This window comes from Bidens hawaiensis, unplaced genomic scaffold (genome assembly GCF_021521415.1).
Source record: "Bidens hawaiensis isolate Kalapana, Puna unplaced genomic scaffold, B.hawaiensis_p1.1 tig00031396_1, whole genome shotgun sequence".
Classification (NCBI taxonomy): domain Eukaryota; kingdom Viridiplantae; phylum Streptophyta; class Magnoliopsida; order Asterales; family Asteraceae; genus Bidens; species Bidens hawaiensis.
Genome location: NW_027495278.1, coordinates 38,829 through 99,776, shown reverse-complemented (window position 1 = coordinate 99,776; position 60,948 = coordinate 38,829). Strand labels below are relative to the sequence as shown.

The 60,948-nt window shown below is 36.6% G+C and overlaps 8 protein-coding genes and 2 pseudogenes across 10 annotated transcripts in view; 4 read left to right on the top strand and 6 right to left on the bottom strand.

Moving 5' to 3' along the window:
- The first annotated feature begins 3,583 nt into the window (after window positions 1–3,583).
- LOC143582010 (uncharacterized) lies at window positions 3,584–8,800 on the top strand (annotated as a pseudogene). Its single transcript, XR_013143911.1, has 17 exons — window positions 3,584–3,618; window positions 4,817–4,983; window positions 5,133–5,231; window positions 5,329–5,420; window positions 5,579–5,679; window positions 5,917–6,007; window positions 6,115–6,173; window positions 6,248–6,368; window positions 6,498–6,566; window positions 6,701–6,753; window positions 6,833–6,941; window positions 7,125–7,295; window positions 7,387–7,545; window positions 7,623–7,715; window positions 7,797–7,976; window positions 8,062–8,273; window positions 8,392–8,800. The product of XR_013143911.1 is annotated as an uncharacterized LOC143582010 (transcript).
- A 1,363-nt stretch (window positions 8,801–10,163) lies between these two features.
- Window positions 10,164–13,149, bottom strand: LOC143582009 (peroxisomal adenine nucleotide carrier 1-like). Its single transcript, XM_077064671.1, has 5 exons — window positions 12,931–13,149; window positions 11,380–11,611; window positions 10,928–11,074; window positions 10,714–10,853; window positions 10,164–10,473 (listed from the first exon to the last, which is right to left on the bottom strand). Exons 1-5 carry the CDS (start codon window positions 13,074–13,076, stop codon window positions 10,194–10,196), a joined length of 945 nt encoding a protein of 314 aa, XP_076920786.1. The 5' UTR covers window positions 13,077–13,149; the 3' UTR covers window positions 10,164–10,193.
- A 2,015-nt stretch (window positions 13,150–15,164) lies between these two features.
- Window positions 15,165–20,220, top strand: LOC143582008 (mitogen-activated protein kinase kinase kinase NPK1-like). The gene is made up of 17 exons (XM_077064670.1): window positions 15,165–15,458; window positions 15,530–15,571; window positions 16,116–16,181; window positions 16,273–16,383; window positions 16,605–16,685; window positions 16,758–16,835; window positions 16,917–16,999; window positions 17,104–17,185; window positions 17,292–17,392; window positions 17,573–17,612; window positions 17,704–17,763; window positions 17,857–17,906; window positions 18,258–18,468; window positions 18,549–18,788; window positions 18,883–19,214; window positions 19,292–19,359; window positions 20,126–20,220. The coding sequence occupies exons 1-17, from the start codon at window positions 15,165–15,167 to the stop codon at window positions 20,218–20,220; spliced, it is 2,034 nt and encodes a 677-aa protein (XP_076920785.1).
- Window positions 20,221–21,389: 1,169 nt separating this feature from the next.
- On the bottom strand, window positions 21,390–21,935 carry LOC143581998 (uncharacterized). Its single transcript, XM_077064664.1, has one exon. It carries the CDS (start codon window positions 21,933–21,935, stop codon window positions 21,390–21,392), a length of 546 nt encoding a protein of 181 aa, XP_076920779.1.
- Window positions 21,936–22,912: 977 nt separating this feature from the next.
- Window positions 22,913–26,809, top strand: LOC143582007 (uncharacterized). The gene is made up of 16 exons (XM_077064669.1): window positions 22,913–23,044; window positions 23,249–23,295; window positions 23,704–23,741; window positions 23,926–24,016; window positions 24,279–24,384; window positions 24,481–24,551; window positions 24,643–24,712; window positions 24,874–24,936; window positions 25,083–25,154; window positions 25,246–25,347; window positions 25,439–25,513; window positions 25,621–25,737; window positions 26,037–26,153; window positions 26,325–26,381; window positions 26,489–26,562; window positions 26,608–26,809. The coding sequence occupies exons 4-15, from the start codon at window positions 23,949–23,951 to the stop codon at window positions 26,543–26,545; spliced, it is 975 nt and encodes a 324-aa protein (XP_076920784.1). The 5' UTR covers window positions 22,913–23,044; window positions 23,249–23,295; window positions 23,704–23,741; window positions 23,926–23,948; the 3' UTR covers window positions 26,546–26,562; window positions 26,608–26,809.
- Window positions 26,810–28,195: 1,386 nt separating this feature from the next.
- LOC143581996 (putative mitochondrial adenine nucleotide transporter BTL1) lies at window positions 28,196–29,491 on the top strand (annotated as a pseudogene). The gene is made up of 4 exons (XR_013143910.1): window positions 28,196–28,351; window positions 28,444–28,538; window positions 28,849–29,182; window positions 29,282–29,491. The product of XR_013143910.1 is annotated as a putative mitochondrial adenine nucleotide transporter BTL1 (transcript).
- On the bottom strand, window positions 28,784–34,103 carry LOC143581995 (reticulon-like protein B22). The gene is made up of 5 exons (XM_077064663.1): window positions 33,853–34,103; window positions 30,849–30,990; window positions 29,917–29,986; window positions 29,572–29,729; window positions 28,784–29,194 (listed from the first exon to the last, which is right to left on the bottom strand). The coding sequence occupies exons 1-4, from the start codon at window positions 34,101–34,103 to the stop codon at window positions 29,614–29,616; spliced, it is 579 nt and encodes a 192-aa protein (XP_076920778.1). The 3' UTR covers window positions 28,784–29,194; window positions 29,572–29,613.
- A 2,209-nt stretch (window positions 34,104–36,312) lies between these two features.
- Window positions 36,313–41,208, bottom strand: LOC143581994 (V-type proton ATPase catalytic subunit A-like). The gene is made up of 20 exons (XM_077064662.1): window positions 41,055–41,208; window positions 40,124–40,250; window positions 39,923–39,978; window positions 39,790–39,846; window positions 39,580–39,691; window positions 39,441–39,478; window positions 39,225–39,326; window positions 39,073–39,129; window positions 38,894–38,965; window positions 38,696–38,797; window positions 38,542–38,604; window positions 38,329–38,461; window positions 38,129–38,235; window positions 37,742–37,936; window positions 37,573–37,659; window positions 37,374–37,478; window positions 37,101–37,198; window positions 36,939–37,017; window positions 36,669–36,757; window positions 36,313–36,586 (listed from the first exon to the last, which is right to left on the bottom strand). The coding sequence occupies exons 1-20, from the start codon at window positions 41,130–41,132 to the stop codon at window positions 36,472–36,474; spliced, it is 1,872 nt and encodes a 623-aa protein (XP_076920777.1). The 5' UTR covers window positions 41,133–41,208; the 3' UTR covers window positions 36,313–36,471.
- Window positions 41,209–42,264: 1,056 nt separating this feature from the next.
- Window positions 42,265–46,317, bottom strand: LOC143582006 (7-dehydrocholesterol reductase-like). The gene is made up of 13 exons (XM_077064668.1): window positions 46,137–46,317; window positions 44,185–44,407; window positions 44,040–44,095; window positions 43,860–43,962; window positions 43,703–43,768; window positions 43,518–43,631; window positions 43,310–43,436; window positions 43,134–43,234; window positions 42,901–43,026; window positions 42,740–42,804; window positions 42,583–42,664; window positions 42,413–42,495; window positions 42,265–42,331 (listed from the first exon to the last, which is right to left on the bottom strand). Exons 1-13 carry the CDS (start codon window positions 46,256–46,258, stop codon window positions 42,265–42,267), a joined length of 1,335 nt encoding a protein of 444 aa, XP_076920783.1. The 5' UTR covers window positions 46,259–46,317.
- A 2,009-nt stretch (window positions 46,318–48,326) lies between these two features.
- LOC143582005 (uncharacterized) overlaps window positions 48,327–60,948 on the bottom strand; it is a 15,811-nt gene continuing 3,189 nt past the window's right edge. The window contains exons 2-9 of the mRNA XM_077064667.1: window positions 49,656–49,835; window positions 49,465–49,567; window positions 49,297–49,376; window positions 49,144–49,224; window positions 48,986–49,077; window positions 48,770–48,881; window positions 48,560–48,685; window positions 48,327–48,443 (exon numbers count right to left, since the gene is read on the bottom strand). Of these exons, the coding sequence (XP_076920782.1) occupies window positions 48,327–48,443; window positions 48,560–48,685; window positions 48,770–48,881; window positions 48,986–49,077; window positions 49,144–49,224; window positions 49,297–49,376; window positions 49,465–49,567; window positions 49,656–49,835 (891 nt within the window). The remainder of the gene's footprint in view (window positions 48,444–48,559; window positions 48,686–48,769; window positions 48,882–48,985; window positions 49,078–49,143; window positions 49,225–49,296; window positions 49,377–49,464; window positions 49,568–49,655; window positions 49,836–60,948) is intronic.

Below are 60,948 nucleotides of genomic sequence, written 5' to 3'. Positions count from 1 at the left end.
GTTCGTTAATTGCGAACTTGCTGGTTTTTATGAAAACTAAATTTGTTTAATCTTTAAATTAACATAATTAATTAACCGTTAATTATTAAATTATGAAAATTTAGCCACTTATCAAATAAAATATGTATATTTTTATAAAAATATTTCTGGAATTTTTTACTGATTTATTAATTTATAAAAATTCATTTTATGAGCTATATTTCGCCTGAAAATCGTCCGTTTATCCCAAACAATTTCCAAAAATTACACCAAAATTCCTGAATACTCAAATCGTGTTCCAAAACAACCTGTATCAATTCCAGAATGTAAAAAGCTCTTGCGATATTCTTTTCGACCCAAATTCGGCTATAAAAATTCACACGAATGCATATACACAAAACGCCTTTAGACTTCTCCAAATGATCCAAAAAATCGTATGTGATCAAAATACATCAAGTTTGAGTTCCCAAAAAAATTTCATAATTTTTGAAGTATTTTAGCTATTTTTCCCAAATAAACATCCCAATTCAGTAATAAATTCGCCAAATATTCTCGGATAGTCGAAAAATTACCAAATTTGAACAAGGACTCAATGACATGGTCCCTGATGTCCCTGAAAAATTTCAAGGCCTAATAATATGCACATCACAACCTTAACCTAAACATCCCGTAAGCGAGTGTTTCGGCATTACCTTAGCGGTTTTGGTTCGTTTCCACCTTTCTAATCAACTTTTCAAGCTCTTGTGCTCCTATGTAGGCTAGATACAAGTCCTGTATCACAAACCAAGCAGGTTTCATCAATAGAACAGCCCTTTAACTTAGGGTTTCGGCTAGTGCACAAAAACGAACTTTTGAACCGTAAAAACGCCGTTTCAACCCTTTAATCCGTGTTTATGGCCAAAAAAGATCATGATTCTGATTTGAAACTAGGTTTAACATCAAATTATGTTTTTGAATGATTTTTAAGAGTTTTACATGGTTAACTATGATTTTTAACAATCAAGACATGTTTATATGCTATTAAACGAGTTTAAACGAGCCAAAAATCGATTATTTAAGACATTTTTACCTAGTTTCTTGCTGGTTATGGATGGAGAAGAAGAATTCCAGAAGTTGTATGTGAAAACATGTGTAAAAATATCTTAAAACTAGTTTATATGTGAGAAAAAAAAGGGGGTGGGGTGGCTGCTGCGATCGGAACTTGTATGGGCCCACTTTGGGTCCATTTTGGCCCAAGTTTCTGATTTTTCAAGCCCAAATATGAAAATCCCAGTCCAAATTTAGTTCGGGTTCGGTTTTTGGCGCGAAAAACTTATCGGGTGCGTTAAACAGTGCGAAAACGAGTGTTTTTCGGCTAGTTTTGAGTAAAATTATAAAAACATACTATATGTTTGTAAAAATCAAAAATATTTTCACGGATCACTTAAAACATTTCAAATAAGTGTTTGGTAAGTCTTTTTCGGCTTAACGGATGATACAATGCTTGGTTTGTAACTATCATTCGCGTTTAAATCTATAGCGGGTAGTTAAACGAGCATATTTTCGTTTAACTTGTTTGCTATCAAACTAAGGTCATATTACTAATATTTTAGCTTATATTAAACGTATAACACTTATAGATGGCCCCCCCGGGATTTCTGGGTCATAACCCGACCCGTTCGGTTAATCGTTCGTTTGTTACGCAAAAGGCGTTTATTTGCTTAATCGGTAAATACGTACTGAGGTGTACCTTGTTTTGGCTCAAATGTCACAAAAGGTAAGGAAACCATACCATTTTTATATATAATAAAGTTTACCATACTTATTTTTTTTATTTATTTTTTTTTGTTATCAATGACTGTTTAGTGTTTTTTGTGAGACTTGAATTTGATTGTTACGGGTCAAAAGTTGGTAAATATATTGTTTTGTACAAGTTAACTACATTTAGCTTAAAATTTATTACGAGTCAAAAATGGGTGATTTGAGTATTTTTAAAAGTTGAGAATGCACATTAATTTATCGTCAAATTTGTTACGGGTTCAAAATTTTGACTTGAAAATATCAAATAAATAAAAGCTAGAATTTTAAACGTGATTTGGGTTTCCAATTTATTTTCAATGACATTTTTGGATATAATGAAAAGATTCAGGATTTGACAAATTGACTATTTTTCCCACGACTATTAAAATTTAAGAAAAGATGACGAACACTTCCGGCATGCCACTTCCAGGCCTATCAATACGTAAAACTTTTATCAAATTTGAAACATTTGTGTCAGGATTGAGTTATCCTTTAATGGTGATCAGAATATTGTATGTTAAGCATGTCATACAAAATTATGCTCAAGTGAAGAAAAGCATTCAAAAGATTGAACGGGTTAACGGTTAATTTTATGTGTTGTCATTATGGCAAAGTTGAGAAACCTCTCAAACTTATCAAAATCTTTTGCATGGTGTAGCTCGAAACTATTATTGTATAAAAAGTTATCTCCAAAATTGGTTCATAACCAAAATTCTTCCAATCATACATATATGATACTAATAATGAAATTTCCAATAGATGGAGCGTTCTCGGGTATGTTTTTGCAATTGCATTATTATTTTTTATTTTAACTAAGTTCTTTTTTTTTTGAAAAAAATCATTTTATGATATAAATAAAATCAATTTATGTACACATAGTGTAAATATAAACATAGATGTAATATATTTTTTCATATACATTATATGCTTATTTGCTTTATTTGTAACTTTATTATTATTATTTGGATCATCCCATGTATTTCACAAACTCTAAAACTAGTAACTAGTATATGAAAGTTGTAGATGGAAAAAAGAAATATGGAAAGCCGGGTTTGAACCTGGATGGCAGCATGACTTAACCTTAACTTTCCTAGAATGGAAGATAACCACTCTACCAAGTCCCAAAAATGTATTCTAGTTATAGTATATAATATACATACTGGTTTTATGACAAAACTAAAAACCATAGATATTTGTACTTCGCCGACAAAGTTGAGGGATAACCCGGGTAACCCCTAGGACCTCACTAGCTCCGTCCCTGCTCATGGGTATCCGGATACATAAGTGAAAAATAAAAAATATGCATTAATTTTTACACCCCTACATCCATTATCCATCTATTTGGAAGGTTTCACGATTTTAAACTAGTCATGCAAACGAGCCGAGCTGTTCGTGAACTACTCGAGATTGGCTTGTAAAAACCCGATCGAGCCTAAAAGTAAGCTCGTTTAATAAACGAGGCCGAGCCTGAGCTTCATTTATCAAACTCGAGCCAGATCACGAGCCTAAACGAGTATGTTATTAACTTATTTTTTTCATATATATTTATTAATAACCAGTTAATCTATTTAATATTACAAAAAGTTAACTAAATAATATATATTAACTTATATATAAAATTATAATTAAAAAAATATATAAAAAAATCATTATAAATATATAAAAACAAATTAAGAAATAATAAACAACTCAAGCCCGAGGTAAAATAATGAAACGAGCCATGATCGAGCCTTAGTTATATTTTATTATAGTGACTAGGGTTTTAGGTGAAACCTGTAAGTGGAAGCAAAGGTTTCGCCTCTTGCCTGCCTGCCTGCCTGCTAACACACACCACGCTCGTTTCTCTTACCGAACCCTAATGTAAGCGCATATAATCTCTTCCAGTTAGTATCTGTTGCTGCTGGTTTATATCAATTGAAGTGCTATATAAATTATTCAACTTTGATTGTGTTGATTATTATTCGTTCTTTGCTCTAATTAGGTATCTAGGTTTTAAATTTAGCTTCAGCTTTGTTTGCTACTGGTTTATATTCAATTCATGAGTTTTGTAGTGTTAGTTATCATTGATTCTTTGCTTCTAAATGTATATAGGTTTTGAAGTTTAGCTTGACCGGTCGGTGCTACCGGTTTAGAGTCAGTTGATGAGTTTTGTAGTGTTAAAAGTATTGAACTTTACAAGCTTTATTGTGTTAATTATCATCGATTCTTTGCTTGTTTATAGGTTTTTGAAGTTTAACCTGACCGTTCGGTGCTACCGGTTTAGAGTCAGTAGATGAGTTTTGTAGCATTAAAAGTATTGAACTTTACAAGTTTGATTGTGTTAATAATTATTATTGAGTCTTTGCTTATAGATGTATATAGGTTTTGAAGTTTAGCCTGACTGTTCAGTGCTACCGGTTTAGAGTCAGTTGATGAGTTTTGTAGTGGTAAGGTATTGAAATTTACAAGTTTGATTGTGTTAATTATTGATTCTTTGCTCTCATAAAGTATCTAGGTTTGAAATTTAACCTGACTTTTAGAAAATACTGGTTTAGAGTCAATTGATGAGTTTTGTAGTGTTAATATTTTGAAATTTACAAGTTTGGCTGTGCTAATAATTATTGATTCTTTGCTCTCATATGTATTTAGTTTTTGAAATTTAACCTGGCCTTTCTATATTACTGGTTTTGAATCAATTAATGACCTTCGTAGTGTTAATTTATTGAAGTTTACAAGTTTGGTTGTGTTAGTTATTATTGATTCTTTCCTCTTGAATGTATCTGTGTTTTGAAATTTAAATTGGCCTTTCTATGCTAGTGGTTTAGAATCAGTTAATGAGTTCTGTAGTGTTAATGCTAAGTTATTGATATTTACAAGCTTGATTGTGTTAATTTAATTATCACTGATTGTTTGCTCTCATAAGGTGTCTAGGTTTTGAAATTTAACCTGGCCTTTATTTACATCTGATTTTGAATCAATTGATGAGTTTTGTAGTGTTAAGTTATTGAAGCTTACTAATTACAAGTTTTTGTTATGTTAATTATTATTTTGTGGTTGTTTCTTTGATTTGTATTGACAGCTGTTAGGGTTAGGGGAGTAATAGGATAGTCACGATGGCATACCAAGGAGGTAACTTGAAGTCAACATCCATTAATGGAGTCAAGATGTATACGGTAGCCGGACAACATCGCGCGCTCGCCACTTGGCTACCGCCAAAGAAGCTTAAAGCTCTTCGCAAAGACAAAAGTACGGAACTTGTAAAAAAAATTCTTGTTTTCTTTAGAAAATTTGATTCATATTTCTGTGTTATAATATCTTTACATTTTAATTTCAATAGTTTTGCAAGAACTATTTTCTTTATTATTTTTTAAGAGTTTTATTTTCTCGGTGTATAGATTACTTGGAAAGGGTGGATTTGATCCAAGATTTAAGATTTGAAACTGCAACAACTAGAATTAAAGCTACCCCGGATGGCGAGTTTCTCATTGCTTCAGGTTATTGAAAACTCGTGATGTATTTTTATGTTCTGTTCTGTCCTGTTATGTAGCAGAATTCGATTATCAACTTTTCTGACTGACTTGAGTGTTTCAGGTATCTACCCTCCACAAGTCAAAGTATATGAATTAAGGGAGTTATCATTGAAGTTTGAAAGGCATCTGATATCAGAGATTATCAATTTTCAGGTATCTTTTTTCTGAAGTGTTGAAACTTGTATCTCTCATTTCTTTGTATTTTACAGTATAGTTCTGTTATCTTAATAATCCATCGTCTACATTTTTTTTGAAGTGAACTCTTAAGGCTGACCTCTATTTTGCTTCTTTTTTTTTGCTCATTTTAACAGGTGCTGAGCGATGATTATTCAAAGCTTGCATTCCTTTGTGCTGACCGTTCTGTTAATTTACATGCTAAATATGGAAGTCATTACAGTTTACGCATTCCAAGGTGCTTAATTTTTTATTTTTTTTTTGCAAGACATTTTCCGTTTACATTAATGTGGATTATTCTTTATATGCATTATAATAATCTTTATTTGTCTCTGTGATCCCTTGTTCAAAAGAAAATTTCACAATCCCATATTTGGGATGTGTTATATTTAAGAATTAATGTTTGAAAAAGCTGCAATCAAATATTACTTTTATACTGATTATTACAGAATATTGACACTTCTTTTATGAGCAGGATGGGAAGGGATATTATATATGATAACTGGTCATGTGATTTGATATGTGCGGCTTCCTCTCCTGATCTATACAGAATTAACTTAGAACAGGTTAACTGCCAAACACCTTCACTGTCCACTTGTTCTTATGAGATATTATTATTACTTTTTTGCATTTAAGTGTATAAGCGGAGCTAACAGATGAACTTTTTACACAGGGACGCTTTCTATCTTCTCTTAGTACACAATCTCCAGCACTAAATGTAGTCTCAAGAAGGTGAGCTTGACTTTTTTACTGAAATTGTGTGTGGCTCAATCTGTAGTTAATATGTTTCTTTAATTAAATTTCAGCAAGCATCATGGGCTAATTGCCGGTGGTGGCGAGGATGGTGCTGTTGAATGCTTTGACATGAGAATTAGATCTTCTGTTGCTAGGCTCAATGCTGTTACATCTTCAAGTGAGGGCGATGAGGTCCTTTTCTTGTTTCTCCATGCAGATTACAATTTATATTTCTTTATATGATTGTCATTGTAACAATTTGATGAATATTTTGATTGATGACTTGAAGCTATAGTTTACCAAATTTCTTGCATTATGTAGGAAGTTACTGCTATAGAGTTTGATGGAGATGGAGGCTATCACATGGCTGTTGGAAGTAGTGGTGGAAAGGTATGCTTAAAATATAATGCTGCATTTCTGTATTGTGCATTATGTTTTAGTAAGTCAAATGCGATTATTCTATATCAAGTTAGTTTATTTATCAAGTCGGTAGTTTCATAAGGCTGATATTTACTAATTTAAAGGTGATGATATATGATCTGCGCTCATCAACTCCCCTTCGAGTAAAAGATCACATGTAAGTTACTAATTTCAGCTGTTACATCATAGAACTGCCATGAAGTTTTTATAACTGAAATCTTGCAAAATGTAAATAGGTACGGAAGCCCTATAATAAACATCAAATGGCATCAAACTCTCAACTCCGAGAGGCCAAAGCTAATTACTACTGATAAACATATTGTTCGGATTTGGGATCCGGAAACTGTAAGTATCTATTTGTCTATTTCACAGTTTTTTTTAGTCAAGCAGAGCTATATATTTACATTTTATGTGTCCTAATACGTTACAAAATAATTAAGGATTTTTATCCAATTGCTGTTGTGTAACCTGAATTTTCTATATCAGTTAGTTTTAGGTTTAAATTAGTGATTTTTTAATTGGTTTCAGGGGGACGGAATGACCAGTATTGAACCGACAGCTGGAGCAATCAATGACATGTGTGTGTTCAATGAAAGTGGACTGATGCTATTGGCTCTAGACACCAGTCAAATCCCTTCTTATTTCATACCAGCATTGGGGCCTGCTCCCAAGTGGTGTTCATACATGGAAAATCTAACAGTAAGTCATAGAATATGTTACTAGTTGCAATAATATTACACCTTAGTTGTCTTTTGAAGCATGTTTTCATTTATAAATGTGGTATATGTAGGAAGAGATGGAGGAGGATGCACAAACTACTATTTATGATGATTACAAATTTTTAACAAAAGAGGAACTCGAGAAGTTGAATTTAACCAATTTAATCGGCACAAATCTTCTAAGAGCCTACATGCATGGATTTTTTATTGACTACCGCTTGTACAAAAAGGTGATTTTTTTTGTATTCTTATTATTTAATAGTAGGTGTTTTAAGTTTTGTGTTGAAACTTGAAAATGCATTTGCAGGCTCAGGCAGCAGCTAATCCAATGGTTTATGAATAGTATATAGAGAAACGGAAGCGAGAGAAGGAAGAAGCGGAACGTAGCACCCGAATCACGGTTAGTACTTTGTGTTTTCAAGTGTCGACCGTTATTTGTTTTTACAAATGTGAGTTGACTTTGGGATTGTTCTTTTTGCAGATTAAGAAGAAGCTGCCTAAGGTTAACCGGGGTCTTGCAAAGCGTATTTATGAAGAGGAAGAATTAGAAGCTAATAAAAAAGAAACTGATGTTGATACCAAGAAACCATCTAAGAAAAAGAAGGTGGCCACTTCCGAGGTTATTCATGATGAAAGGTTTAAATCTATGTTCATTAACAAGGTATGCAATATTTATTATAATATATGTTCTCACATGAGACCTTTGTTTTCTGCAAACACTTAATGGCCCTTTTTTAATGGTTCAGGACTTTGAAGTTGATGAAAACTCAGCCGAGTATCTGTCTTTGCATCCTCAAGCTGCACATGTGAAACAGTCTTTAGTGAAAGAACATTTTGAGCCTATTATGGAAGAATATGAAGATCAAAGTAATTCTGATGCATCAGCAGAATTACAATCCTCAGATGATGATCTTACGAACAATAAAAATAAAGATGAAAAGAAATCTCGTGCTCCAAGGTAATGATAATTTTTTTACAGATTATAACCAATGTACATATATGGTACCTTTTTTTTTTTTAATTTTATGATGTATAAAATAAATTATGAAACCTCATAAATAATGCAATGTGTGCAGATTGTTAGAAGTGAAGGATGAGAGGCATGCAGATGCTTTTAGAAAAGGCAAGTCGCTTGTGAAAGAGGATGCTTTGCCTCTGGAAGAGAGAGTAAAAGCTTTAGAAAATAAGAAGAGCTTAAATGGGTTCAACAAGGTTAAAGCGGGACCCGGTGGGTCACGAGAGATTTCGTTTATAGCCAGAAGCAAAGGGAAGTACGAGGAAGACGATTATGATGATGATGATGATGACAACCCTCGTGGAAAAAGAAGGGGAATACAGTCACTGGGATTGAAGTCTGATAGATCAGGGTTTCAGGGCCGGGGCCGTGGAGGCGGCAGAGGGCGGGGCGGTGGCGGAAGAGGACGGGGAGGTGGAAGAGGGCGTGGAGGAGGTGGTGGACGAGGTAGAGGAAGGGGCCGGAGGTGAAGTTAGTTATGCTGAGAAAGATGTAATGGAGACCTGAATGTAATTTGTAATTTATGCATGGTTAGATTTTCAGTTTTGAGGGGCTTGTTTACATGTTTATTCATATCATTTTTGGGTTAAAGTTTGTGTTTATGGAATGTTTTGAATTGGAAAAATACTAAGCAAGGTTTCTAATCAATAGTTTTTTTTTTCTCTAAAAGGCGTTAGCTCGTTAAAAGTTTTGATAGAGTCGCGTTTAAACGTGCTCGAGCCTTATATATTGGAGCTTCTTTATTAAATGAGTTTTGAGCTTGAGTTTTACATACTTTTAATTTAATATGGATCTGTGTGTGTGTGTGATTCTTTAAAGCAAGTTTGCCATGGGAAATTCAACTAAGATTAGCCTAGCTACCTTAGGCATCGTCGAACAATCGCGGGCAACGAGAAACTCCATAATATAGAGATGAAAGTATGAGACCCCATAAATCTCCAATTCACTTTTGATGTGAGAGAGAGAGAGATGTGAAAGAGATCGTATGGATATAGCATAGAGAACACGCATCAGAGAATATTTGAAATGTAAATCATATGCAACAGTGAGTTGTACAACACGTATAATGAATTGGACATTGATGAACAGTAAATTTTGTGAGTGAGGATGAAGATGGAATTTGTGTGATGATTCTTTTTAGTTTTATTAAAATTAATTATGTATTAAATATCTCTATTATCTTTATAATTTTTAACATCTAAATTAGTAAATTTATATAATCACTTATTATATTGATATAGAAAAATATAAGAAATAACTTATTATTCAGTTATGTGTGTCCTATGAAAATTATTTTCGTCTTATGTAACATTATAATATTAAAAATACACTCCCAAATCATTTATTTAAAAACGTGAAGAAACACAATTTTATACCTTGAATTGTATAACTAGTTAATATAATTAAGCAAATTTATAAATTACTAAAAATTTACCAGAATCTCTTAATATCATAAAAGAATATCAAACAAATTGAATATTTATCAACTAGAAAAAGTATAATGTAAAAATAAAAATTAATTATAAGTTTTAATAATGAAATTGTATAAAAAGTATTAACAGAAAATCACATTTTCTAAACATTATTATATGAAGTATAAATTTAAATTCTCTGTATGGCTAATTATACTCCAAATAAATCCGCTACCAACATTTTACACATTTAAATAATAGTAAAATGCACATAAACAACATATCTAATAAAGAATCATAATTTTGTAACAAGCTTAAAAGCACATTTAGATGCCTAGACCACATTTGATCCTTTATTATTATTATTATTATTATTATTATTATTATTATTATTATTATTATTATTATTATTATTATTATTATTATTATTACAATCAAGAATCCATCTGATTTAAGAGCTTTTTAATCTGCTTCTGCTTAAAAACAAGAATCTCCTTATTCCCAGAAACAGTACCCATGTACTCCTTGTGATCTTTTCCTTGATCATTAAAAGCAAAGCCGAACTTAGCACGGTTTTAAGGATTTGAGCTCTTAAACCTTTGAAAAATCCTAAAAATCCTTCTTTCTTCCATATAGCATACAGCGCCCCCGATACTGTTTTTCTTGCTTTCGCTTCTGATTCCTCGTACGTGTCTTCTTCAGATTCCGCAGCCTGAATCATTACCTTGCATCTGTGTATAATACATGCTTGAGTTTGACCATGTTGACTTTTAAATTTTAATGAGTCTTTTATCCTTAAAAAAGTTGGTTGCTAAATTAGAACTTTTCAAAGCTGATTACCATTTTATGCAATTTTCACTTCTTTTAATTCATTTCTACATAATTGATATCAACTTTGAAATAGAAAATATAGTTTGACCTCAAAAGTCAAAACTGAACTCATAATAATAAAGGAGATTTTACGGTTTTACCTGATAGCAGGGTAAGTCAAGCAGGTAGCAGCACACTTTGAGGCTGCCCCTAACATGAAAGCGGTAAATGCAGAAAGCGACTGCGGGTTACCTATCTGTCTCTCCAGTAATCTTTGTTTCAATTGATCAAATGCAGTGTACTGCAAAAATAAAAATAAAAATAATTAATATAATTTTCATGAAAATATTATCATTCATCAAGACAATGAATTACCTGAATTGCAGGATTTATTGTAAGCAGAATCGAAATCCCGAGCGCATCAAACGCCTCAGCCCATGTTTCCTCTGAAAGTGTCTTCCATAATCCTTTAGATTTGCCAAAATCACTCGTTTGCATCCTTGATGCTGCTGTATCCAACGGCTGAGAAAATACCGGCGGGAAGTTCATTTATGTTTGCTCGTTTAGTAAATGAACGAACATGAACAAGGAACTTCGTTCGATTAAGCAAATGAATGAACATGAACAGAGGCCATGTTCGTTCGATTGTGTTCGTGAACGTTTGATAATGTGTTTGCGTACACCCGTTAATGTTTGTTTGATTATGCTTGTTCGGCAAAGGTTTTTAATATTTTTTAGTGACTTTTCTAATCTTATCATATAGAATTAAGCAAAATTATTATTATTAACATAAAGCAAAAAAATATATACGAATATTGTTAACTAACCTGCGTTATTGTAACGGTACAAGCACCGGCAACAGCAGCAATAAGCAAGTTAGCTTTGGTTCCAATAGTCTTATACCCAGATTTCTCAATGTACATCTTTCTAAAGAAGCTATATCCATAAAAGTATATAAACGATGATATAAACGACTGCAGGTTCTTCGTCCCGAGCCCTTGAAACAATGAAAGAACCTGTCGTTTGGATATTGCTTCCCACAGAACATCAGAAAGGTTCCTATACAAGACATGAATAAAGATAAGATTTGAATAATAAGAATATGAAATCAGCATTAAAACTTCAACACTTAATAAAACAAACAACACCTTCAACTGAAGTTTCATATATTAGTTTAAAATGCGCGAATGAATCGGTTAATTAGGTTATTTTTTTCCTCATCATATATTCATAGAAAGCAAAACTTTGGTAGATGGTTAGTGGTTCGCTTATGTGTCCAAATTCCAAAACATAAACTTTTGCAAATTCTGTACCCACAGATTCTCGTATGGGTTTACATTCTCTTTATGATTACTGTTAGTAAACATATTAAGTGTGACAATCAGGAATCCAAAATTCCATTATGTTGATCAAATCCATATGCGCATACGTCCTGTGCATGGTTCGGTTCGGTTTTGGGTTAAAACCGAAATTTCATGTTTTGAGCTTTAAAAACCGTTTGGTTTCGGTTTGTCCATTTGGGCTTGAAAATTTTGAGTCGAAAATAAGAGTTGGCCAAAAATAATGAACTTAGGCCTAAATTTCTTTGTTAGTTAATAATTTATTTGGTTATTATACATTTGGGTTAAACTACATATTAAATTAACTAAAATTCGAAACATAACATGAAAATTTATAAGTTCATTTTTTCCGGTTATAAGTACACGCAAAACCGAAACCGATTCGAAAGCTTGGGTTTTACAAAACCATAAAACCAAACTGTCAGTTGTTGTTTAGCTTGGGTTATATCGGTTTGGGTTTTTCTGTTTTATGCACACCCTATACAAATAATTAGAGGTTTGCATGAAACCCAAAAAACCCATCCGAAAATAACAAAAACCGACGGTTTGCTTTTATGTTTTTGTAAAAGCCGAACTTCTGTTTCACTTTTGTGTGTAACTAAAACTGAAAATCCAAAGCGAACTGAAATTATGGATTTTTATTTTTAATTATAGTAATTTAACCCAAATATTTTAGCCCAAACGTATAACAATCAATTATTTATTAACTAACAAAACAAAAAAAATTAGGCCCAAATTCATTATATTATTTTCGGCTAACTTTTTTTTTTCTTTTTCCGTCTAAAAATTTTCCGAAATGGCAAAAACCCAAAAAAACTAAAGACCGAGTCACCGAACGATTTTCAAAAACTCAAAAACCGAGATTTTGGTATTTACCCAAAACCGAACGGACTCATGCACACCCTATTACAAATAATCAAAGTTCAATTCACAATTAACAGATGAACCAATCAATCTACTGATATCAGTAATCTCGAATTCACTGATTAAACTAGCAAATAAATAAAGCAGAATTAAGCTTATTTAGAAAGTGAAAACCTGTATTTTCTGAGATTGGGAGTACGTAGCTCAGCTTGGTACTTGGTCTTGCAGGTGTCTAAGGGGTACAAGATAGTGGTGCTTGCCAGAGATCCAATCGCACCTGCTGTTGCATCCACCAACGACTCCATATCAAACCCACCCATCAGATTATTATTATTATTTGATCAAAAAGATCTTTTAAATATGGAAGCAAGGAACTTTATCTTCACTACACAGAGAAAAAGGTATGGAGAATGAAAGGAACGTGAATTTGGAAGTACGGTTTGGTTTGGTTTGGTTTGGTTTGGTTTGGTTCGGTTCGGTTTTAGACGAAATCGAAGTGATCGGTATTTTTAATATGCAAACATTTTTGAATTTTGGTTTTTCGGTTTTTTGGTTAGGTTATAGTCGTTTTTTTCTTCAATTATTTGTAGACGTTGCAAAAAAAAATTTTAAATTGAATCGGTACACGTATAACTAGAGCTGTAGTTCGGTTCGGTTCGGTTTGGTTTTTAGGCGAAACCAAAGTGATCGGTTTTTTAATAAACAAACAGTTCGGTTTTTGTTTTTTTGATTTTCAGTTTTTCATTTCGGTTGTAGTCGTTTTTTCTTGAATTATTTGTAGATGCTGAAAAAAATTAAAAAATGAAGATGATGATTTTAAGTGTGGTAAAAACGTATTGGAGTACCATATATATTGAATATAAAAAACAAAAATAGTCGCTTGTTACGTGCAACCATATGAATACAAAGTTACTAGAGTAATAGAGTTTTAAATTCAACAAAGTTCTTAATCAAAAAACACTAAAAGTTTAGTCTTAATTTTTATTCATCTTCAAAGTCTAGTCTCCATCTTCATAATCTTCATCACCGTCAACCGGTTCTTGAAAAACAGAAGACCGAACCGAAATTGAAAATTCGTTTTTTCAAAAAAAAAAAGAGAAATTAACCGCCAGTTAATGCTTCGGTTCGGTTTTTCGGTTAATTCGATTTCGATTCGGTTAATCCGGTTTTCTACTCACCCTTACGTATATATAGCGCAATACCAACGCTAACCCAATTTTGTTTTCGTCTCATACCATTCGACACAATATTTTGTCACATCAAAAACCTAAATTTCCGTTGAAATGCTTTGATGTTCTAGAACGTATTCTTGGAGAATATGCTACAGATCGTCTTCATCTTCATGTTATTGTTAGATTAGAACAATGTTGATTGTATTTCCTTTACGGTACAATTTTGCAATTCCGTCTTTCTTTGTAGATGTAAATCATTATTTCTTTAGTTATCTCAAGAAAAAAAATTCAAGAGTTATGTAAATCGTTTTCTCAAACTTCACATTTAGTCCCTCAAAAATGACTAATTGATGATAAGTTACTTATTATACGCTATTAAGACTATGCCCTATGAATGCCACCCACCTTCATATCATCATTGTGGGGGCACCAAACATCATTACACACAAGCAAAACGGCCATCATCAAGCATCATTCCACTAGGTATTATAAACCAATAAAAAAACTACACCTTACATTTTTTTTTTTGTGTTATTTTAGATTTTATCTAGTTAAATTAAACATTATTTTGAAAGGGACTGGATGATTAATTACACGCTTTCATAACAAATAAATTTAGAGGAAAGTTGTATCAATGAATTTAATAATAATAATAATAATAATAATAATAATAATAGTAATAATACATTAATAATAATTAATCATTTTAATTTTACAGTAAACACCCAACGTAAAAGAGTGAAATCTTCGGACTTAATGGTAGGAGGCTTGGGTTTTTTAGTGGAGATTCAAATTTGATCCCTTCTTGTGTCATTTTTGGTGTATTAAGACAATGGAGGATTTGAGCTAGGTCTTATGCAAATTTGTTTAGTTTGAATTCTAAGCCCGCCTGAGTTTTCGTTTCACTGTGTGTTACGCCAGGGAGTTCTGATCTTGTACAGCTGTCAAGTGACAGCCGACAATATGGTTCCCCGAAAAAACACCCAAAGTCAAACTCTGAAAACAACATGAACCCGATTAAAACAACATAGTTCGGCCAAAATAAAACAACGGAGCTCTTCAAATTCGGAAGTGAGACTTTTTAAGTGGGTAGTAATGACTAATGACTTTACTTCATCATCATATAATTAAAAGCCTCTAACGTTAACTCACTCCCATTTATCCTTTATTTATTTATTTCCCATTTTTGAAACCCATTTTCTCCAACGGTTCACTCGACACACACACTTCAATCAAATGCAAGACTTAATCGGATCCGTTCGCCGATCGCTAGTCTTCAAACCGAATGACGACACCGTCGGTGGCTCGTTTGGAGGATTCGTCGAAAAGCTCGGTTCGAGCATCCGCAAGTCGAAAATCGGCCTGTTTTCGAAGGCGCTGCCGTTACCGCCTCCGAGGGGGAATGCAATGAAAGACGAGGCCGGATCGCAGATCCGGTGGCGGAAAGGGGAGTTAATTGGTTGTGGAGCGTTTGGTAGGGTTTATATGGGGATGAATTTGGATTCGGGCGAGCTGCTTGCTGTTAAACAGGTATGTATGATAATTAATTGATTGAATTGTTGATGTGGTGTTGACTTGTGGTTTGACTTGTTAATGTGCAGGTTTCAGTTGTTGTGAATTTGGCTTCGAAGGATAAAACGCAGGTGAGTCGATTTGGATAAACTTAAATATACACTTGTTTACTAACTAGTGATTTGTTAATTAATGAATTATGATCTGATTTAGTCTGTTACTAATCCAGTTAGTACTTCACAACTGTAAATTACATGTTTTAGGTGCAACTGTAAAAACAAACTACATTTTTCTCTGTGTTTAGAACTCGTTAGGCGCTAGTCGGGCGGTGGGTAACAGACTAGCGGGTAATTGGGATTAATTGGATTTTGGAGTTTTATGATTTTGAAAATTTACATATAAAAGGTCACATAACACAAACATGGTCTGATTGCCTTTCAAAATAAATTAAATAAAAAAAAGGTCGATTTGACCGACTTCAGATTAATGGGTCCGACCGGGTGAAATTGGATTGGTGGAGTATCAGTTAATCCTGATTTTTACTACACTGATTTTAGTATATGTGTTGTTATACAAATTGTGAAGATATGGTATCCTGAACTTCTATGCCATAGCAAAAATGGTTATGTACTGAGATTTCAAATTATAGTGAGTTCAAAATCTAATACATGATAGGCTCACATCCGCGAGTTGGAAGAAGAGGTGAAGCTTTTAAAGAATCTTTCGCATCCAAATATTGTTGTAAGTGTTTATATTTTGTATCATCTTGCATTTGGCAAATGGAAATTCTGTTATAGGTTTATGAATTTTTGGGTTTTTAATGTGATTACAGAGGTACCTAGGAACTGGTAGAGAGGAGTCATCATTGAATATCTTCCTGGAATTTGTTCCGGGTGGATCCATCTCGTCACTCCTTGGAAAATTTGGTTCCTTTCCTGAATCTGTAAGTTACTGCTATCACATTTTTTGAATATCAATTGACTGAATCTACATATAAGAAGTCTTCGTTAGGTTAGAAAAATGTTCGTTAATTAGAAATTTGATTTCTGAAAATCCTCATGGGACTAAATATTTGCTTTTTCCCATCTAAAAGCATAATACGTATTATATAGTTTCTAATGTTTGGAACTTCAAACTTATCCCTAGTCTTTATACGTGGGGCAGGTGATACGAATGTACACGAAACAAATATTATTAGGCCTGGAGTATCTCCACAAAAATGGTATCATGCACAGGGACATCAAGGTAAATCATAACTACTCATATGCATGTCTGCATGTGGAAATTGCTAATTTAAGTGGCAATATACTCTTGCAGGGGGCAAATATACTTGTTGATAATAAAGGACAGATTAAACTTGCAGATTTTGGGGCCTCTAAGAAAGTTGTAGAGTTGGTATGTGTGCTATTTTATTTAATATTTATTCTTCTTGAATAATTATCTTTGTAAACAGTGTGCTTGCATATTTTTCTGTAGGCTACAATGACTGGTGCCAAGTCAATGAAGGGTACCCCATATTGGATGGCTCCTGAAGTTATACTACAGACTGGTCATAGCTTGTAAGTGAATAGATACAACTCATGTTGTTTTTTTATTTCTTGTTTTTTTTTGTTATACATTTAACTGGACTATTAGATGATTTGAGTTGCTGCATTTTGTTTAGCTCTGCTGATATATGGAGTGTTGGATGTACTGTTATTGAAATGGCCACTGGAAAGCCTCCATGGAGCCAACAATATCAGGAGGTATTTGCATATATACATGCATTATGATTGTTTTATATAAGTTTTATATCATTGAAATTTGATCGTTGCTCGTTTCTTATAAGTAATTATGTATGTTTTCTTTCAGGTTGCTGCTCTCTTTCATATAGGGACAACAAAAGCTCATCCACCTATACCAGACCATCTTTCTGCTGATGCAAAGGATTTTTTGTTAAAATGCCTCCAAAAGTATGAATTTTGTTTTTTGTTCTTGTAATTATTATGTTTTTGTGCATGTGCCTATTAATTTAATCACCTTTACACAACAGCTTCTCATTTTTTTTTTCCAATGACTAAATTCATAATTTTTGCTGCTTATTTGAGTTTTTATATTGATTTCTTGTTTTTAAATGCAAATTGTGATTTTAGGGAACCAGATCTCAGGCCTAATGCATCAGAGCTGCTACAGGTGATTCTCCATGATAACTTTTAGGAATGTAAAGTCTAGTTTTTTAGTAAATAGAAATTTGTTATTTATGGTGTGTGTTGATTCTCTGCAGCATCCTTTTGTTACTGGGGAGTATAGCGAGACTCATCCTGTCTTTCGGACATCACTCATGGTCAGTTTTCTAGCCTTCTTGATTCAATTCTCAAAAATCATGTATACTTAAACCCTTTTTATACAAGATCATAACACTTATCTGTGATATCAGGATACCCATGGCAATCAAATACGAACATCTAGGAAGGAACCTAGGAATCTGTAAGATTTTTTAACTTAGTTTATGCATTATATTAGTTTTTGTTAGTGGTGGCCATTTTAACCCATTTGTTAATGAATGGGTAGGTTCAGGTTAACGGGTCAAACAGTCAAATAACACCTACATTTATTCATAAAGTTTTCTTACTTTCTAAATAATAAGTTTTTTGTTATCATATTTGACACAATTATTGTTTATAACTATTGAAAGATTTGGACAAATGTTAGGGTCAACCCAACAGGCTCATTTCATTCCATAAAAAACCATTTTGACCCATAATTCAACTTGACCGAACCTCCATCTAACCACCTCTATCTTTTGTAATAACAAATGCAAAATTGTTACTAATGCAGCAGTCCAGAGATTAAAACAAGTAGTGGCATGGTCGCTCACGATATGAATAGCGTGAGGTGCTCAACTATATACCCTGCAAAATATTCTGGAGGACCTATGTGGGGTTCAAGCAGATACGATGATGACATGTGTCAGATGGATGATGATGATCTCATGGCTGGAAAATCTATGAAGTTAGATTCTACTTCAATTGCTAATGGCATCAATAAGGTATATCAAACAAATGCACATCCACCATTCTTGTGAATATGGTTCATATTAATGCTAACTGGTTTATTATCTGATAACAGAGTTATAATCCCATGATGGAGCCTAATGATGACTGGCACTGTCAGTTTGATGGAAGTCCAGAAGTGGGTTCAAATGCAGCAGCTGCAGCTAATTTGTTTCCAGATCAAGTTTCTAAAATTACTGCAGAGACCCCTGTAGAATTAGATAATGATGGTTTTACCTTTCCTAACGAGGCTTCTGGAATTGAAGAAGATGAAGAAGTTACAGAAGAAAAGATAAGAGCATTTTTAGATGAGAAGGTGAGAGTTGTTCACTTGTTTAGTTTCTTGTTCATCAATGATAAAGAAAGTAAAAGCTTTGACTTTACTAGTTGACTATTTTGCTGTCATACAGGCTTTAGATTTGAAGAAGATGCAAACGCCTCTATATGTAGAGTTTTACAACTCCTTAAATGCATCTATATCTCCTGTTGGGATCGAAAACAAGGAAAATTCATCCACAAACTTGAACTTACCTCCTAAAAGCAAGTCGCCTAATAGTAACAGGCTGTTTAAAAGGAGGCTATCTTCTGCTGTTGATGTTTCCTATATTAGTAGCCCTGGTAATAAATCTGAGCATCGTGCCTCGTATATTAATGATCAAAATCCACATGAATCCCGGTCACCTCAGCATAGTCGAATGAACGAGAATGTTCTTGAGTCTCAGAAAGACGCCATGAGTCCAAGGTTTGTTAATGCAAAAGCTTTTATTTGTGGTTATTATATGAAACTGAGTCTTGAAAATTAAGATATTATGTTTGTAGTGCAAGTTTCTCCGAGAGACAAAGAAGATGGAAAGAAGAACTTGCTGAAGAGCTTGAAAGAAAACGAGGCAAGTTTTTTCTTGTATTCTTTCAAACACTTTGTATATGTATATAGACACATTTAGTGAAAATCAGGTTAGAAAATCAGAACTTACAATGAACTATTATTATATAATAAGTAAACAATAAATAGGTAAATAAATACATTGTGAATATATACTTACTCAAGACAAGAGAGTACATGGGTGTAAATGAACCAAGCTCGATCTTGACTCGCTCAATTTAAGAGAGAGTTCGAGCTCGGCTCGTTTTACACTCTGTTTTTAATGCCTAAGCTTGGCTCATTAATAAACCTTTTAACTCGAGTTCGGATCGTTTATTATTTGTAAAAACATTTAATTATTTTGTTTATATATGCATGTGTGTGCGTATATAAACAAATATATATATATATATTAATTTCATTTATAACAAAATATATATTATTTAGTTTAATTTATCAAAATATTCATATTTATCATGTAGTTTTATAATTATTATATAAAATAAAATTATTATCTTTATATAAATAATAGGCTCGTTTAAGCTCTTAAGTATAGTTAAACTCCATATGAGCTCGGGCTCTAGCTTGTTTTAGCTCTTGTAGACCTATGTGATAGAAGTTGGTGAAACCTTTTTATTTTTGGCATTGTTGGGCCAAAAAGTTGATGAAACCCTTTGCCTAAAATGAAATAAAGGACAGGCTGAATTGTAATTTGTAAACATTATTAGAAAATTTAGAGTTTTGTTGCATTTTTTGGGAGTCTCATTTCATACATCTGGCTATGATTACAGAGCTTATGCGACAAGCAGGCGTAGTAAAAGCGTCATCCCCAAAGGATCGGATGATAAATAATCACCAAAACAGGTTTGGGTCTCTTGGAAATTGACACGATGTAGCTGCATTATAAAATGGTGGATGGGTGGCTTTGTTTTTGTTTTTATTTGTTTATGGTTGAAGCCTTTGAAGGCATACAAGCAGAAGCCCCCTTCCCTTTGTATTAAAAATCCACGTCGTCGGCCTGGTCTATAAGAATGGTTATACACATTTTTTATACTATTTTGTTGTGAATCTATGTTATATTCGAAATTTTGAAAATAAAGTAAAGAGAGATTTTATTGGGTGTGTTTTGATGTCCATGTTGATTCATATTTGTTTTGACACTAATTACAATATAACTGTTTCTCATATGTTAAGTGATTATGCAAGTGTGTGTTTTCGGTGTCTGCACAAGAAAGCATGATGCAGACCGGGACAACAAATCCAAGCTCTAGCCACATGTTACGTTGTGATTGAACTTCCTAACGTAATAACCGCATATCTTTATTTGCGCTTTCCTAGTTAAAATAGTAATGGAAATTCAAGTAACTTAACACATTACTAAAACATAACTCCAATTTTTTTTTACTAAACCATGTTTTCCTTGTTAAAATAGTAATGGAAATTCGAGTAACTTAACACATTACTAAACCATAACTCCAATTTTTAATTTTTTTTTGACTAAACCACTAACATGGTGAATTAGTGATCATAAGTCATAACTACTTCTGTATACAATGATGTCTCTTTAAGGGTATTGCTACTATTGTATAATGCATTTACCATATTAAAAGAGTGGCGGATCTAGACTTGAAACTTAGGGGTAGCGCTCAAATTTTTTTTTTTCCGTATGTCATGCAATGCTAACGAAACAAATATAAAAAAACGACAACAAATAAATTTAAGCACATGGGCTGTAAATTTCTCCTCTCCGGTTTTTGAATGCTTGAAATCGAGCCATTACATCTTATTCATTTACTTTACAAACGTTTCTCTTTCGACTGCACAAATTAAAGCATTGTTCAAATACTCATCATCTATTCGATTGCGCAAATCCATCTTGATAAGCTTCATTTTAGAAAAATATCTCTCAAAACTACGGCCATTTGTTCTTTTTGAGACACGTACTAGACGCATCGGCTAACAACCTAAACACATCATCTTTAATTTCTTCGCAAAGCTTTTTGGTTACTTCTTTCGCAAAGCAATCGATAATGTCTTTCTGTATTGATGGAGCTGTTAACTTATTATTCTTTTTGCATTCCCTAAACAATACTTACCAATATCCGGATCGCTTTTGGTCAAAAGATTGCCACATTTTTGCATCGCTTTATTATGAGCACTATTAACTTCCCCAACATGTTGCTTTAAGGCACCCGGTTTACTCCAATTACAAAAGCCTCCACTAACAAAAGCCTCTCTCCCACCTTGATTACCAACACTTTCATTAAATAAGTAACAACATAAGCAATATGCTTTTTCTTTTTTAATGCTATACTCCAACCAATCATATGTATCAAACCATTTGACACTAAAACGTCTCCGGCCACTAGAATATTTTGTCCATTTAAAGTCATGACCTCGTGGTTGAAAAGCCTTTTTAACAAGATATGCTCTTCTTATGTCATCTATTTGATTAGGATGGTAACTAGCAATAGGTGGTCTATCAGCGAGATCCGAAGGAAGATCATCCAAATTGATTTTTGAACGTATTGAAGGACTTGGAGCCGAAGGAATATTTGAACTTGGACTAATATCTTTGTTTTCTTGCAAATCATTAATCATATTTGAACTTGAAGTTGGAATATTAAGTTTGGGTTTTTTTAGTTTGGGCTTGGGCTTTTGTTGGTTTAAGTGTTAAATTGGTTGGGCTAATGGGCTTAAAACACATAGGGTAACGTTATTTTTTATTCAGGGGTAACGAAACACGAAAACCGACAAAAAAAAAATTTGTACACCACCGGTAAAAAGTTGAAGGGCCCCTCTTAATATGGTACATCCGCCCCTAGGAGTCAAAGAAATGCAAAACAGGCTTGTAGAACTCCAAATGTTCCTTCAACGTCTTTTCTAGCGACCTCATGATGTTTAGCGAACAACTTGCGTTTGAAGTTGTTGAGAAGTTATTGACTTGACAAAGACATCTCATTAAGGGCATACAACATCATTGAGATAGTATTTCCTATTATATTCTCGTCTATTCATGACGTAACAGTAATAAATTGACATGTGGTATCTTATGATGAGATAAGAAGATAAAAAAATAAAAAAAAAACAATCTAAACAATACAAAAGAATAGGATATATGTTAAAATATATCACAATCGTTTTTGTTAGATCAAACTGGTCGTGGAATTAAACTGAATTTCACTTTTCCAGTAGGGGTGCAAACGGGTCGAACCGAGCCCCAACTCAGCTCGTGAGTAGTTTTTCAAGCTTGAACTCGACTCGTTTACTATTTATTAACTAAATTTTATATATTTATGACTATTTTTCATTTAATCTTATTTATATATACTATAAAAAATTATACAAAATACAGACTCGTTTAAGCTCACGAGCCGGCTCAAGCTCGAGCTTATTTATGAAACGAGTTTATTTTTAGACTCAAGCTCGAACTCATTTAAACTTGGCTCGACAGATCTCAAACAGTGTTTTCCGCTATGTAATAACGGTGTTTATAAAGATAACTAACCATTTCATCTATCATCTACTCGCAAATGTCTACAACATCCCTAATTACAAACACACACACATACGCCGGTGTTAATACACCACCGCTGCATCACCGGCTAGCCTTCACTTCCTTTATCCGTCGATCGACACAGTTTACCGTGAGATGTTGCAGCAACTCCGATTCAAATTCCGGACAAGGCTTCGGACCTGCAGTTAACAAGGTATAACTCACCGGACGTCAATTTTGCATTTACCAGGGGGTTCCTAAAGAGTAGAAGGAGTGCTTACTGCTAGGCTAACATCACTCCTTTCACATTTTAAGTAGCTGCGGGCACCCGACTTTCTGCTTTCTCACAAGATCTAAGTTTTTCACTTAATTCTGTTAATTATGAGTCCGTGGTGAAACCTATAAATGTTTTGTTCAGGCAGGTGATGGTAAGGATGGAGGTAAAGGCGCAACGGCACGCCGGAGGTAGTTTGTAATTTGTTTCTAATTAATAATTGTTTTTCTGCTTCTGATAAGCATGTTATAGGACTCGGTAGGTACAAACTGATTAATCAGTTATTTTCAAAATTATATATATAAATACACACACACACACACACAAAGTTTTATATACAGTTTATTGAAATGAGTATAAATTTTCAAATGCTTCAAAGGTTTTGGCCGATTTTAGGGGCCTATTAGGTGAAATCGAATCGGTAGCCCTCTGATTTCCGATTGATCGGCGCCAAATAGAGAATTTTTACAACACTGGATGTAAGCTTGAACGTATACTATAGTGTTGTTTTTACTGAAAACTGCAAGTTTTTATATCCTTTCAGGTGCATGATGTTACTGATGTTTGACTGGTTTATGATTGATTATTAAACATTGCAGGAAATCAGTTCCACAGCAGCCTGGTTCTATACCTAATCGTAAGTGAATTCGTGTGATAACATGCATGTGCTTCATATTATGTCCTTTAAAATGAACTTGAATGGCTGCACATTGATGGTATATGTTATTGCATGATTTTTTATTCAGTTAGATTATGTTTTGTGCTAAGAAATATCTTGATACTTCTGATGAATTACTGGCAACTTTTAAATTCTCCTTCAGAGGCGCCTGCAACAAATTATGGAATGGATGCAACTTCCAAAAGTTTTACATCTGATCTTGAGTTTGAGGAAAAACTCCAGGCAGTTAAAAGGTTTTACATTCTACCTAACCATGCTTCAGTTTTTACAAAAAAAAAAGGATTTCTTTACATGCTTTTGACAGAAATATATGGTTTCACTGTGCTTTTTAATGTTTAGTTAGAATTTACTTGAATGATCAAATGATTTAATTGATAATTGGGGTTAAGGTCTGCTAAACAAATTTTCAATGGTTGTTAGTATAGTTAGTATTTTATGAAAAGATTTTGAATGCCAGAATTTTGCTTGATGGAAATATATTTGGTTACCGCTTAGGTCAGCATTGAACCAGAAAAAAGCTGAAGAACAGAATATGTATGGAACAATTGACTATGATGCTCCAGTTGCATCAGAGCCTGACAAAGTGGGACTTGGTACTAAGGTGATGGCATGTAGGATAATTTGTATTTTTCTATGCCATGAATAGAGTATCATTTAGCATATCCAGTGGTTTACATTCTTTCATGCACTATATTAGATTGGAGTAGGAGTTGCAGTTGTTGTTTTTGGGTTGGTATTTGCTCTTGGAGATTTTATTCCTTCCAGAAGGTATAGTTTATTAAGCATTCACTGTTAGTTAAAATAACTCTCCATACAAAAATTTCCATTTCTAATTTGTATATATACTTATGCTTTCCAGTGTCAATTCGAATAAAGATGCCGCCATAGAAAAGAATGTATTGTCACCAGAGGAGAAAGAAACACTTCAGGTAAAATTCACAATGAGTAACCACATACGTTTTGTTTACCCTTTTTTTTCGTTTTATCACTTTATTTGATAAGGTTATTGCTTAGTGTACAATCAGACATTGCTTCATGCTAAAGATATCCTATATTCCTATGTTCTGAACATGTTTTTAATTTGCTATAGACAAGACTACAACAATATGAGGCGACACTTAGCACTTCCTCAGATGATGTTGTTGCACGTGAGGTGAGTCAATGTACTATGCTGGATATTAATAAAGTTTTATTCGTTTGATTACTATTAATTATATATCTAGTTTTTTTCTTATACAAACGTATATACACATATACACACAATGAATCTACATACATATCATCCAAGTGGATTTGCAGGGAGCAGCTGTAACCTTAACAGAATTAGGAGATTATACCCGGGCTGCATCCATGCTTGAAGATTTGACCAAGGTTCTTTTGAAATTATGTACTAAATAAATGATAATCTCAACTAGATACATGTACAGTTATATGTGTGTGAATTTACAATTCTGGTTATCAGGTGAAACCCAATGATCCTGAGGTTTACCGTTTACTTGGTGAAGTAAAATTTGAAATGAAGGACTTTGAAGGCAGTGCTGCTGCCTATAGGACTTCAGCAAAGGTCAGTACCCCCCTAACAAAAATCACAAGTTTGTTACTAACATTGAAGGCAAGGTTCATAATACTATCAGCAGTTGTGCTTTTCTTAACAGCTTTCAAATAAAATAGATTTTCAAGTTCTCCGTGGTCTCACAAATTCATTGCTTGCTGCTAAGAAACCTGATGAGGTATGCCATGTAAATGCTAGTTTTGAATATGGTTTAATCTAGTTGTTGGCTTGAAATTTTCTGCAATAAAATATTTTTTATTAATTTCTTGTATTTACTGCTTTTAGGCTGTTAAGATCCTTCTGGCAACTCGGGACAGTTTGGAAAGAGATAAATCGAATCCAGATAACATTGGAGGTGATAATAGTCAAATAGATACAGAATCTCAATTGGACCCTATTCAAGTGAGTTGCTCCTTTACAAACAGTTTCATCACACATAACTGCTAAATATATAGTTTCATATGTAATCGTCAAGCCAACGTATGGTTACATTTTGAATAGGCGATTTTGAACCGAAATATTGCTTAAAATTTAATAATGATAAGAAAAGGGTTAAATTTCCTGTATCCTCTCAAAACTTGGCATAATCATATTTACTCAACAAAAAACCATAATATCAAATATACCCATTTATAAAAGAAATCATAATATCAAATAAATTGTATATATATTAATATTTTGGTCGGTATTGCATTCCGTAGGTTGAATTACTTCTTGGAAAGGCATACTCAGACTGGGGCCACATCGGGGATGCCGTATCTGTTTATGACCAACTCATATCTAGCCACCCGAATGATTTTCGGGGTTACTTAGCAAAGGTTAACAACATTCCTCATTTCTTGTTTTATTTTAGTTTTCAATATTTTTAAATCTTTAATGCCTTTAATATTATCACATAATTTCTTATACAATATAGAAATTTCCAGAATATATTATATCCTTTCATTAGCAAAATAAACATGAATTATGGTTCTATTTGACCTCTGCAGGGAATTATTTTAAAAGCAAATGGAAAAACTGGAGATGCGGAGAGGATGTTTATACAAGTTAGTATTAATCTACTATTAACCTCAAAACACTATAATAAACTTGGTGCATACTTTATACTTTATAATTCAAATACCACCAATCTCAAGCAAATTATTATTTACAGGCGCGATTCTTTGCACCAGAGGGAGCCAAGGCCATTGTGGACCGTTACTCAAGATAATAACTGTGACTCATGGTCCATGGGTAATGAGCCATGGTTCATGGGTAACGGTTTATTTGAGTTAATATTTTGGTCAAGGACTTGTAATAGTCAAGAGGAACATTAAAGTTGCATTGTGTGCATCGTATAAACTATAAAGGCTTCAACTTCAACACAAAGCACCTCGTTATATATATTGAGTTTCGGTGATCCGCTTATTCTTGTTATTTTATGATCCAGTCAATTTAAGGATTGTATGAAAACTCGATTTTGCGAGGTTGTAAATCATTCAAATTTAAAAAGTGTTAGGTAAAAGCTATGTCTATGAAAGTTGGATTGTTTAGGTATTCTTTATAGCAAATGAACAAGATACCAACTGTTAAAATGGTGTTTCGTTGAATCATTATTTGTTTTTTTTTCTTTTTTAACTATATTATGCAAGCCAGTAATTTGTTAATATCTATACAATGTTTTTTTTTTTTTTTAAGTTTTACCGATCTTAATCATGTAAATAAGAAATATCATCTTGTTTTGAAATAAAGTTGCATCATCTTAAGAATATGTTCGACTGTTATAGGGATGAATGAGAATCGCTATCGCCTCAGGACGAAACGTGAAATGTGAGTCATTTCGAAGTTACATCTGTTGGTGCGATAAGAACAACGTAGATTTGGGAGGTTGAAACCAAATTTATAGACCAATTCATATTGATCACACTTTCGTACGAATCAAACTTATACCATTGTTATCATATCCACTCATTCCACGCTTAAGAAACACCACTCAAATAAGAGGCTGTTGCTTTTTTGAAGAATAGTTTCTCTCTATTTATTTCAATACTTGTTTCTAAGAATATAAATTTAAAAACAAACAATACTAAAAATACAAGCAAAAGATGAAAAGAAGTTTGTTGAATCTTTTTAGTGGAAAACTCATCCAATAGTAAGTTCTTTTTTTTCTTTAAAGTGTTAATACTAAAATTAAAAAAAAAAAATTATTTCTTTAAAAATCAATCAACTAGTTGTATACCGCTCTTGTAAAAGAAATTAAATTAAGTGACATAAATGAAACATATGCGAATCTTAATATTATTTACTGATTTTTTTTTTAAGTTTGACCTAAATTGAATAGTTATGAAACTTTGTTATCGTCTAGTCGTTTTTTTATTCACTATAATTAACTTTAACTCACTAACCCTAAATTCATTTCTCACAATCTCGTTTACTCTCATTCTCTATACACATTCACCACTTTAGTTCTATGCCTCCGCCAACCCTTGATTAGGACCGCCAACCTTCGTTTATGTTCGTTTGTGTTCTTTTGTGTTTGTTTAAAAAGTTAACGAACATGAACAAATTCATTTCCTTAAATTACAAAACCATATGTTTGACAGATAAAAGTTTAACGAACCAACATGAGCAAACCCTTTGTCCTGTGTAGTTCCTTTAAATATTAAAAACCTTTATCAGCAAACACAAAAAGTAGGATACCAAACAATCTAAACAGGCAAAATAAAAAATGACCCAAAAGTCATCGTCAAAACTCCATGCAAGATTCTTTTCATGCTTTTTGTTAATATCTATCTGCTTAATTGCCCACACGTAATCTAAAACACTTTTTGTTTATCATTTCTTACAGCATCGGAACAACATTCATATTATTATTACTTCAATGGAGGATGTCCATGGATTGATCTCAGACTCCATGCCAACCCACAAAAGCCTTCACCTTGGCGTCTTCAGTCATCATCACACCAACGGCGATTCCTTTCAGATTCGCACCAACGGCGATTCCTTTCAGATTCCCGATATTCGACAACCAATTGCTGTAAGTGTTCCTCGAATTGGATACTGATTACGTTGCGAGGCGAGTCCTTTTAATGTGCAAATTGAAGTGAAATTGGTACAATTTTGGCTCAGAGATTTGTGAAGAGGAGATAAGTTGGTGAATTTGTTAGTGGTGCTTTGGCTGGGGCCATGACCAAAGCTGTTCTAGCTCCTCTTGAAACCATCAGGTTCGTCATTACGAATGGTTAACTCGTGTAAGACGGGTCGTTTTACATAAGACGGGTCGTTTTACATTTAATCATGTTAAACGTGTTATGTTGTATAACTCCTTTCTAAGAACATGTCCGTGTTAGTGTTTAGTTGTTTTACATAAAGCCTATTTGAAGCAGCGCCTTGCGTCTCGGTACCTAAACGTCTTGTGCTTTTCTAAACAAAGCAAGATTAATATAAACGACCCCTAACAGACCAAATATTTATGTTTTTTTATGTTTGTCCAGTATGTTTGGTTTTCGCATTCATTGAAACTTAATCATGCAGGACCCGAATGGTGGTTGGTGTTGGGTCAAAAAGGATATCTGGTAGCTTTTTAGAGATAATTGAGAAACAAGGCTGGCAAGGACTCTGGGCTGGTAATGCAATAAACATGATACGAATTGTTCCCATGCAAGCAATTGAGCTCGGAACATTTGAATGTGTTAAACGAGTGATGACATCAGCAAAAGAAAAATGGAGTCAAGATGATTGTCCCAATGTGCAAATCGGTCCGGTAAACCTAAGTTTTTCTCTAACATGGCTGTCACCCGTTGCCCTTGGTGGTGCAGCTGCAGGGTTTGTTAGCACCCTTGCATGCCATCCTCTTGAAGTCTTAAAGGTAATGTATAACCTGGAAAAAAGTCAAACCCTTAATTATCGTAACAAATTGTCTTTCATTTTTCGATGGTTAATTTATCTTTGTTTTCAACTATTACAGGATCGGTTGACTGTAAGTCCTGATGTTTATCCTAACTTGAGGATTGCGGTTCAGAAGATGTATAAAAACGAAGGGATTGGGTCTTTTTATTCCGGTCTTTCTCCAACGTTAATGGGCATGCTGCCATACAGCACTTGTTATTATTTCATGTATGACACCATGAAAAAGTCTTACCGCACGGTTCATAAAAGAGTTTTAAGAAAACAATGATTCATCTCATAAGGCATTTCTAATGTAAACTTGGTTACATAATCTTTGAAATGTAACAAACGCGGAATGGAAAAAATTACCTACTTTGCAGAACAAGCAACAGTTATGTGGAGTGTTGAAAATTATGAGTTATCTACCACGTCATTCGGGTTATCACTTCTCCAGCTAAATTTTGATGAGCATGTCCCAAACAATGATGAATTTTCAGCAAGAATGTACAGACAAAACAAGCTCACTCCTGTTGCAAAAGTAATAACAGATTAAATGTCAAGCTTGCAAATGAGTTGGTCAATAAGTCAACTAAAATAATTTCCATCAAAACAAGTGCCCTGATCTAAAGTTCACCGTCTTTGGTTTACAAAAACTTGTAGAAGCAAGTATATATAGTGTATCAAGACATACAAAGGTTAACAAATGTATCATACCAGCATATGCAACAGTAACACCTGAGACCAATCTTCCCAAAGCTGACAGCGTGTAAAGAATGGCAACCACCTACAATGAATTATAAATGGGATCATACTTACTGGTAGTAACTCATTCAAACTAATTAATTTCTAATTTCATACCAAAATATTAAGATGCAGAAAGAGTAAAATCTAATGACAATGTTCAGGAGGTATTAAGGTAGTCCAAAATATTGTTTACATTTAAATGCGCTTGAGTTTTTATCGTTTATTACTGGCTATTTAACCAGACATTTTTATGTGTATCATAATCGCGTGCTGCATTGGCTAGGCCTCTATAACAGCCACCTATAAAAAAGGCTTATTGTACAGCTTTTAAGCATGGTGATAAAAATTACAGTAATGCAGATATCTATATTTGAATATGTATTTAACTAGTTAAGAACCATTATATATTTCAACATTAGTTATGCTTTATTCCATGGCAACTTTTCTGCCCTTTAAGTGCATCCTTAGCTTTATCAATGCTACTACAATTTTCAACATGTCCATCATGACTTCTAGCAACTTTGCCTAGATAATAACAGCAACTTCACCACACCCCACATACGATTATCTATAAATCTGTCACAAAAAATATCAACCCTAACCCTTCCACAAATCCATGAATGAACAACACATGGCTTCCTAATTTTCAAGCAATAAGGTCTTCCCTTTACATGTATGTAACACCAGCAAATTAACTAGCCTCAAACGACAGAAGAATCACAAGCAACCAAGGGATTTCAGATAGCTTCTATTATTGTTCGAGACAAATCCTAAGACAAATTGCACAAAAAATTAAATATCACTTGCAGCAGAACACAATAATCCTCTTGTTTTATAATGAGAAATTGCAATTGCAGCGACTAGGGTGAAGTGAACAAGGATATTGTTGGTTGGTTGATTACCTTGAGAAATAAGCGTTTATCATGTCCGGTTGCAGCAACCCTCAGAACAGACTCAGCTGCACCTACAGTATTAGCCAAACAAGCAAAAAACGTATTTGCAGTATCCAGAGATATCTGCCATTCCAGCGGATCCACAGGCACTCTGTAAAAACCACAGTACACAAATTAAACCCTAGAACTCCTAATAAAATCTTAAAACTAATATTTACTAAATGCATCAATCCAATACGCATAGAATACTGATAAAAAAAACAAAAAAAAAACCCTAAAAATTGGGAGAATTGAATTGCCACCGTGTTAATTTGATTTTGATGCATAACTAAATAATCAACTGGAACATAAAGAAGAAAACATACCACCAATACCCGCACCAGAATTTGAACCCTCCTAATCGGATCTGTTTTTTTATTATTCTTTTTAACAGCAAACTAACCTACTCCTGAATACTCCTATAAACCACCTATACCTGCACCTCGCTGGATTTGAACCCTCCTAATTGGATCTTAAACTAATTTCCTTTTTTCTTCTAAACAGCAAACTAACCTACTCCTAAATCCTCCTATAAACCACATATGCCTGCACCTCGCAAGATTTATAAACTCCTAATCCCATCTTAAACCACTACTATTTATTTAACAGCAAACCAACCTACTCCTATAAACCACCTATACCTGCACCTCTCAGGATTTGAACCCTCATAATCAAATCTTAACACTATTTTTGTTTTCTAAGCAGCAAACTATCCTGCTCCTAAATAACTCACCACCTGTACCTTCACCTCTCAGGATTTAAAATTTAAACCCTCCTAATCGGATCTTAAAAACTATTTTTTCTTTTTGGAAGAGCAAACTAACATACTCCTGTAAGCCACCTACATCTGCACCTCCTATTCGAATACTATTTTTTCTTTCTGAACATCAAACTAAGCTACTCCTATAAACCACCTACATCTGCACCTCCTAATCGAATACTATTTTTTTTTTCTAAACAGAAAACTAAGCTACTCCTATAAACCACCAATACGGCGACACCTAATCAAATCTTAAAACTGTTACTAAATTTTAACAGTAAACTAACCTACTTCAATAAACCACTTATACCTGCAACTCGCATGATTTGAATCCTCCCAATCGGATCTTAAACTAACCTACTCCTATATCCTCCTATAAACCACCTAAATCTGCACCTCCTAATCAAATCTTAAACTATTTTTTTTTCTGAACAGTAAACTAACCTACTCCTAAATACTCCTATAAACCACCTATACGGCTATACCTAATCAAATCTTAAAACTGTTACTAAATTTTAACAGTAAACTAACCTACTTCAATAAACCACTTATACCTGCAACTCGCATGATTTGAATCCTCCCAATCGGATCTTAAACTAACCTACTCCTATATCCTCCTATAAACCACCTAAATCTGCACCTCCTAATCAAATCTTAAACTATTTTTTTTTTCTGAACAGTAAACTAGCCTACTCCTAAATACTCCTATAAACCACCTATACGGCTATACCTAATCAAATCTTAAAACTGTTACTAAATTTTAACAGTAAACTAACCTACTCCAATAAACCACTTATAACTGCAACTCGCATGATTTGAATCCTCCCAATCATATCTTAAACTAACCTACTCCTAAATCCTCCTATAAACCACCTAAATCTGCACCTCCTAATCGAACCTTAAACTAATTTGTTTTTCTGAACAGCAAACTAAACTACTCCTAAATACTCCTGTAAACCACCTATACGGCTATATCTAATCGCATCTTAAACTGTTATTAATTTTTAACAGCAAACTAACCTACTCCAATAAACCACATGTACCTGCAACATGCATGATTTGAATCCTCCTAATCGGATCTTAAACTAACATACTCCTGTAAACCACCTACATCTGCACCTCCTATTCGAATGCTATTTTTTTTCTCAACAGCAAACTATCCTTCTCCTATAAACCACCTATACGGCTATACCTAATCGAATCTTAAAACTGTTACTAAATTTTAACAGTAAACTAACCTACTTCAATAAACCACTTATACCTGCAACTCGCATGATTTGAATCCTCCCAATCGGATCTTAAACTAACCTACTCCTATATCCTCCTATAAACCACCTAAATCTGCACCTCCTAATCAAATCTTAAACTATTTTTTTTTCTGAACAGTAAACTAGCCTACTCCTAAATACTCCTATAAACCACCTATACGGCTATACCTAATCAAATCTTAAAACTGTTACTAAATTTTAACAGTAAACTAACCTACTCCAATAAACCACTTATAACTGCAACTCGCATGATTTGAATCCTCCCAATCATATCTTAAACTAACCTACTCCTAAATCCTCCTATAAACCACCTAAATCTGCACCTCCTAATCGAACCTTAAACTAATTTGTTTTTCTGAACAGCAAACTAAACTACTCCTAAATACTCCTGTAAACCACCTATACGGCTATATCTAATCGCATCTTAAACTGTTATTAATTTTTAACAGCAAACTAACCTACTCCAATAAACCACATGTACCTGCAACATGCACGATTTGAATCCTCCTAATCGGATCTTAAACTAACATACTCCTGTAAACCACCTACATCTGCACCTCCTATTCGAATGCTATTTTTTTTCTCAACAGCAAACCATCCTACTCCTATAAACCACCTATACGGCTATACCTAATCAAATCTTAAAACTGTTACTAAATTTTAACAGCAAACTAACCTACTCCAATAAACCAACTGTACCTGTAACTCGCGTGATTTGAACACTCCTAATCGGATCTTAAACTAGCCTACTACTATAAACCACCTACCTACACCTGCCATTTAAAACCTCTAAATGCAGGTGTTATTAACTATAAACCACCTACCTATACTTAAACTGTTTTTAATAGAGGATCTTCAACTAATAAATATCTACGAGACGAATGAATAATAAAATGTAATGCATAAGTAAACAATTAACAGAAACAGAAAGCAGAATAAGACATACTGAATATTCATCTGGCGGAAAAGGAGGCCGAGGATAGCTAATGAGCAAAGGAGGACGATGAAGACATCAGCGAGAAGTGAAACGATGCTGGAGTTACGGTAGGCGCAGTGGTAGTAGACGAGAGTGCTACAGATCGCAACGATCAACGGCTTTCCTTTGCCTATTATGACTACTGCTGATCTCAACTCCACCTTCTTTACTCCGTTGCCGTTGCGGTGGTTGAGGTCGTCCGTGGCGGCTGCACTCGTCATTGACAATTGGAATCAGTCAGACGTGTCATTGGGATGAATGAATAAATTATTTGGTTAGGCTTCAAAGTGGAATGGTAGTTGGAACTCGGAAACTTCTTTTTCTTTTTTATTTTTGGGAAAATGAACATTAAATTATCTAACTAGATAAACAGCACCCCACATTGCGGTGACGGCGACATAGCAACGCGAATTCAGTTGGTGTTTATTAAGTTTGCTACGACACCGATACTAATTAAAAAAATAAGATGTAAACGTCGAAGATAGTATCGGCACACGTACACCTTTTGATCAAAATGACAAGAAATTGACAACGATACCGGCACTCGTGTAGCTTAAGATACAAATAACATATTTAAAATGGTGTTTACTCGATCGTTAAAATCCGAGCAGTGCGCCGATGAGCCGATGTGAATTTGGCCGGCATCGAAAATAAGCCCAAATAATAAATTCTTCAAAGTTAAAAATATTTAAAACAAATAGAATAATAAAAAATGTGTATATGAAAAAAACCAATAAAAAAGATCATTGCTGCAACAAAAACACCATAGAAATATCAAATAAGTACCAAGAAAAGAAAATCCTCATCCCTGCATGATGCAAGCCTCAAACCATGTTAACTCTTTATCTTTACCTAAAGACTAAACAGGTGAAACAACAACCATCCAGCTACACCTTCCTTATTGTTTATGCATCAAAATTATTTGACTAACGCTATGTTTCCGAGTTCATTTATGAAAAGAAAAGCAAGGAAAAGAAAGTTTTCTTTTCTTATCTTTTCTTTTGGCATCTCCTTCTTTTTAATTTATTTTCCTTCCAAATTGAAAAGAGCGTTTGGCTCCTTCAAAAACTTCATCTAAATTGAACTTTGAAGCTCTAAATTAATCAGTTGAGAATGGAGTCTGGATGAGAAATAGGACCAAAATAACCCCTAAATATGTGACATTCCTTTCTCACCTGGATCTCTCCCAACCGACAGTGTTGTTGCTTCCCAATCGGCGTTCATTTCTCATATGCGATCTCTCCCAACCCTCAGGTATTTTATTTTCTCCAATAGCAATTGATGCGAATTTTATTTCCGAAACTCATGAACCGCTTGCTTCGTTCTTTGTTCTCCCATCATCTTCTATGGTGTTTGTGTGTGCATAACTTTAACATGGTAGTTATTAGGTTGATAGAATTGGTCATAATTGTTAAGATCAGAAAAAACTTTGTGGCACCGACATCTAACTTTTATCTATATATATAATTATTATTAAATTATCTAATTAGTATAATTGAGAAGTTTGGTGCCACAAAGAAGTTTTCTAGACTTTTTTGTATATAAGATATATTTGTTGAATGAAGTCATGATCTAACTCTTTGGTAGTGTGGCCTGTGTTGTTTGCTATAAGTCATTAGGTAGTTACCCTGATTACCAGGATTGCTATAAGCCATTTAGTAGCTACCCTGATTACCGGGGTTCAAATCTGGCTTGTTTTTTTTTTCTTTTGCACATTGGGTTTTACTCCTTTTAAGTAATAACGTTACATACATTTTTTGGTTAATATTTATTTCCAAGTTATAAACGACTTAGTTTTGCTATTCAAAAAGGACTTGCAGCGTATTTTGTTGCCCGATTATCTTCTCTGTCAATGTAAACACTACTTTTTAATGGAAGTAAAGCAAGCAAAACGTGATAAATTAAAAAAAAAAAAAAGTAATACACTAATACTTGACTTTTATTCAAATCTGGACTCAAATAGCCATATGAGACAATGTTGACTTCCAAAAGACTTATTAGAACTATTATTCTTATTTTAAAATCAATCTACTAAAGCAATCAAAAATGCGATCCATAAACTACAGCAGATAGAAAGAATGGGACCGATTTTTGAACTACCATATGCATATAAAATGCAAAAGCTAAGAACATGTAAGTAACATACAGCATGAACATAATCCTGGCAATCATTTTAAAAAGGTTTCTTCTAACATGCAAAGCCACCTTATTTTCTTTATTATTTATTAATATACGAAGCCACCTTATTTTCTTCTAACACACACGGCCACCTTATTTTCTTTATTATAATAATAATCCAAAAGTATCATCAAAAACAAGTTCTGAGAGTAACCTGTGCAAGCTGCTCTGCTTATTTCACCTCTCAAACACAAAAAGACCAAAGGATGCAGATTTAAATAATGCTAAACACCACAAATAACATTAAACAGCCTCCAGATAAAATAAACAAATCAAACAACTAATAACAGTCTCATTTGCTTCCTTCTTTAAAACAACCCGCCCTGAAACCAACCGACTCTTGACACTTGAGAGGCAAACACTGCCACTCCGTTTATCTTCAAAATAAATTGACTATTACGTGTTGTGTGTTTATCGAGTTTCGTCCTCGAGGTTGCGGAAACCAGAAGTGAGATCTTCATTTAACTTCTTAAATTTCCCAATTAAAACATCTTCCCCTTCAGCCGGATCCTCGAACTTTTGTGACCTGTTACGATTCATTAAACCATTAATTGGATATGGACCCACCCACCCAACATGACTAAATACAGAATGGCAATTTCACTTACACTAAGCGGTAAAATAGATCACCCAACCGATGCTTGATCAGTGAGTAAGTGATCTTCTGTCCATCCATTCCAGCTCCTCGCTCCACCGCCTGTTAAAAATAAATAAACAAAAAAAAACATTTTTTAAGTTTCTTTATAGAAAGCAGACACTAATGAATAAATGATGTATAAAGCGATATATATAAATAAATGTGTTAAGTATTTTATGAAAAAAAGAAACTATCAGAAAACTAGGCCTAAAATTAACACAAATAATAGACAATAGCCCACCTGATTGGCTAAATTGTAGAAATGGATAATATTGCGCATCATCCATACAGATTTGTAGAAGGGGCAGAACTTATCGTATCTGTCGCAACCACAAAATAACAAAAGTTTAATGCGTAAATAATAAAAAAGTTAGTGTGATACAAATTAGGAGAAAGTACATACGGTGTGAAGGCATTTTGAGCAAGATAGTCTTCCCTCAAAAGTTTTGCAGTTTCTAATGTGATTTTATCTGTTTCAGCTAAGGCATCTTTGCCCACCAACTAAACAACCATAATAGCATCATTTTATAGCAGTATGCATAATAATTTCCAAAAATAAACAATAGAAGCCGTTTTGTTTTGTACTTTGTGTGCAAAAGTCTCATTTCACATCATGAAACTTGATTCCAGCTTTAAGCAAACAACATAAAAAAAGAAACACTAAAAAACAATGTACCTGCACAATTTCATTGAGATCGTCTTCCCTCTGAAGTACCTCACGAGCCTTTGTCCTGATGTCGATGAAATCTGAATCAAACTTCTCATAGAATGATTCTAGAGCCTAAAAAAGTAATAGTTTTTAGTAGGAAAAACAATATACCCTATTGCAAAAGCGAAAACTGGTGACTATAAGTTAATTAATTTCAATAACGCACCGATGAGTACTTCGAGTAAGAAATAAGCCAGTTAACAGACGGGAAATGCTTCCTTTGGGCAAGCTTCTTATCTAGACCCCAGAAAACCTAACAAAATGTGGAAGATGTGTAACAGTTATTAATGAGTAAGCTGAAAATACACAAAAATATATTTAAAAAAATTAATTACCTGAACAATACTGAGGGTAGCAGATGTAACGGGATCTGAGAAATCTCCTCCAGGAGGAGACACAGCACCAACAATTGTCACACTACCATTTCGTTCTGGTCCACCTAGACACTTCACTTTACCAGCGCGTTCATAGAAAGACGCCAAACGAGCAGCCAGATATGCAGGATAACCACTGTCCGCAGGCATTTCTGCCTGCATTTTTAAAAAAACCACAAATTACTTCTATCACACATTCATCATAGTCATTTTTAAAAACCACATATGTTACAAGTACAACACAATGTAATATAGAATAAAATATAATATATTAATGTGAAACAGAAAAAAAAATTCAAATATGCACATTATCAGAAAATAAGATGTGTAGTTTAGAATGATGTGTACCAGACGACCGGAAATCTCACGCAATGCTTCTGCCCAGCGTGAGGTAGAGTCTGCCATCATACTTACATTGTAACCCATATCTCTAAAGTATTCAGCTATGGTGATTCCTGAATTAAAACGAAAATACAAATGAATTGTAACTTAAGGTAACTCCTGAATATAATTAAAATGAAATGTAATAAAATTATCAAGTGCTTTACCAGTATAAATTGAAGCCTCACGAGCAGCGACAGGCATATTAGAAGTATTGGCAACAAGTGTGGTACGTTTCATGACAGATTCTTCACGACCATCAGGCAAAGTCATAGTCAATTGAGGAAAATCCATAAGAACCTGCCAAGTTACAATAAAACATTGAAGACAAGAGTACATCTATAAAAGAAACAAAAAGTTAAATGAATTAAGTGTAGTACTTCTGCCATTTCATTTCCTCTTTCCCCGCAACCAACATAAACAACAGTATCTGAGTTTGAGTACTGCATAATGAAGAGAAAATAGTGAATATCAAAACAATATTAGCGTCTAATTATTCAAATTAGTCATGAATGACAATTTTTATTTTAATACCTTAGATAGAGCTTGACTAATAACTGTTTTCCCACAGCCAAATGCACCAGGAATGGCGCATGTTCCACCAAGAACTGACGGGAAAAGGGCATCAAGAACACGCTGATACACAGAAGAGATGATTAGGAATATATCAAGAGCAAAATAGCCAATCACAGAAAGCAGGGAAAAAAAACCTTAAAATTTAATGATCTATACCTGTCCAGTAAGAAGAGGAGTATCAGCAGCAAGTTTTGATGCAACAGGCCTAGGTGTACGCACAGGCCAAGTCTGTTAAGTACAAAGAAAATAAGCAGATGTTCAATACTGCAATCACTATTCAAAATATAAAAACTGGGGTTATTAAATTAAAAGAAGAGAGAGAAAGAAAAAAGAACCTGAAGCATGGTAAATTTCTTTTTGACGCCTTGGAATTCAAGCTCTAAAACAGTGTCCTATATAAAAACAGGAAAAATTAATTGATATTCAGAAACCGATGTAGGCATGTAGTTAAAAATAATGATGCCAGAAAAGAATTTAAAAGTAAAACCTTTAATGAGTATTGACCAGGTGGTGCAAGATATGTTATCTTTCCCATCGCATCGGGAGGCAGAGCAATGTGATGCTCAACCAAACTGTTCTCAAACACAGTCTGCACGGTTTTGATAAGATAAATTAACAATATATGGCAATAGGGTGTTCTGAATACAAACAAAACAGAAATCTTTTTAGTTTGTATGATGAAGGCATTCATGTGTTGACTTACAGCATATAGGTCTCCACCGGTTACAAGATCTCCCTCGCCTGGCATCAAAACACATTCAAATTTATAAACATCTATCATATGAACGGTTTCAGAATTCCAAAATAAAAAGATCTACAATTTTCTAGAGTTGTAAAATCACCTATTTTTTTAGGCTGGAATTCCCAAAGTATATCTTTGTCAAGTGCTGGGACGGATACACCACGAGGAATGTACACATCACCGGATCTTTTCGCAATAGTTTTCAGAGGTCTCTGAACAAGTAAAAGAAATTGCATTTAGTAGTTCTTGTAAAAACACAAAATAGAACAATAAAGTTGAAACATAATGTACAAAAAAGAAGCTTGCAAACCTGGATACCGTCAAAAATATTTCCCAATATACCAGGGCCCAATTCCACCGATAGAGGCTGCAAGTTAAAGACAAAGTTACTGCAGGTTTCAATTAATCTCCATCTCCAAGGGAGCCATGATGTAAATATATACCTTGTGTGTCCTCAAAACAGGATCATTCACCATCAGTCCGGCTGTTTCTTCATAAACTGAAATAAAATGAATAATTTTTCTCAATATTATGAACTGAAGATACATAAGTGTATCAAGATCAAGTTGAACCGAACAGCTAAATTAGTCATTTGCTTTGTGTTGAGATGATACAATACTCCTCAATTTCTATGACTAAAATACCTTGGATCGTAGCAGAATCTCCTTCCAAACGGATAATTTCACCGATAAGGTTGTCGTGTCCAACACGAACAAGTTCATACATAGCAGCCCCTGCCATTCCATCAGCAATGACCACAGGCCCTGATACCTGCCAGATTCAGTAGATCATAAGATAAAGTTTCTTTGTGGTAATTCTCACAAAAAATAATCAAAATTTCTTATGTACTAAGAAACAATAACATAAGAATATAAAATAAAGTTTAACTTGTAATAGATCCTATTGCTAGAAATTTTAGATAACAAAAGCACTAAACAATGTATCAAATCCTAACTTACCCAAGCAAAAAAATGTGTCCTCTCAAATGAATATGCAGCGGTTGCAATACATATCATTGGTAACACTAAAAATAGCCTTTAGATAAAGTTCAAAATGCTGGAATCCTTATTACATAATCTATATATTTAAAAAAAAAAAAGAAAGAAAAGAAAAACATGTGTTGGATTCTTATTACAAAATTGTATCAGCAATTTCATAACATCTTCAATGAACATCTGATTCTGCATAACTTTTCACAAGTATACTTTAAAACCATATTATTATGATCCATTTCCCTATAACATGGAGTCAACCACCTGATCACTTGTATAAAAGCAAACTTCAATAACAAATCACACTAATTCACTAGATCACACAACAATCTCAAAGCATTCACCCTAGGCATACAGTAAACCACTAGATCGGATAAAACACTAAATCACACTCACATTATCAAAATCCACACGATACCTAATTGCAATATCCTCAACAATCAGTCAGTCAATCAATCAATCATTCAAATCCACTTAAAACAGAAATAACCGAATCAGATCACAGCATAACCGATTAACCGCAATCCGATCGAACGGAACAATAACCGAATAACGGAATTTGATAACGGATGAGAAATGATACCTTGCGGACATAACCGCACTCGCTTTCCTTCTCGGAGTCTTCAAACGTGGTTAATCGAGCACCGTAAGCAGACGGCATGTTGACGGAGAGAGATCAGGAGATATGAGTTAGGGTTTGAATAATAATAATAATAATAATAATAATAATAATAATAATAATAATAATAATGCTGGCTAATGCTATCAACAAGGGAGAGACGTGTAGAGGATGAATATTGAAAAGAACAACGTGAATAATGGTAGTGGTGTGGGGTATACTATCTAGATGCCTCCTGATGCTGTAATTTGGCCTTTCAAGCGGGTACGGATCCTGTGTTGTATGGACTAGATCTTTAACCATTAACACGTCGCCACGTCATGTGTGTCTGACTACCTCACCGCTGGACGTCTGGTTCCTTTTGAGTTTTGACTGTTTGTTTCTTTTGTTTTTTTCTATCAAATGAATGATTGAAGAGTTTTTATGTAAAAAATATTTATTTATTTTATTTGTCTTGGATTTTAAAGACTAAATTAGTTTGATTGTTCTTTCAAATTAGTTTAACACTTTAGTTTCTGGATAGATAGGAGGAAACATGTCATAATACAGTCTTTTCACTTTGGTCAAGTTTTTAAAAGTTGTTTCATGCAAAATAATTAAACACGGGATTATAGATATTTAGCTGAGTTTAACAAATTATGCATTGCAATCAACAGGGTTTTTTAAAAAATTGATTTTGCAATAAAAAAAAAGCTAGTGTTACATCTTGTTGTCTGTTTCCTTCTATCTCAATATAAAAATATACATTTTTTAATATAAAGAAAATATATTATTTATTTATGAAGAGATCTGGATGATACGTTGATGCTTGGATCGGTTCATTATTGATTTTAAAAATTGGGTCACGATTCATTTTAAGAATAAGGTTATGATCCAATCCAAATCCACGGAGAAAATCTTTTTGGATCATTCAAATTAAAAAATGATTCATTTTGATTAAACCAATTGATTTCAGTTTTTAAAACATGAAAACAATTGTTCAAATGACATCAAGATCCAAACCCAACTAACCAAAATTACAATTTTGTTGGATATGCATCCCAACAAAATCAATAATCAGAAAATTAAACCTGCAGATTATTTCATCAATAAATAAGGTTAATCAAAACTAAAAAGTCATACAATACAAATACAAATACAAATACATGCCGATCAAACATACAACATCATCATCTCAATAAAGCCCTGGTATGATCCTATTAGGAACCTTGTTGCAATACGTCTTCCAATATTTACCGTACCTACACACGTACACGCAAACCAAATTCATTATTAGAAACTATTACTTATTTCACAACATAAAAAACGGGTGTCATGCTTACTTTGAACGGCATCTGTCATCGTCTCTTTTAGCTCGGTCAAACAGCAAGATTGTAAGGAACACAAAATAGAAGTATGGGAGAAACTGCAGAAGTAACAAATCTCGTGTTTATAAATAACAAATCACTGTTTTTTAGAGTGCAACATCAATAAACAGGTTTCATTGGCTTACGTTATCAAAAAGAACAGGTACAGTCCAGAAAAACGCTGCCATAATTTCAGGTACATAGTGAAAATGACGAGCAAGCCCCCACCTGCAACAACAACATTATTATCATTATAAGGGAATGGATGTAGGAGTGCGGGACATATTAGGTATAGCTACTTACCACCCTGAAGTCAAGAGAAGACTGGTCTTGGTCTCCCCTTTGGTAGTAGTGTATGAAGCAACTATCTAAATACCAAATGATTATATGTTAGTATTATTAATTTATTACACACAAAAAGATTAAAACCGCCATACACGAACACAAAAATTAAAAAATATTACCTTGCTTGGAGCTTTCCCCCACACCAAGGCCTTGCCATTCGTTCTACGAAATTCTTGCCTTTGTCGGTCACAGTCATAATTAATGTATATGCACAGGATGCCTGCTATTAGGATGGAAATTGCCAGCTGTGCACAAAAAACAAATAAAATTATATCACTTTCTACATCTTTATTTGAATAAAAAAAATTTGTTGAAATATGAAAATATTCATTTGTAGAAAAAAAATAAGCACCTGAGGTCCAAGATTAACAGGATGATTGACAAGGTACATGCCAGGGGAAGTATAAATAGAAGGAACCCAAACCAAACATCCCCAGCAGATATAAAATCCAGCTGCAATAATAATAAGATTTCAGAATATAATAAGAAAATATGAAACACATGACAGCAAAATGCATACGCATGTACCTCGATCATGTGCAATATCCATTGTGTTCCAATATCCAGCTTCCCACCAAAAGAATTTTGTGATGTAAACCAACATCAACACAGTATTTACAAGCATAGAATCTGATACTTTCCCGTTTGTTTCATACTGGATCAACACATTTCAAGCTTATTAATCATTCACATGTGAAATCTAGCACACTGAAATTAATGATCTTGGACTGCATACCTGCTTTATGCAGTAGGTCACAGCAAGAACAGCCCATGACATCATCCCAAATCTGCAGTTTGTGAAAACTTTGATATCAAAGTTCTTGCCAATTCGAGGGTACAGTTCCATGCCCTATGACACCAAAAACAATTACTTTAGCAAACACTAATTGCAAAAATAATAATTAATTTAGAGATGCTCACCCAATAGAAATCAAAGATTATGTTTCCTGAAGAACCAGAATCAGTGGAAGAAGGTGCCAGATGACCCTGTACATCAGCTACAATGATCAGAATTCAGAAGCATAGATAATATAGTATATTAATATGTTGGGTTATCTAGTTTATTTCTCATTCTTACCTTTATGTATAAGAATACACAAAAAACCAAGCTTCCAAAAATGAGTGCAGAATATATTTCTCCCAAATGATCATAAACAACTGTTGGATTAAATATCCCAAACCTAAATGTTTAATAAGATAATCTTATTAACAAGATTTAGACAGTATCAATAAGAAATGAATGTCCACAGTTACGTACCACCAAAGGCTAATATATGTAACCAGTGTCACAACATATGCTAGCACACCATTAGCCTGCAACAAGAATAGTATATTAACACAGGTTGTGCTCAAAAATAATGCTAATAATCAATATTATAGTGTGAACCTTATTGGTTTGGTACCTTATACACAGGCATATTGCCTGTAGGAGATATTGGGCCCTCAACTCTTTTCCCGGGTAGCCATAGCTGGAGTGCAGCTTCAAAAAGTGCATAACAAGCAATGATCTTCCATGCAATAGCAGTAGGTCTAGGCCATATGTTTACAAATCCCTCGATCCCATGCTCTTTTAGATAATTGAATGTGTTTAGTATAGATCCATCCTGGTGTACCATTGTGTACCATCTGCAAACACAAATAAACTTTCTTAGTGCCTTTAATAGACAAAGTTAGGGGTGCAAACGAACCGACCCACTTGCAAGCTACTCAAGCTTGGATCAATAAAAAGCTCAAAAAGAGCCGAGCATTTTCAAGCTCAAGCTTTGCATGGGAAATTTGTTTAGGCTCGTCGAGCCTTCACGAGCCTTGTGTATTTTTAAGTTTAACCTCTTTTGTACTTCCACGTGTTAAATTCACACTGCACACCCAAGCTTGAGCCGAGCTTTGGCTCGTTTAAGGTAAGCTCGAGCAGAGCTTAGGCTTGATTAACGTTTTCTCTCAAAAGATATAAAAAAATAATTAAAAACGTATAGACGCTAAGTAAAAAAATAAAAAACGATCCAAGCTCGAGCTCTAGCTCTTGTAAGTCAAAACAAGCCGAGTTTGAGCCGGATTGACTCGTTTACCCTGCTAAAAATGCTTTAACATACTATTAGGTCAACTATACTTGTTAGATTAAATTATTAGTGAGGTGACATAGTGTTGGTGACTGCTTTTTGTGTAGGAGATCCAAATTATAACAGTTTGTTTTGCCCTAATTAACTTCAGAGTCATAACTAACATGCCACATAGCGAATTGATGACGCATGCTCTCATGAATCCATAACAAAACCAGGTCCAAACAGATCACACAGTATACCCAGATCCAAACAGATCACACAATATACCAACTATCTGCTTCAATAATTCATTAATTCATCATTTACTAGGAATTGCAATTTCATATCAAAACACAAAACCTAATCAGATAAACATAGAGTAATCAACTAATTACGGAAGTAAGTTGTAAACAATTATAACATGCATGTATACTGTATACAGTGTGCTTGTGTGATTATGTATCATGAATACAGGCTAAATCAGAGGAACAAAACTAGATCCAAATAAATCACACAGTATAGCTACTAATTGCTTCAATAATTCATCATTTACTAGGAAATCGCAACTTCGGATCAAAACACAAAACCTAATTACATAAACAGAGAGTAATTAACTAATTACAGAATTATAACATGCATACATACAGTGTGCTTGTGTGATTATATAACATGAATACATGATAAATCAGAAGAACAAAACTAGATCCAAATAAATCACACAGTATAGCTACTAATTGCTTCAACAATTCATCATTTACTAGGAAATCGCAACTTCGGATTAAAACACGAAACCTAATTAGATAAACAGAGAGTAATTATCCACTAGGTATTGTAATTTAAGATCGAAACGCGTAACCTAATTAAATAAACAGAGAGTAATCAACTAATTACGGAAGCAAAATTGTAAACATATATAATATGCATGCATACAGTGTGCTTGTGTGATTATATTACATGAATACATGATAAATCAGAATAACAAAACTAGATCCAAATAAATCACACAGTATAGCTACTCATTGCTTCAGTATTCATCGAAATCGCAACTTCGGATCAAAACACGAAACCTAATTAGATAAACAGAGGGTAATTATCCACTAGGAATTGTAGTTTAAGATCGAAACACGTAACCTAATTAGATAAACAGAGAGTAATCAAGTAATTACGGAAGTAAGTTGTAAGCAATTACAATATGCATGTATACAGTGTGCTCATGTAATGATGTAAATCAATTAAAAAACAAATCTGATTCGAGAAATAGTACGGAAACTGAAATCGATTAGGTAAAGAGATCCGATTGGTAAATGATAGCTTACAGGAGGATGACGAAGGGAGGACACGTGGAGAGAAGAGTGATGACGGAGAAGTAGGTGAGAAGTGGAGAGTGAACCATTTCTTTCTTCTTCGTTGAATCTGGTTCAGGCTTTGCTGCAACCATTTTGGTACTGTAACTGCAATGGCAAGTGTGTGTGTGTGTGTGTGTGTGTGTGATATGGACGATGACTTCGATAAGAGAAGACCTGCTTTTTGGTCCCTCAGATCTCTGGCGTTAGTTTGTGTTTGCAAGAATATAGCGGCGGCCTATTAATATCATCGGTTATGTAACTGTCACACTACATACATATATAAAATATAAAAATAAATAAATAAAACAATATAACATGAACTAAATTTAAAATCACACTAAAAAAGTAAAACTCATCACATTATCTCAATTTTTTCAATTAAATAATATTTATTTATACATTTATCATTACTATTTATTTTGTCTTACTCATAACTACTTTCAAAATATATTAAAAAAATACAGAACTTGAACAATAATTTTTCAAATATACAGAAAAATGTAGGGAATGATTAGGGTGCTATAAGTTCAAGAAAGAGAAAACCAGTAATTTTTCTGTATATTTGAAGAGTTATTGTTGATTGTTGATAGATTAAATGTGAATGCTATTAGCAAACCGGGTTTCTCGGACCGGCTCGTGTGATAACCGACCCAACCCGAGACCCAAGTTAACACAAAAACTAGAACCGACATGGGTAGACATACTTTAGTGTGGGGTAACACCGTTGCCCCTCAACTTTTTCGACGAAGTGGAAATTTGTTTATTTTTTTCACGTTTACCCCTCATAAAATTTTAAAACCTCAAAACTACATTTTTCAAAGTTTAATTAAAGCCCAAGATGATTAAAATTTTAAAAGCCTACTATTTAATTAAAACTTAAAAGTTCAACTTAGATTAAAAGCACAAGTCCAATTATCATCCTTGATGAGGGTTTTAAATAGGACTGACAAATTTAACCCAAACAAGTAACCCTATGCGTGTAACGAAAAACCAAGCCCAGAATGCGCGAAACGCGTAGCCGGACGCATGTACGAGCGAAACGTGTTACCTGGCCCCGGTACATGCAAACTAGTAAACCAAGTGTCGGTACACGCGACATGGGTAACCTGTCACAAATACGCGTGTAATGCGAAACTGGGCCTGGGATGTACAAAACACATAACCGGGTGCCTATTAGAGCAAAATGCGTTACCGGGCGCCCGTACTCGCGAAAAGGGTAAAAAAAAATTTCTTCATGTACGGTTAAAAAATTTGTGCTACTCCTGAAGTTATTGTCTAGATCCACCAGTTGAACCGATGGTTGGTCCTACGAGAATGTATCAAGTATCGGTCTATTTAAGGATCGGGCCTCCAGATTCTGGTGTTAGACCAAAACCAATTGCATGTTGAACTACCGTTAAGAGGAATTGTAATGTTAAACTAGTTGATATCTAGTCACACGTTACGACGTATAGTTAAGAGATATTATGTAGAAGTGCAAAAATACTAACAAACGTTAGTTACAAATATTAAAAACATGGGTCAACATGGAAAATATTACCAATGATGTAGAATTTGTGCCATTTAGCATATGGAGTTGTGCTTATCCTGTGTAACATTTCAATAAATTTGTTTATTTTTGAAACTCATGTTTGTCATATGTAATAGGAGTTATTATTGAACTTGCCGAAAAGCAAAAGTATCAATAAAAGGTGAAATGTTGAATTTATTATTAACTGACCATCTGGTTATTTGGTGTCTCGATGCCGTTAGGAGAAGCAGCTGCTCTTCCCATTATTTGGAAGGATACTGGGTTAGCTTATCATGTTTACTAGAACGTCTGTATACTTGGCCGATGCCTCATAATGACTAACCGGTTACACAACCCATCGACACATTCAATTTGTCCATATAAATTACACAACCCGACACTTGACCCACTCATTTAGTCTTACATATCTATGTTTCCAACCCGACGCATTTACTTTATCTTTCTAACAAATATGACCAGGATGATGTGATAAAATGCAAGCATATAACCCTGCAAAACTCTTTCAGCCAACTAAAAGGGATTATTAGCAATCTACATTGATTATTAATCCAAATCCCAACAAAATCAGAAAACAGTAACAAAAAAAACCAAAGTTACTGCTGTTACATTAAGTCTTTTAACTAAATCTATCACTTGTGAACTCTATAGACCCCTCCGCTATTTACCAAGTTCCAAAGTGCTGTTTTGGCTTCCTCTACTGTTTTAATCCCATCCCATTCTTCAAATACCAACCTCTGTATGTTAAACTGCAAAATTAAATAAAAACAGACTTGATTATTTGACCCCTAAATAATCAAACCGAAGTTAATTAATTAGATGACTTTGGTTCATTTGATTATACTCAAATTATAAATTTGCATACCTGTGCACCATCACGGACTCGAATATCGGCTCCCTTGCTATCAATTGATATTAAAGAAACATCATCCACCTTGCTCTCCAATGAAAATATCTCTTTTAGAGGCTTGGAAAACATCATGTTCAGTTCCTGCAAGACATTACTAATTTTTATTAAAAATTATGTGAGATTTAAATATTTAACTGCAAAACTAACAACAGTTTAATACCCTACCTTCAGGTTCTCTTCACTGCCATTAACGGTAATCTCATCAGGTTGAAGAGACTCGTATTCCTTGACGTTAACCCAAGCAACCGTGCCAAAACCTCCAATAAAATATATATCACTGCTTCAAACCAATAAACCAACATTATTACATTATAACATTATATTTGGCATAAATAAATCTATAAGAAAATCATTGGAATAAATATCTACAGAATATAGAACCTTATATTCTGCATCCTAAAGTAGTAAAAGTTTCCCCACTGCTGCGAAGGCGCGTGTTGGTGTTTTGCTATATACTGCTTATGTGCCCACTCCTAGATAATTACAATAGTATTAATATAATATTAATAGCAAGGTTTATATGTTTGAAAATGAATCACCTGATGCTCATCTTCAGAAAGAGGGAAAACATCACCAAAAATTGTAGCCCTTGCATTTGACAAACCGCTCCATCCAGGTATCTACTAAATAAACTACCATTAAAAAAGGCAGCTTAAAAGCTATATTATTGTGTACAGCAAAAAAATACTAACCTGCACCACTAACGTGCACCTTGGATCAGCTAATAGGTTCCGTGTGTGTATACCCAACTGTGAAAAAGAAAATATCGGATCTGGACGTCGTATATGAAAGACCAATGTCAGAATTTTAAAAATCTGGTACAAGTTTTAGTGGTAGTCATAAATGAAATAAAAACTTACGTCCCATTGCATCGGGTGCAAAATCTACCAGTGAGCCAAAAGGGTATCCTTTACTTTGTTGGTGCATTCGTGACATTACAGTACACAAGTGAGCAGACCTAGCCTTAAAATCAGAATTTAAAGTCAAAACATATGAATAAGTCAAGAAAACAGATAAAAGACATAGGGGCATATGTGTAATTGTGTATGACCTGTTCCATCAGGTTACGGACTGCCAGCGCTGGTTTAGGTAAGTCATTAACCGAGGTTGCACTTTGCACTCCCCCTGATATTGGGGTTCTGAAAAGACCAGCCCTGGTGCCGCCCCTGGGCCCCACTTCATGCGTGTCTGTATGTAACTCTGCTTTGCTATTAACTTGACCTGAATCACCCTTCATAATATGGAAGAGTTTATCAAACACAGTCATGTTTAAGTTAATTCTTTGTAATTATGATCATCAAAATCAATAAATTAACTAAGCTACTAACGTGATTGGGTGTATCACATAGTAGCAATGTGTCTAGTTGCCAGGTTGGTGATCAGCTTTGGTGAGTATACTGCTTTAAAATGGGTAATTTGGTTATTTGATCCCCTCATATCCTGCTTATGTGATACTTTTTGATGAGGCGGCTCATGCTTAATTTCCTATCACTAAATTGTTGATTTTCATGAGACTTGGTTACCTTCTTGCACAGCTTTATAAACAAACTTAAAGGAACTTCGACATCCTTCAAAAACTAATAGCAAAGATTCCACAATCAGAAGTGATTCCTTTTGTGGGTCCCACTATTCAAACATGCTTGAATAATTTGAACTCCCAACTTTCAGGAGTTTAGGATCTGATGCCATACGCATGTTATTTTCTTCATAAATGCATTGATGTCATTTTCTCTTAACATTTTCCTTTCAAAGTTTATTCTCGGCGTTCATATTAAACGAATCACCAAACCTTTAGCAACCATTTTGCTTCTTTTCTCAACTCTATTCATTGCATAACATCCTTTTGTGCCACTTAACTAATGATGCATAACTGAATAGCGTAAAAGCGCTTTTACTGGTAAACAAAATTATTTCACTAGAATACAAAATTACTACGCCGTAATAAATAAAAACAAAATAAAAAACTAAGCTATAACAGACACCAAAGTGCCTGGTCCACTTAAGAACAGAAGCATAATCGCCATATCGCCAATACAATCACATATTCCTAATCTATCATACAAATCCAGTTCAAAAAAGCATAATCATCAGTTGACGCCGACGATCGACGACAACAGCTTCATAACGTTAAGTTACGGTTAATTTCGGTTTTCGGTTACGGTCCGTTTTTGCTCAATAACAGAAGTATAATCTCCATATCACTAAATTATCATACTAATCCGGTTCAAAAAAATTATAATTATCAACTAGATACATAATCAGTAACCACAAATTACACGTGCGTCACACTTAACTAACAGAATCAGATAATAATAATAATAATAATAATAATAATAATAATGATAATAATAATAATAATAATAATGAAGAGGTAGGTCCCAGCAGAGACCAGTTGGTCCCGCAAGACTCACCTTGAACAGGGTTGTCTGCGCAAAGGCCATCTGCTCCCGCAGGACCCACCATGCTCATAGAATCTTACGCGCAGTACGCAAGCTGTACACGCAGGGAAAGCCTCCCAATGGTGAAGTACCCCGCCTGTTCCCGCAGTTGCGGATACAAGCCATCAGGGAAGGCTACCCGCAGACAGCAGGGCTACACGTACAAGACTAGCTACTTCAGCAGTCACATGAAGGCATGAGCAAGGCGGGAACAATCCCGCCCAAATGAGCCAGTCTGATTCTGAAAGATCTTTTGTACCATACCTACCAAGGTATGGATAGGACAGACGATCTGACCAGAACAGCCCATGAGCCAATCACAGGGTGACAGCTCACCGACAACAGTGCGAGGAGGAGCACCCTCTAGTACTGTTTGTCACTATTAGCCGCTGCCTACTCACCAACCCTCACTGTGGAGCAGGCGCAGCCTACAGTTGGTGGAATAGTATTACTGTTGGCCGTAACCTATTCACCAACCAGCATGGCCTGCGTACAATCCACAGTCAGTGGGACGTGCATGGTCTACAGTTGGTGGAATAGTGCAGCCGACTTTATTACTGTTGGCTGTAACCTACCCACCAACCAGTATGGCCTGTGCGTAATCCACTGTTGGTTGAACAGGAATACTATTCAGCCGGCTGTACCTTCTAGAAAACCTACCTTCGGCTATAAATACTCCAATATCTTGGAATGGTAAGATCATCTACAATCTCGTATAACTTACTTGATAACTGCTCTTATAGTATTCATATACTTTTATATTCAAAGAGCAATATAGACTGATTCTCACGCCGGAGGGTGGTCACAAGGAGGAACCCCCCCTTCTCAGTGACGAGCTTACGGTGTCTGTTTTGCAGGTTCCCTGAAGTACAACTTACTCTGCTGGACCTAACCTTCGTGGGAAACATTACCTGGCCCCCAGATTACCTATAATCTGCCCGGGGTTACTTAGTGTTTCTTCATTGGCGCCATCCGTGCATAAAGCTAGAACTACATCCTTCTCCAGTTTTTCAAAACTCCCAAGATGACTAGAGAAATTCCGGTAACCACAACCCCAGCCACTGGGGTAAACACCGGCAACACAATGTTTACAAACACTACCCCAGCCACCCAAGCTGGGGCAAGTGAAATACATTTTACGAACACTACCCCAGTCACTCATGTAGGGGCAAGTGGAGTAAATATTCCACTGGGATTCACTGATGCCCAGCTGGAAAAACGACCTCGAGCCCCTCGCCAAACACTTGATCAAGTGAAGGCATGGGCCGAGGCACGTCAAAGAGAATTTCAGGCTGAGTTGGACGAACGCTTGCGTTCAGTCCAACAAGCTGAGGAATTCGGTAGTACTCGCCAGCACCTCAACATGAGTAGTGAGTACGAGTACTCAGACGGCGAGGGGGAAGACTCCGACACCGACGCGAACCCTCGCCATAGGACGAAAGGGAAGCGTAAGGAAACGGATCCCCAGCCAAAAAGGAATTTTGGGGAAGCATTCCAACCAGTCACAGAAAAAAGCGAGCGTGACTTCTCCAAGGCCTTTAGACCTACTGCTACAAACGCAGGAAGGTCAAAATTTGCAAGGGACATTGCAGAAGCAATCGCCCCGAGGAGTGCCAAACAAATGTCCAATATTGGCACATACGATGGTCTATCCGACCCAGATGACCATCTGAACAGGTTCATTGCGGGGGCAACCGTCAGTAACTGGACGGAACCCACGTGGTGCTACATGTTCCAGATGACTCTGGTAGGAGCAGCCAGAGCATGGTTCGACCGTTTACCGGTCCACCACATTTATGACTGGGCAGACTTCCAGAACAAGTTCAGTCAACAGTTTAGTCAACAGAGGAAACACACTGAGGAGCAGTGGACGATCCTCAACTGTGTCAGAGAAGAGGATGAATCCTTACTGGACTTCATCACCCGCTTCAACTCCAAGAAGGTGAGTCTGGGCAACATCAGTGAAGACCTCGTTCGCGCCGCTTTCATTCAGGGCGCTGAATACCCAGAACTCATCCGCACTCTGACGGGTAAAGACGGTATGCCATCCACGTGGGATGCCATAATGACGGCAGCCAAGCGCTTTGCCGAAACAGAGAAACAGCTGGGAAGAGATCTCCCCCACAATACAAACCTCTACACGCAGAGGACAAGGGAGAATAATGTAAGAACCGCCCGGCTAAACAAAAAGAGGCGGCAAGGTATTTGGCAGTCAAGGATAAACTTTGACGCCCCCTCAAGCTCTCGCCCTCTGGTTGGCGGAAGGGACAAAACGCACCCTTTGAACCGGAAAAACCGCTGGACGCCACTCACCAAGAGCGTCACGGAGATATTTGCCACGGAAAAACTGCCATGGCCAAAAGCTCCAGTGATCCGACAGAAACCCAATGCGGATCAAAGCAAGTCTTGTGACTTCCATGGGACAAAGGGCCATAGCACTGAGGAGTGCACATCCTTGAGGGACATCGTCGAGACATTCGTCAAGGATGGGAGGCTCGCACACCTCGTGGCATCTATCAAGAAGGGAGGAAGGAACGACAACAGGTACAGGGGTAACGGACGGAAGCCCGTCGACATTAGCATCAACATGGTCCATGGTAAGGTCAGAGGAAGAAAGAGACCAATGACCGAACCATGCGCATGGAAGGAAGCAGAAGTGCGCTTCCCGCGAGTGCCGGGAGGCCCAAACAAAGAAGGCCCCATTGTCATTAAAAGCCAGCTGGGGCACTACATCACCTCCCGCACCCTCGTTGACAATGGCGCATCGTCGACAGTGATGTACAGGCAGTTCTTCGACAAGCTCGATGATGAAGACAAGGAACGCCTGGAGACGGTCTACGCTTCAATGGAAGGGTTTGACGGCAGCATGAACACTCCCTTGGGCATCCTATCTTTCCCCGTCACTCTCACTGATGGGAATTATTCACGCACGGAGGATGTGGATTTTGTTGTGATGAAAAAACCACATCATACGTATGACATCCTATTCGGGAGAGACGGGATGGCAAGATTCAACGCTGTGGTATCCTCAGTCCACGGCATGATGGGATGGCCAACAACTGAAGGCGTAGCGATGATCACGGGCATTCCCCAGGTATGCATCGCATCTGTCTCCTCTAAACCCAAACCGAAGATGGCCAAACAAACCATCACTGAGCCTGAACAGTGGGCATTCAATGGGAAATATCCCGATCAGGCCGTTACCATTGGCCCGACAATTGTTGATCCAACACGCACCTTACTCAAGCGCTTACTGCAGCGAAACGCAGACATCTTCGCGTGGACACCAGCCGACATGACTGGTGTACCCCGGGGAAAGGCAGAGCATAAGCTCAAATGCGATCCGGCCGTAACGCCGATCGTACAAAAGCGCAGAGTAATGGGGCCCGAGCAAACCAACGCGTGCAGAACCCAAGTCAAGGAACTCCTTGATGCGGGCATCGTGCGCGTTAGCAAATATCAAACATGGGTTGCAAATCCCGTAATGGTACCGAAGAATAACAAACAATGGCGCATGTGCATAGATTTCAAAGATTTGAATAAAGCATGCCCCAAAGATTGTTATCCGTTGCCAGAAATTGATCTCAAGGTGGATTCGGTGGCACCATTTCGCCTTAAATGCTTCTTGGATGCGTATAAGGGGTACCATCAAATCCACATGGCTGTGGATGACCAGGACAAAACCGCCTTTCGGACGCCCGATGGCACATTTTGTTATAAAATGATGCCGTTCGGACTTAAGAACGCGGGGTCCACGTACCAACGACTAATGGACAAAGAGTTTCACGCCCAAATTGGGAGAAACTTGGAAGTCTATATGGATGATTTGGTCATCAAAAGCCCCGAGCCAGAGACGATGTTGAAAGACATTGAGGAAACTTTCAACACGCTCAGAAAGATAAACATGAAGCTCAACCCGAGCAAGTGTTCATTTGGGGTGGAAGAAGGGAAGTTCTTAGGGGTCATTATTACTAAAGATGGCTTCAGAGCGAACCCTGAAAAGGTCGAAGCCATTGTCAAAATGGAATCACCTACCACCATAAAACAGGCTCAAACACTTAATGGACGACTAGTCGCGCTTAACCGCTTTTTGGCAAACCATGCGGATAGGTCGTTCCCTTTTGTGTCAACACTAAGAAATTGTTTAAAGAAAACGCACTTCCGCTGGACACCAGAAGCGGAAGCAGCTTTCCAGGAGATTCGATCACGCCTGATCGAACTCCCAACACTCACAGCACCACAAGCGGGAGAGGAGTTAATCCTATACCTCTCCGCAACAGATAGAGCAACCGGGGCAGTCCTGCTTGTAGAACGAAAAGGCATCCAGATGCCAATCTATTATGTTAGCCGCGTGCTGGCAGACGCGGAAACCCGGTACTCTACCCTGGAAAAACTGGTCTTGGCACTTATACACGCTTCACGCAGGTTGAGACGATATTTCCAGGGTCACCCAATCACTATTCTCACCAACTTCAAACTCTCAAATGTTCTAGGCAAACCCGAGTTATCGGGACGCCTAGCCAAATGGGCAATTGAATTGGGAGAATATGCGATTCAATACAAGCCGAGACCAGCCATTAAAGGCCAGGTCCTGGCTGATTTTATTGCCGAAGTCCCCGCTGCGCGGGAGAAAGAGTGCCAGGAGGAGGTTCAACCCTCCCCAGCACACGAAATCGATGAGGTCTGGCGACTCTATACTGATGGAGCAGCTAGTAACGAGGGTTCAGGCGCAGGGTTAAAATTAACAAACCCAGCAGGCCAGGAATATACTTATGCTATTCGGCTGGATTTCCCAAGTACGAATAACGAAGCTGAATATGAAGCATTCCTGGCCGGATTGAGGATTGCGCGTAAAATGGGTGTAAAAAATTTGGAAGCCCATGTAGATTCCATGCTAGTGGCAAACCAAATAAACGGGACGTACACGGCTGTAAACGACACAATGGCCCTGTACCTTGCCCAGGCCAAAGCCATCATGCGCGATTTTAACGATTGTAAAGTGATACATGTCAAGCGCAGCGAAAACAAATCTGCGGATGCGTTAAGCAAGCTTGCATCACTGGCCTTCACCCACTTGGGTAAGGACATCCGCGTGGAACTCCTCGAAACACCATCAGTCCCGCACAAGGAAATTTGTGTCATCCAAACCGGTACAGAAACATGGATGACCCCAATAATAAAATACCTTGAAGCAGGAACGTTACCAGAGTCGAAGTCACAGGCAAGAAAACTACGCTGTAAAGCACTGAATTATCAGCTGGTCAATGACACCCTTTACAGACGTAACTTTCTTGGCCCATTGTTAAGATGCGTGGACAACCAAGATGCTGACTACCTCCTAAGGGAGGTTCACGAAGGCATCTGGGGAGTACACGCAGGCCCCCGCGCTGTGGTAGCCAAGCTAAACAACGCGGGATACTTCTGGCCGGGTATGCATATGGACGCGTTGGCATACATCAGAAAATGCAGATCTTGTCAGCTTTACGCACCCAACACGCATCGCCCGAAAAATGAACTTGTTCCTGTCACTTCCTCATGGCCATTTCAGAAGTGGGCCATTGACGTGACAGGCCCATTTCCAACAGCAGCTGGGAATGTTCAGTTCCTAGTAGTGGCCATTGACTACTTCACCAAATGGATAGAAGCGAAACCTTTAGCCCAAACAACCGCAAAGCATATCAAAAAATTTATTTGGGAATTTATTATTTGTCGTTTTGGACTTCCACAGAATTTGGTAAGCGACAATGGCACCAACTTTGCTGACAAGAAGCTACAGCAGTGGCTGAAAGAACTTCAAATCACCCACACCTTTACCTCAGTGGCACACCCGCAAGGTAACGGTGAGGTAGAAAGAGCAAACAAGAGCATCGTCGAAGGCATCAAGAAAAGACTCTTGGAACACAGATCCGGCTGGGTGGACGAGCTTCCGCACGTCCTTTGGGCAAACAGAACGCTGAAGAAGACCAGTACGGGAGAAACCCCGTTCAGTCTCACTTATGGCACTGAAGCCATGATCCCAGTCGAAATCGGTTTACCCTCACCAAGGGTCTTAATCCAACCAGAAGACAATGATGCGGAAAGACGGTTAGACCTTATGCTAACCGAAGAGCGCAGAGACTTAGCCGCCGTGCGTGAAGAAAACTACAAACGACAAATGCAAAAGTACTACAACACGCGGGTAAAACTCTGCAACTTCAAGGAAGGAGACTACATACTGCGTAACAACGAGGCTTCGAACCAACAACGCCCAGGAAAGTTGGCCCCGATTTGGGAAGGGCCATACATCATCAAAGAAGTTCTGGGAAAGGGCGCGTACCGGCTCGAAAGGCTCGATGGCACTCCCATCCCTAGAACATGGAATGGAGCTCAATTACGCAAATGTTATATGTAGATCAATTCCAACTTGTAAAGAAAAGGCCTAGAGCCACTTCTAATGGAAATGATTCTCCTTTCATGATGTATTGATAGCTTGTAACCTATGAACTTCCCTTACGGGAAGAAGTAGTTGCGTGTGGAAGGCGGCAATACCCGCATAAACACAACGCCAAAATGTTAAAAAGTTCTAAGGAAAACCTACACGCAGGTCAGATGAAGGTAAAGTTTAGACATCCTTGTAAGTGCAAGTGACGGTCTTACCCGCACAATCACGAACAAGGAAGCCAAACTTAACTTACCATCTACCACGTTAAAAGGTTAACTTATGAACACTTAAAAAAGAAGAAAAACCTACACGCAGGTCAGATATAGGTCTGAAGTTAAAGCCATCCTACTAAGTGCAAGTGACGGTTACACCCGCACAATCACGAAAGAGGAAGCGAAAACTTTAGTCCATTATCAACCACGTTCAAAGGTTTAACTTAATGCCTTAGAAATTTCGAAAAGGAAACCTACACGCAGGTCAGATAGAGGGTAAAGATTAGCCATCCTACCAAGTGCAAGTGACGGTTTTACCCGCACAATCACGAGGGAGGAGGCGAAACTTTAACCCATCATCAACCACGTTCAGAGGTTCTTATTCTAAACACTTGGAAAATTGCTAAATCAAACTAAGTATGCAAGTCATAAGTTTATAAAGCAAGGAACCCAAGGAAGGAAATAACAATCTTATACGCAAAGAGATTAATATTTCACAATCAATTACAAGAATGGCTGGGTAACTACCCGCCTAAAAGAAATCTATACAAAGCTAAGTCTATCCTAGCAGCGGGAAGGGATCTTCAGGATCAGGCTTCAGGGCCACCTCCGCTTGGGCCAGCACCATCAGAGCGCGGCTGCCCAAGGAAAGCCTTAAGGATGTTTAGCCCATCATCAGCAGCAGCGACTTCATTCACCTTCTCCACCACTGGATGCGGGAAGGCAGCGTACTGATTCACAGCTTGGTCATAAGCAGCTTCAGTATTAACATTGAATAAAGGGAAGTTGGAGGGCGGAAAGCCTCTCTCAGCAAACCCTAGACCAAGCAGGAAGCCAGTCTTCTGCCCATCCTCATGAGAAGCGTTGAGGGCTGCGCTCATTGCATCGTCGTAAGAGGTCTCTGAGAGGACCTGACGCACAACCTACAAAAGAATACTTAGAACATCTTCTAATTACGAGCAGAAAGCGTAAAGAAAAAGAGGATACCTGAGGCAACGCTTCTCGAAGCAACCATTGGAGGGTAGCTTGACTTTCTTTACAAGCACGTTCGGCTCCGCTTTTATCAAGGTTGGCAAGTTGAACTTCCTTGGCGGCAGCTTCTTCGACGCTTTTGAGTTTCCTTTCAGTACGGTCAAGCACCCCCCTCTGGTCAAGGATCTCCTGCAGCTTTTTGGCATCTTCCATTGCCAAGGCGTCATGAGCATGCTGAAGAGCCTTTAATTTGCATTTAAGCTGCTCATTCTCTTCGCGAAGTGGCTCAGCAACAGCTTCAGCCTTGGCAGCCCTCTCAGTTGAGTTTCGCGCAGTCTCCTTGGCCAGCCGAAGCTGTTCATTCACAGCTTGGGCAGCCTTGGAGCGGGCCTCGAGTCGCGCCTGGACTTCAACCTCAAGGGCCTTGAATGCCTTCTCCTTCTCGGCTGCGGCAGCGGCCAACTGCCGGTTCTCCTCCCGAAGAGCCCGCGCTTCAGATATATCTTTGGCGCGAGCTGCTTTTAACTTGTCGTTTTCACGACAAAGCAGCTCGACGCGGGGCTGCGTTCGGGCCTGGAGAACCCGAAGCTCATTGGTTAGCCTACCCTCTTGGTAGCTAGCCATGGCTTCCCCCAACGCACCATGAGGAGCAGCGTGGCGAGCCCAGTCCACGCACTCCACAGGGGTGCGAAGGGTTGTTCCTCGGCGTATGTTCCATCTTGGAACATACACTTCATTGGAATCCGACACTGCAAAAGAAACAAAGGCAGTTAGGAAAAGATGATAAAAATATGTAAAGGAAAAAGAACCCTACGTACCTGTAGGGTCAATAACAGGCCGATAGCCGCCAAACCCATCACCTGAACCTAAAGGAAATCCATCCAACAGGTCAGGCAGACGGGAAGGTGGCATAGATCGGCGGGAAGCCTGGCGCATACCTGAAGGTCCGGCCGTCGGTGCCGGTGGCGCAGGTATAGTGGCAGCCGCTGTGGTAGCCATGGTTGGCGCCACCTCCTCAGCAACAGTAACCGCCGGCTCCGTGAAAGATGCTGTAAAAATTGCACTCACGGCCGGCGGAGACACCTTCTCAGCTGGAACAGCCTCAGGAAGGCTGGAACCAGCGGAAGCAGGCGTAGACGCCTGGGTCGATGCCTCGGGAAGGCTGACCGAGCCTACCGTCATTGGCGGGGGAATACTTGCTCCAACTCCACCCTGGAATGCGTCAACATCCACACCTACACAAGCAAAAGTGTTAGAAAAATTTATTTTAAACAACAAATCTAGACAAGAATTATGGGGGTACTTACGGGGTTTCTTGAGCTTGAACGCACGGACGAGCGGAGGCGAACCCGATGGAGCCGGCCTCTTGACACCGGTAACCGTCGTTGCCGCTGCCTCCTCGGAGGTGACACCTGCAGCCTCCGGAGCGGTGGTCTCTTCACCACCGGGCTTCCCCGCCACCTCTGCATTATCTGACTCCGAGTCAGATAGGACTACCGGGTCGGCCGTAGAGGCCACCTTCTCCTTGCCCTTCGCGACGGCAGCCTTTCTCTTCCGCACCAGTGGAGGACCTTCTGCGGATTCCTCAGAAGAAGAAATGTCATGAACTCCAGCAGCAGGCACAGCTTTGAGAGGTTCAGGGTAGAAGATAGGCTTACCTGGCCGACGGTGGCTCAGGATCTCTTGGCCTGGCGGGTAAACCTCCACGAACCGACCCGCAGTCTGCTCGAGGATGGGCAACTCGTTCTCGTCCAGAGCACGAGTACCCATCCGCGCAGGACCATCTTCCTCCCGCGGATTCAGGAGCGACTGAAGATCGTTACCCTCTGAAATCAACAAGAAAGTTAGAAAAAATCGTAGTCAGCAAAAAAGAAACAAGACATACCATAAGGGGTAGAGTTCGAACCATATTCAAGGACGATCGGAACCTTATCCGCATTCGCCGCCTTCCACACCCGGCTCATCCCCAGCATCACCATCGCCGACTCCGGAAAACGGAAAACCGGGGACTGGACCCGGGATATCTTCGAAAACCATTCCGCCTCCTCGTAGTTAAGGGCGGGAAGGTTCGGAAGCGCCTGGCCATTCTTAAACTTCATGGCGATGGGGACGGCGCGAGCGGATATGAAGAAGAACTCTCTTCTCCATGAGCGAAGACTCCGCTCGGTGGTACAAATCTTTAAACCCTTTATACGGGTTGTAAGAGTGTACCACCCCTGGATGCACCTCCAAGTGTAGAAGGTCATCAGACGGTCAACAAAGGGCTCAAGGCCCAGTATCCGGCACACCCACTCAAAGTGC

Excerpts from the sequence above, each read along its gene's own strand:
- LOC143582008 (XM_077064670.1), top strand. The coding sequence starts at position 15,165 with ATGCAAGACTTAATCGGATCCGTTCGCCGATCGCTAGTCTTCAAACCG. Across the intron at positions 15,459-15,529 it reads AGCTGCTTGCTGTTAAACAG|GTTTCAGTTGTTGTGAATTT; the intron begins GTATGTATGATA and ends GTTAATGTGCAG. Across the intron at positions 19,360-20,125 it reads AGAGCTTGAAAGAAAACGAG|AGCTTATGCGACAAGCAGGC; the intron begins GCAAGTTTTTTC and ends CTATGATTACAG.
- LOC143581995 (XM_077064663.1), bottom strand. The coding sequence starts at position 34,103 with ATGACGAGTGCAGCCGCCACGGACGACCTCAACCACCGCAACGGCAAC. Across the intron at positions 30,991-33,852 it reads TTCCGCCAGATGAATATTCA|AGTGCCTGTGGATCCGCTGG; the intron begins GTATGTCTTATT and ends TGGTTTTTACAG. Across the intron at positions 29,987-30,848 it reads ATAAACGCTTATTTCTCAAG|GTGGTTGCCATTCTTTACAC; the intron begins GTAATCAACCAA and ends AATTCATTGTAG.
- LOC143582006 (XM_077064668.1), bottom strand. The coding sequence starts at position 46,258 with ATGGTTGCAGCAAAGCCTGAACCAGATTCAACGAAGAAGAAAGAAATG. Across the intron at positions 42,805-42,900 it reads GGGGGAAAGCTCCAAGCAAG|ATAGTTGCTTCATACACTAC; the intron begins GTAATATTTTTT and ends TTTGGTATTTAG. Across the intron at positions 42,665-42,739 it reads CTTCTCTTGACTTCAGGGTG|GTGGGGGCTTGCTCGTCATT; the intron begins GTAAGTAGCTAT and ends TTGTTGTTGCAG.
- LOC143582009 (XM_077064671.1), bottom strand. The coding sequence starts at position 13,076 with ATGGGTGGGTTTGATATGGAGTCGTTGGTGGATGCAACAGCAGGTGCG. Across the intron at positions 11,612-12,930 it reads CCCAATCTCAGAAAATACAG|GAACCTTTCTGATGTTCTGT; the intron begins GTTTTCACTTTC and ends TGTCTTGTATAG. Across the intron at positions 11,075-11,379 it reads GTACCGTTACAATAACGCAG|CCGTTGGATACAGCAGCATC; the intron begins GTTAGTTAACAA and ends GTATTTTCTCAG.
- LOC143582007 (XM_077064669.1), top strand. The coding sequence starts at position 23,949 with ATGGATGCAACTTCCAAAAGTTTTACATCTGATCTTGAGTTTGAGGAA. Across the intron at positions 24,552-24,642 it reads GATTTTATTCCTTCCAGAAG|TGTCAATTCGAATAAAGATG; the intron begins GTATAGTTTATT and ends TATGCTTTCCAG. Across the intron at positions 25,155-25,245 it reads TGCTTGAAGATTTGACCAAG|GTGAAACCCAATGATCCTGA; the intron begins GTTCTTTTGAAA and ends TCTGGTTATCAG.
- LOC143581994 (XM_077064662.1), bottom strand. The coding sequence starts at position 41,132 with ATGCCGTCTGCTTACGGTGCTCGATTAACCACGTTTGAAGACTCCGAG. Across the intron at positions 38,966-39,072 it reads AGAAATTTACCATGCTTCAG|ACTTGGCCTGTGCGTACACC; the intron begins GTTCTTTTTTCT and ends TGTACTTAACAG. Across the intron at positions 38,236-38,328 it reads TGAGGCTTCAATTTATACTG|GAATCACCATAGCTGAATAC; the intron begins GTAAAGCACTTG and ends GTTTTAATTCAG.
- LOC143581998 (XM_077064664.1), bottom strand. The coding sequence starts at position 21,935 with ATGATTAATGATTTGCAAGAAAACAAAGATATTAGTCCAAGTTCAAAT.